The sequence below is a fragment of the Sipha flava genome, unplaced genomic scaffold (assembly GCF_003268045.1).
Source record: "Sipha flava isolate LNK unplaced genomic scaffold, YSA_version1 124_pilon_pilon, whole genome shotgun sequence".
Classification (NCBI taxonomy): Eukaryota; Metazoa; Arthropoda; class Insecta; order Hemiptera; family Aphididae; genus Sipha; species Sipha flava.
Genome location: NW_020271750.1, coordinates 218,813 through 290,901, shown reverse-complemented (window position 1 = coordinate 290,901; position 72,089 = coordinate 218,813). Strand labels below are relative to the sequence as shown.

At 34.6% G+C, this 72,089-nt stretch overlaps 2 protein-coding genes, 1 long non-coding RNA gene and 2 other non-coding genes across 5 annotated transcripts; 1 reads left to right on the top strand and 4 right to left on the bottom strand.

The window, feature by feature from the left end:
* Positions 1-45,220: 45,220 nt before the first annotated feature.
* Positions 45,221-47,379, bottom strand: LOC112694164. The gene is made up of 3 exons (XM_025569555.1): positions 47,299-47,379; positions 45,866-45,977; positions 45,221-45,534 (listed from the first exon to the last, which is right to left on the bottom strand). The coding sequence occupies exons 1-3, from the start codon at positions 47,377-47,379 to the stop codon at positions 45,221-45,223; spliced, it is 507 nt and encodes a 168-aa protein (XP_025425340.1).
* A 9,132-nt stretch (positions 47,380-56,511) lies between these two features.
* LOC112694185 lies at positions 56,512-57,510 on the bottom strand. Its single transcript, XR_003149543.1, has 4 exons — positions 57,415-57,510; positions 57,216-57,317; positions 57,018-57,142; positions 56,512-56,766 (listed from the first exon to the last, which is right to left on the bottom strand). It is a non-coding gene; the product is annotated as an uncharacterized LOC112694185 (long non-coding RNA).
* A 328-nt stretch (positions 57,511-57,838) lies between these two features.
* Positions 57,839-62,710, bottom strand: LOC112694184 (E3 ubiquitin-protein ligase MARCH8-like). The gene is made up of 7 exons (XM_025569578.1): positions 62,563-62,710; positions 62,267-62,308; positions 61,354-61,423; positions 59,668-59,730; positions 59,230-59,410; positions 58,942-59,021; positions 57,839-58,667 (listed from the first exon to the last, which is right to left on the bottom strand). The coding sequence occupies exons 4-7, from the start codon at positions 59,717-59,719 to the stop codon at positions 58,663-58,665; spliced, it is 318 nt and encodes a 105-aa protein (XP_025425363.1). The 5' UTR covers positions 59,720-59,730; positions 61,354-61,423; positions 62,267-62,308; positions 62,563-62,710; the 3' UTR covers positions 57,839-58,662.
* Trnaa-cgc lies at positions 61,832-61,903 on the bottom strand. Its single transcript has one exon. It is a non-coding gene; the product is annotated as a tRNA-Ala (tRNA).
* Positions 62,565-62,636, top strand: Trnaa-cgc. The gene has a single exon. It is a non-coding gene; the product is annotated as a tRNA-Ala (tRNA).
* Positions 62,711-72,089: the final 9,379 nt, after the last annotated feature.

Genomic DNA, 72,089 nt, shown 5'->3' with positions numbered 1-72,089 from the left:
ATTAATGTCACAATAATATTGTGTATATAACTTATTAAAAACAAAAATAAAATATATTCATAAGTCAATTTAAATAAATATATATTATATAGTCAGAATTCAAAGTTTCTTTAAAACAAAATACGTGTTTTTAGGACTACATACATAATGGATGAATAATTTAAAAAATAAGGAAACACGTTAACGCCATCGCGACCTGATGAAGATGTATCCAAACGTCCAAATGTTTTTAGTAACACTTTTTTAGGACAATACTATAAATGCAAATTTAACAACAGGATGATAGTTATAAACATAAGTATACATATACTCACATATGTATTATTAAGGTCGAATAAAATGAACTAGAACGTGTTACCACGTAATCATGCCGTAGTGTGAACATTATTTATTTATTTTTTTTTTTTTGTTAAAAACCCATTTTATACCTATGGTAAACGACCACATTTATTTCTCGGATCGTGTTTACCGGCTTGTCGTTCCCGGGGTTCGTTTTTTTCCATCTTAAAACAATATATAAAAATACGTTGCGATAATGAACTGCGGTGAGAATATAAATCGGCCGATTTAAAGTGCGTTTAACTATCTTCATTTATTACCCTTAATGTTTCTGGATCTGGATTAGATTAAATATATAAGGATACCTCGAGCAAAAAAAAAAAAAAATAATAATAAAAAAATATATATATATAAGTGTGTGTGTACTAAATCCTCCTGGTTACGATAGAAGAAAATGATCTCTTCTTTTCCTTTTTTTTGCTGCTCGATTTTCCTTTCGTTTCGCTTCCCTATGTGCATTCGGACACGGCGGCGAGGTGACAAAGAGTTAATTTCCGCTTTCGCCAGAACCATTTATTTAAATGGGACAAGATAATGCGTAACCTTTATAAAATGTATTGGCCGGAAGCGGCGGGCAACCGGAATCCGACGTTTTATTCATGACTGAACTTTTCTATTCGCCGCCCCATCTGTACATAGATACACACACACACATACGCGGTCCGTATACAGAAACCATCCGAACGTTTAACATATATAGGTTAAATGGCCGAAAGTTTGTTTCCGACTTTTTTGTGACCACCACGATCGTCGTCTCGCACGACCCCCCCTCCCACACTTGTACAAAAACGAAAAGTTTACTACTTCCCGTTCGGATTGTAATACCATTTTGAAAAACATTATTTTGACTCTCCGATGATCTATATAGATCAAGGGACGTTCCGCAGCCCCGCATTGGTTTGCGCGTAACAGTTGTATTACTGAACCAAACCTAATATATCACTTAAACTGCAGCTGTCCACCGCAATGTTAAATTAAGCAAATAAACGGTACGTGCACGTACGTTCGTCCGCTCGCACACGATACGGAGGAGGAAAAAAACGAATAAAAACGACTGCGAGCCGTAATAACAATGCAAACGAGGTGTACGCTATGTATATTATCGTATTAGATAAATGTATATTTTCATAACGCTATACATCGGTACAAACCACACGGACACCGCGGCGACGGCACATTGTAGTAATATAATGGCATTGTACGTAAAACCCCGCGGTAACGGTTGTCGACACAAACGTCGGAGTACTGTACCCAGTGTATAAGCAATAATGCATATCGTATAAATATATTTATACGGACGCGCGCGTGTGTGTGTGTGTGTTGACGACGATGTCCCGTCGGATGTGTGCGGCTGGAAAACAAGGGTGGAAAGTGTGCTTTTAATAATTCGATAAATACTAACCAGAAATATTAAAAGGCCGTACCGTGCACGCGATATTCATACCCGGTGGGGGGGCGAGTAGCGGACCGGACGCGTTTAATTAAATTTCAACCACTTTGCGCGATCGTTTTAGGAGGCCCCGACAGTCGGCGCGGATTGACGCAATCGATCTCTTCGTACATAATGTACGGACGGCCGCTATGTGCAACGCTCAGGGCCCGCACACGTCGTTCATTACACTAATACCGTACGCGACCCTCGACCTTCCACTACCCCCCAACGGTTCCACTTAAGACCCTCTACTCGCCGAACGGTTTAAAAAAAAACCCACCGGACGATTATAATAATAACGCGTAACAATGACACAACTGTGTACAACTAACGGCGGGATCGCGCCGGAATTTGTCTTCCGGGTGTTACGAAAAAAAAAAAAAAATGTTTACAGCAATTTACGGGTAGGAAAGGGGTGGACAAAAGGAAAAAATTTCGACTTCGCTACGTGATCCCGAATAATGTCGCTCTAAATATTATAATATACGCACGCACGCACACACTGCAGTCGGGCAGATGTTCCGTCGCGTAGGATTCGGTGTCACGCTTTTGTTGCCGTCGTCGTCAAACAAATTCGTTTTTTGTTATTCAAAGAGCCGTCCGAAACAATAACAGTACGACGTGCCTGGCCGAGGATTGTTTTGCGAAAGCGTACGTCGAACTGTATCGCAATACGGAATCGACGCAGTGACGACCGCGACGATGACGAATTAAGAAGATACAACGACGAACCATCGCAACATCATTATTAACAGTCAATTTCACTCCCCGGATTCGCGTTACGGACAAAGAAGCATACTCGTGTGTAAACGATCATAATAATATAATGTTGTTTCTCATCGAATTGTCGTCGTATATATATATTATATAAATAATTGAAACGAAACATTTTTATTAGACCCGACCAACGTTTATCAGCGAGAAGAACTTTTTCTAATATGTGAAAAAAAAATTCTTTAGATACATAAAACTTGTAATTGTTTCTGTTACACAAGTTTAATATAGGTACGATAAAATTACAAATAATAATATTTTGTTCCATTCAAGCTTTAAAATGATTTAAAAAAAATAATTAAATAGCTAAACCTTGTTTTCGTCGGAATTAATTTAACACTATATTTTACGGATCAGTACAGCAACAAAAATGTAATTAGTTCCAATTGTAAAGACATAAGGTATCAACAAAATCTTTAGTTGTACTTATCATGATTATTAATTTACTTTTCACTTGTGTCAAGTTTCATGTAATTTTTGAAGCACTGTGCTCGTTTTCGTTTAAATATTAATCTTATGAATTATTTCTTATTAATTGTTGTCATATCGGTGGTATCACTTTTGTAACATCCTTCGCAGGGGCGGATCCAGAGTTGGGGATCTGTGGGTCAAGCCATTTCAAGAGGCCATTTATTAGGAATGAAACCGAATTAGAAATTAATACCTTGTAAAAAAAAAGAACACAATATGCTCATAAAACTGTATAAGTATATTTAAATTACATTTTAGAATTAGTGATACCACCGATAATGAATTATTTACGATTAATAAATATAATCTAATTTTATCAGCGTAACAAACGTACGGAATAAAATATGATTTACTTAACTTTCTACTAAAACGATATAATTTAAAATATAAATTATGAATTGAAAAATTTTAAATTTTGAATATACATGCCATTCATTTTTCAAGTAACTCCGATGGGCTAACTGTCCAAGAGTCTAAATCAAGGTCTAAAATGAGAAAAAAAATTTCAAGAGGCCAATTTTGTCAACAAATATTAACTCCCCCCCCCCCCTAGATCCGCCCCTGGTCCTTTGTATGGTCTAGAACAGGGGCATCTAAACTACGGCCCGCGAACAAGTTTTAACCGGCCCGTGGCCCGCATAGGACGCATAGGTAAAAATAGATATATAAATATTAGTAAATATAAGACATATTAGTAGTAAAAGCATTTAGGCAAAAACTTATTTTATTTGAAACAAAAATTTCAAAAAATTGTTTTATTTATTTTTTTACTTGCGATAAATATAATAAAAAATGTAAATTACAATTTCCAATCAACTTCGCTTAAAAAATAATATCTGAACTTAAAATTCAATTTATACAACGTTTTTCTGATCTTGACGTAAAATCTGAAGACATAAATATTTTTCAAAATCCGTTTGGTTGTATTTTATATTAATATACAAACAGTGAAACCTCTCTTAACGGACACCTCTAAATAGCGGACGTTTTTATGGGAACGAGGACATTTTCACTACTTTCATGTAGGAAAACCTCTAAATACCGGACACTTAATTTTGATTTTGACAATTTTATCGTAAATATAGAATAATCGTTGAATGCCAATTTAATTTATTCTTACTACTATGTATTATAAATTATTATATAGTTATAGTTTATCTTATCTGTCCATTGATTCATCGCGTCGGTGAAACATTTTTCTAAATTATGTTCTGTGAAGTTGTAAGTATATATGGCTATACAAATTGCGATTACTTTACCTGCAACTTCATGTTCAGTAGAACGATCTTTCAGGTAATATTTTCTATATTATATTTCTAATTTTAATTTGGTATATTATTCTTATAAAATAAATTGTCATTATATTTTTAATACATTACGTCGCTTAAAGACATGGCTGAGAAACAGAATGGGAAATGAAAGGTTAAGTAGTTTAGGTTTGATTAATATTCATTGACAAAGATAAGAAATTAAGGAATTTTTTTAACAGCAATTAGAAGGTATTATTGAAAAGTTTAGATTGAGTTCTAGGCGATTGGCATTGCTTTTCAATGATTAATAATGTATTAATGCAAACAATAATATACATTTTTATTAGAAATAATAAATAAAATAAGTTATGTTTTAAATATATTTTTTTTACCCATCATTGATGATAAATAATAAATGTAATTTAATTAGTGTTAGGGGGTGTGAAGGGCAAAGTCCCCCACAGCTTATATTGACACTAAAAATATTTTGCATCTAGTAAGTTGAGGGTATATAAGTCCCTGTGGGCGTGTCTGCCCCTCTTCCCTCTGAATAGCGGACACCATTAAATAATGGACAAAATTATGGCGATCAAGAGTGTCCGGTATTTAGAGGTTTCACTGTATATTTTATAAAAAAATTTAAAGTAAACATATTTATTAACCTATATTTTCATAAGATTAAAAATTATGTGTTAATACATTTTTGGCCCATTAAGATCATTTGATTTATTTTGTGGCCCTTAAATAAAAAAGTTTGGAGACCCCTGGTCTAGAATAAAACAAAACACCAACATTTGCGAATGGACTATAACACTAATCAACTAAAATATATTATTGTCAAATCCTACATATGAGACACCGTGCTATCGACTTCTGGCAACAGTCTCCTTTTAACCACCAAGGTAGTATTAGACCTAAAGAAGCAACCAGTAATGTTATACACGTGCACAGGACTATAATATAATTTTAATTTTAATCATTTAGGTACATTTTGTCTGTCTTTCTTATCTCACGAATAACAATAAACAAAAACCATTATAATCTTCGTCGTGAAAACTATTGCTCAGTGCAATCGTTATAACGTTGTACGACAATAAAATTCTTACTTGAATTTTTATTTTACCATCAATATAACTTTAATAACGTAACGCAACCAGGCTGTACAAAATAGTTCAGTCTTTATATATTTATATACCTATATCATATATACATATACAGTCGCCAACGAAATCCTTACAAATGACCTTTCAAGATGCGATCCTTTGGATGAGTGATGAAAGACGCACTGAAGTATATCGAGTATCATAGCTAGTGCCTATGATATATATATATTATTTCGACTGTGATACTTAAGTGTACTTATAAACTGTAAACATTTTAAATGTATACAAACGTAATTAAAAATCAAAATGACTTAAAAACGCGTATGTTATAATACATACTGCTTACAATCGATTTATTTCTCGTCGACTTGATACGTGGCGATATATACAATGTATATGTATATTATACATATATCATTGTGAATTGTTCTCGTGAATTGATTATACCGTCAAAAACGATAATGTATTTCCCCAACCGTTAAACTGTCGCATATAGTACGTGCTCGTACGAAAAAAAAATCGAAAAACGAAACGTTCTACACACGTACCAGGATGACCAGTGGCTTAACTATTTGACAGGCAATCGCCTCAGATTTTTGTAGGTAAGTCATTGATATAGAAAAGCTAAACTCAAGGTTTTTTCTGATACGAAACAATTCGTATAGCGTGTAACCCCTCGAAGAATGTACTACTCCACATTATAATATAGTACAATAGTCTAAACTCTTCATTGTTCTAAAACTTTTCCAAAAAAACCGTAGACAAAGCGGCGGGTTTTGGTCGGTTGGTGAGTGGTTTAAACTGATCAGTAATTTTGACCTCACCACGCCACTGGTGATGACGTACACGTGCGATTCAAACGGTATACGAAACATCGAAACCGCATCTCGGCAGAACGGAAAAATAGCACGTGCGGTCGAACTTCGCTCTACGGACGTGCAGCGGTTTGTTTTAAACGCGCGCGAAGGGATCAGACGACGGCGAAGAGTCACCGCGGTGTGGCCGCAGAACGGCACGCGGAACGGCGGAATATGATCAGCGGTCGCGCGTGGACGGTTTTTGTTTAATTTTTCCGCGCGGGATCTGTCCTGTACGTGTTTGTACAATGATCGTGTAAAACGGCTTTGGAGCGCGTGCAGGAGAGTTTGATCGGTGGCGGCGGATTATTAGTATGTGCGCACCGCAGCGCTACGAAAACGCACGTTGGCGGGGGACGGAAGACGTACACCACGATAGCGGTGTAGGGCGCAGGGACGCAGGGAGAAGGGCAGGATGTAATGATGATTGATCATGTGACTTTCGAAGGGTTCGACGGCACTTTTATAACCTGAATCCGTGGGAATCGCCGCGACGGCCATTATGGTCTGGCGAAAATATTGTGATCACAAACGGACGCGCGTCTCACGCGACATTCGCGCCGGCGGACCCGTTTCGACACGCGACCCGATTATCTCCAGGTGCGCGTTTCGGTTTCCAGCAGCCACCACACACACGTCGTGTACACGACAATTTACAAACGTACACGGGCGCACGTACTATAACAATACCGGCACGACCGGGGGTGCGGTGTGTTCGTATTAAAGATTTCGTTGATAATCCTATCAAATATCGACCGTGCAAAGTAGGCGGTGTGTGTTAGTGTGTTACAAAAACCGTTTTTTTCTCCATCGAGGGACGAGACGCATGAGCTTGTTTCGCTTGTTTCGCTGTTGCGTTTGCGCGCTCACGCTCAGAGGGCTTATACGTAATAAATTATTGGTATTACTTCGACACGGGGATTTGAATTTTTTAGAATTTTTATCGCATTTTTTGAACTACACTCGTGTACGGTAATGTCTCTCGTATAACATGTGCTACCATTACCGCTACAACACGGTTATCGATTGATGGATCACTTGAATTACATCCATCAGCGTCTTTAAAGCCGAGTATCGTTGACAATTTTATAACGATTTTGAAAACCAACCAGGTACAGTACCACGAATTTTGCACGTAAAAGCGTCCATTGATGTATTGATCTGTATTGTCTATTGATGTGATATTATTTTTTATACGTTTAAGATGGATGGATTACATTTATTTCAACGCACCTAGCCGTCAGCTAATGAATATAATACCTAAATAATGTCAACTGCTGAGTACTGAAAGATAAATGAAGATGACAAATCATAAATGTATAATTAGTTGAATTAAAAATTAAGAAATGTGCTAAGGTTATAATATACAGCATTCCTTTTAAGACTTTGTTAGAATAAATTCTTCTAAACTATTGAAATCAAAATCATGTGATACAAAATACAAATAGCTTTATTGTTATTATATTGTTGAGACATGGTTACTACTTACTTAACATACTCGGATACAACGCGAATTCTACTCGAACCGAATGAACATATACATACCACTTAAGTGGAAAGTGCATGCCGTTTGTTGTCATTAGTTTTATTAGAGTCCTTTATAATTAGTTGTTCTTCAACGTTTATCATCTTAATGTTTAGTCCTATGTGTTATAATTAAGAGGTTTTGAACAGCCCGAAAATTCGACTGAAAACTGTGTTATTATTATTGTTATAGTCGTATAGTGATGTTGTTTCTAATATAAATTACAAAAAAGAAGAAATTAGTACTGCAGGGAGAACTTGATGAGGTTTCTACGAAAATAAAAATATGATTACAGCTCCGTCGATTTAAAAATGTCCTCTGTGCCACAAGATCAAATGTTTCTGATATATCGATTTTTGATATAAAAATGTTCAAAAGTATTAGGAAAAATTACCAAAAGCGATCGAAATCGAACGGGTATAACAGTTATCGATGAAGTGCTGATCTCACTGTGGTAACGTTCGTAAGTTAAAATCTTCAAAACTCTATCATCAGGCAACGAATGATGATATGTCGTTTATTGTTATTCTGAGCATACCGTAGCCGGTAAAGTATACGGAGTGTAGTACGGCGCGTCAGAGCCGTACTGAGCTATTTTTTATCCTGAGCCTAGGTTGTAGGATTATCACACTCACAGCTTTTAATATGTATATTACGATTCGGAAAAATTTGAAAAATTTGAATTAGGTTTCTAGCAAAAGAAAAAATAACATTTCTTAAAATAAGTTAATTATTTAATATTTTTGTGCTTCCCAGCTTCAGGTGTCCAATGCAAGTGCCTCGCTCACCTCACCCTAGTTACTGCTCTGCGGCGTGTACCATCATTGGTCGCGTACAACGACATTATCGTACACGGATCGTGTACATTTATCTGGTATTCAAGATTTTCACGTGAACACAGCGTGTTATCACGAACAATTGCATAACGAATTGCATTTGGAATCAGTCGGCACATCGCCAATTCCGTAAACTAAAGCGTTTGATATATCAAACGCGCATACATACATCCGAGCGTACCATCGCTCGGGTTAACAATGTTAACCGCGTTGCCAACGCCGAGATACTTGTTGAGCCTTCGATGATGATGTTGTTCAGCTACAGACAGGTCGTCATCACAATATAATACGGATCGGACGCCGCGATAAGGAAAAAAAAAATCAATATTCCTTTTTCCACCACTATTATTACCGCTATTCCGCGTGGCATCGGCGACTGACTTACGATGGGAAACAATGGTTTGGAAATTTCGAGTGCGAAAAAAAAATTGTATATATACTAAATTTAGCCGATAATCGGTCGTAAACGGGCGGCGGCGGAGGAATTGTTATACCAACGACAACAGTTTATGCGGAAGACAAATTTAATGCACATTAAAACGTTACGCCATGGCGCGAATATTAGATGCCTGGACGGGCAATAAAAATGATATATTTTTTCCTATATATGCACGAAAAGAAATAAAAACGGAATTGCTTCACGGTCGGCTGTGATAAAATGCCCGGCAAATGAAAAACGAACGGAGAATGAAAAAAAAAAGGAAAACCGGTGAGTTTTATGATGATTTTTACCGATACAAATCATACCTGTATATGTATCATTGTGTATTATTATTATTATTATTGCGCTGCATCACCACAGCGCGCGTATATATAAATAAATGACGTTGTATATACCGCCGCCGTCGCCGAAAGCCGTAATCGTAAATTTGCGCTGAGACGTGAGTTCACAAATTACCGGAACCCCGTTTATATTAGAACTTTCAAGCCGTCGCGTACCAACAGTAATAATATTATGTATTCGTATACAGTTGCTGTGTACTCGTGTAGAAGGTTATATCAATATTTCAAAACCATCCGAACAACCGCACGCACATTTCACGGATAATATATCTTCTTCGCACTATTCGCGACCGTCCGTCGATTATTTCTCTTCGGTTATACCGTTGGTCGTGGGGCTCACGAATACGCCATCGTCGTATTGTTGAGATTGGCATCTACGGGGATACAGCCACTAGACTTCGCCGTTGATTTGGAAAACTGAAGCAAAACTGTTAATATTTATTGTTTCTATTGTTGACCGCTAGTTTTCGTCAAGTTCAATGCGAACATTTATGGCGACGTATTGCTGCATTCGCGTGAAAATGGCTAATTTTAATGATCTAATGACGTGTCTGTTTATTACGAAAACCAATTGTGCGTTATTGTCGGGCACTCGAACGGTTCCCGTTTGTTTTGTTTCGATACCGCGACGTAGGACAAACAGTGACACTGCCGAGATCGAAACGCGATACGAGATGTAGTATAGTACTGTATATATGCTTGTAGGGATGTGTGAGGTTGAAATTCGTTTCGGTTTTATTGTCGTTCGAAGTACAACCATGCACGTTATTTCTTCTTTTTGATCTCGTTTGACCGCATTGGATAATCGACATCCTCACGCATTATTATGTAATGTTTTATTCGATTTTTTATATATACTCTTATATATACATTTTCCATCGGACGGAATGAAATCGATACTTAAATTTACTTCTTACACATACAAGTGATGTAAGTTGATTTTCTTTGAAAAAAAATCACTGTATGAGTCATTTTCCCGTGGTGTAGATCGTAAAAATCTATTTTTTTCTTTATACCAACAGATTTTATAGTTTATTTATGGCACACTTTTTGATCAAGTATTATTATTATTATTTTTTTTTCCATTAATAAAGTATATTTTTTATGAGTCAGTCGTCACATTTCATTTTATAAGACATTTGTGAAGTTAGTTTTGATTAATGTTCATTCAATCGTCTGGTGTCATGAAATATCCGTTTTGGTTTATCAATGAAATCGAGTTTAACTAAAAGATGTAAAATAAGTACACGTTAATATATCTTATATTTTGTGAATACAAAATATGTGTACGTGTTTAAAAACCGTTTACGATTGTCTGGAATATATTAACCGTCCCGATTTTTTTTTTTTTTTTGATTAAATTATCTTTAAAAATATTTTCGCGTGAAAAACTGCACTCACCCTATTTGATTTTAAAACGTGTTTTTAATTTTCTCAAAAAACCTTTAAAAGTTTTTTTAAGCAATTCGTATTGTCATTCTACCCCCTCTGTGGTGTGGCTATCGAACAAAAATGATTTTTACAGCTATTCTTCTCTGAAATATTTTTATACTTTTCTTGTGAACAAAAAAATAAAGTAATAAGTTACCTTTAAGCTTTCCATATTTTCCATACGGCCAAAGTTTAAAACTTTTACAAGTTGTTAAGTGAATTCATACTATGTGCGAAACTACTTCTACTATATTATATACCTATTTATATATCAATAGATTAATATATACATGCGTACATAGTTGTTGATAGGTATCTAAAACAAAACTTTGTGTTTATGTAATGCAATACTTATACCATTCGGAAAATAATATAGGTAAATGCATTTTTTTTCCAAAATGCACATGTATAGTTAACACACTCAATCGTTTATCATTCGATACATTTCAAATTCTCTGATAATTTGTATTTATTTATTTATTTTTAAAATAATATATTTGATTTCACAGACATTATTCGTTGTTAAAAAATTCGAAACCAAAATGCGTTAAGTGCTCGTCTTCACACATGCAATATAGTTGAAACTATCCATTTTTTTGTCCATCATTTCGATTGATGTAATTAAACAATAATAATATTCTGAAAACAGAATCAATATCGATATGAAGTCTACTATATGTCAATCAGGTAAACTTTGTTTATTTATATTTTATAAAGAAAGCATAGAAAAACCAAAAATTTTTGTAATATTCAAATTCGATTTATAGAAGTTGACGGGAAAAATTTAAAAATGTTGCCCAGTCGAAATTATATAATTATTATTATATGTACAGCAAAATCGAACAAATAGTGTGGTCGATAAAGTATCACTGCGAAATGTTTATAATAACTATAACGACGAGCCGCTGCACGTATCAACAGACATTTATACGCAAATATATGTATTATGATTAGGATTTAATTTGCGCGTGTTTCGATTTACGTCGGAAATTACAGAATTCCGTAAATCCACGATTTACCTTCACGCCCAAACGTATTCTCGACCGTTCGAACGCTTCGTAAGTGTTGTAGCGAAAACATCAATAATCTTACACGTAGTTTAGTGTATAAATTGTTTATTAAATAAATTATATGCAGGTCGGCTGTGCAACTTGGACGTACACATAAATTTACACCGTACGCATAAATGTACTAGTGCGCGTGTGACGAACGCGAGAGAATCGTCACCTTACGCTTACGGGCGGGGACTCGGATGGTTTTCGGTATGAGTTTATGGACTGTAGCCGAGGGGTGTGGTGTGGAAAGAGGTCGGACACGAACTTTGGACGTGAGGGTGCGCGTGCGGACGGAAGATTGCTGTTTAATTCAAAGCGTCTTACATCCGACAGAGGGGGCGCGAGACGAGCGCGCTGCTGCGGCACAACGGCGGAGCCCGCCGAGACTGGGGAAACACGAGAAATCACTTGTCCGAAATCGTCGACAACCGTTTTCTCTCTCTCTCCATCTCATCGTCCTCTTCCTTCACCCTCCACTTACACCGCCGGTTCACCCTTAAGCCTTTATATATTCTTCTTTGCTTTTGTCGCCGTCTCACCAAGACGGTTATCTCGGGTCGCCATGGCGACGGCAGCGGCGACAACGAAGGATCGGAAGGACGCCTTTCGCACCACACCGTCCCCGCCGCGTGATGTTATAATAATAATAATAATGATAATAATATAAAATACACGGCACGTTGCACGTTTTCGCACGGTAAGTTAGCGTTTACATTTCATAAATTATTATGCGCAACGTCCCCGGCACCACCATCATGGCCGCCGCCACCGCCGCCGCCACCGATTTAATATTTTAATCTCGAAGAGGTTCTCCGGGCCTGAGCGAGTGTATATATAAGCAGAGTATATATACAGCGCAGAGTGTATATGTATATGAGCTGTGCCGGGTCGGGGTCGTATCTTTGATCGACGTACCGTTAACGTGTGTAAACAAGAGTTTAGATGCAAATATACAAGGCTTGTTTGTCAGTCTGAAGGACTTATGAACATATACGTACACACGCACTTGCACACATGTACGCGCGCGCGCTCTCCACCAAAGGACTATAGAGACTTCAGAGAGAGAGAGAGAGAGAGAGAGCACGAGAGAGAATGGAGGGATATCCTTTGATTCCCGGGAGCTCACCGACTTCCTCGCCACCTAACCCGCCCACTCACTCTCATGCGAGTCCTTATATTATGTATATGCATGTAACTATGTACATACATGTGCATGCGTGCGTGTGTATGTGTAAAAGGTCCGTCGAGATGCATTTAATTAACTCCGATCAGCGGTGTATACGGTCCAAATATACGCGCGCGGCGCCGACAAACAGTAATCGAGGACGATATACATATATATTATATTTACGTTCGCGATTTAGCTTCGATTAATCGAATATATCTTTGCGTACGTGTGCGCGTGAAATGTATGTTTATTTCGCGCGTGCATTTGATAAAGACGTTTAATTACGCGAGACGAAGGCCGCCGCGTGCGTTTTCTCGGTAAATCATCCAGGATTAATAAGGATAAGTTAAATCGCTGTACAGATATACGGTTACATTGTCATGGAACGTCGACGACGATGTGTGTGTGTGTACTTGAATTATCCTTATGCTGCGGATGCGATAAAATACATTGGTAAACGTTTCGTTATTGCTTCAAATACTCGGGAACAATCCATACGAGACGTTTTCATTCAGTATATGATGTGCACGAGATCAAAAATAGTTACCCAACTAAAAAGTCGCATTGTTGTATACAAGATATCTGTTCGGCGAAAAGAGTAAACTAATCGTAGACTCTATTAATCCGTATTAATACGGATAAATCGTGTTCAATAATAACATTGAAAACAAGAAATTGACGTCCACACTCAAACGGAACCGAGGAAAAAAAAACAACTCCACTTGTTTTGGCTGGTTTTATTATACCTGGACGGTAAAGTATCATTGTTGTTATTGTTTCGACTTGTAACTTGTACAATAATTTAGGCTGTTAATTAAATATCTGGTAATATAAACCATGCCTACGCACTACATCTGCAAGAGTATAAAATAAATACATTAATAAATAATAAAAATAAAACCTCGATGTATATATAGTGAATAGAGATTTATCAAAGTTAGAGATTATTGTGGATGTAGTTTTATATCCTTTACGACACTTGTGGTGTATGTTGATAATAATATTAATAACATGATAATTCCATGGACTATCTTTAATGGTCATTGGTCATTATACAATAATAGCAATTCTCTTATGTATGCCCGTGTATAAATAAACAGTTAAATTCATCAATAGTACATCGATCGTATATAAAAAAATGTTAACGAAGTATTCAAGTTCTTAGGACAATAATATAGTATTATAAATGGACGCCTCTATAAAGGTGATATATATTTTACAATTGTTCAATTGTTTAAAATAACCAAGTTTGATTAAATTATAAATTATTGTATAATATGAATAGGTAGAATATATATATATATCTGAATGTTATTTCATCTTTTTCTCAGCATTCGTTTAAACCCACGAATTATACATAAGGGTATTATATTTCTACACTGTATTTCTAAATATATACTCGTATACAATGATGGTGTATTGATTTCATAAAAATAAAAATAATAACCCCATAAATGGGGTTCATTATAATTTTTCTCGCATTGAAATTAAAAACAATAAACGGATCGGGACTGGAAAATATACAATAATCCCTACCTTGATCTAGCTGCGTTCATATAATCATCGTTTATTGATATTAAACGCCATCGCTTTTAAAAAATTAGCATACGAATGAGTTTCACTTACATTATATCATCGACATTATTTATAGAATTTTACCCCAATTCGAAATGATTATCCGGTGGTTACATTTGGATGTTTTTCGGAACAACCATTAATATCGAATTCACTCAATAATAATAATAATATCAATTCAATTTTGTCCGCTTTCTCTGTTTGTATAATACAGCATTTGGTTAATGTACGTATTCCAATAACAGATGTGACTATAACATTATAATGTGAGTAATACCCATATTTATCGTAAAAATTATGATTACAATAATAATTTGTGTATGAAGCTTTCGTAAGTCTCATTCGTCCTTTTCTGGTTAACTAAATTAATAACATTAAATAAATTATGTTACACGTTTATGCATTTTAATATTATGAATACACTACGAGTGATTAAATCCATTAATTTTTCGTCGCGCCAAAATCAAAATGTATCAATGGCCTACGGAAAACCAGGTGTTGTAAATGTTTAATAAGTACTGAAAGTAACTAATTCCGAATACTAATAAAATTAAAATCAATAGCGCAGTAATGATATGAAAAAATAAAAAATACAGCTGGATCTGTTACGCAAGAAAAGCAGTACGATGTAGAAAAAAATTAACTTATAGATTAAAACCATAAAATATAAGTATGCATACTTCACGAGAAGAACTGCGCTGTTCATTGTACATATCACATGTTTAGACGTAATAATAATATGTAAAGCAAAACGCGTTCGATAAGGTACTATATAGATATATACGTGTATGTATACGATATATCCATACAAGTATGCATAAATAATTTTTTTTTCTCCGGCACACGGTTTAAGTGTGTTGACGAGTAAAACGATTTAGTAGTAGATTTAATCTCGAAAAACATATTAAAACCTGTTTACGAATGTATACTATTGAAAATTACTGATTCAACACAAGCACTTGAATGAAACGACAAAAACAGAATGGCTCGGCGTGTTGTATAATTATTGTGAACACGACAATATCATCGACCGACAACCGTCTCAGGTATTATTTTATTAGCCGCTGGATTTTTCTTCATTCAACAAAATGTTCCCAAAGCGAAGCTAAATGAAATGAAAGGAAATGTGTAGTGCATTGGAAAATATCAATGTATACTTTATAAGACCTGCGTTCACTCGAAACACGAACATAACATTGCGAGAAATTAAAAATAACGATTTGATTCGATAATAATATCGAAACAATATACTTCTGATCTGGTTACAATTCGTTGTACTCCGCTGATTCAGGTTTTAGCATTCATAAGTTTTATTCGACTTATGTCGAATTATTTTCAACAATAACGATATTGATAACATTAGACAATATTATCGTCCCAAAGAACATATTTTCAAGTAAGTGAATATGTCAGTTGATGTTTTTTTTTCAAATCGACATCGCAGCTAATCGATGCATGTGGGTTACGCAAAGAAGCCCTCCGAAACCCTTCGGCGAACACACACACATGCACAAACATACATACACGTTCTTGCTGAACGCCCTAACTCGGTCACGTTAACTACTGCCGGGATGACGATGTGCTATCGACGGGAAGCGAGCGGAGAGAAGTTTCCGCCGTCGTCGACTCGTTTGGGGAAGTTTCACCGCGCGCGAACGTCGTGTCGCAATACGAACCGGACCCGAGAACGCGCGCGCGTGCGTTACGTCACGGGTCTCAAGCGAAAAACGATACGTGCAACAACAATAACAACGGTAATGCCGTGCACCGCGTGGTAATAATTCATACCGCGTACGATGTATTTATGATATGTGTTTTGACCGTTTGTCGTTCGCACACAACAGTATTCGTATTAATAATAATAATATGACGTGCGCATTACGCGCGTCGCCGCCAACGGGCTACAGTGACACCGGCGTGCGAGTTAGCGGCCGTAGCGGATTATCGACGCGCATGTGTATTGTGCCGGAGGATTAGCCACGCGTGCCCCCGCCCGTTCACCCCTTAGGGGTCGATCTTGTGGGAAATGTAAACATGCCGCCCTCCCGCTCGAGAACGTTTCACCCACACGCCAGTATCGTACACTACTACTACTCTGCCAGTGACTCGGCTTTGCGTACGGACGACAAGCGCATCGTTTATTACGCCCAACGCAAACACACGCGCGTAATGTATACGCGTACTCGTAACGCGTACGCCGCAGTAATCGTTCGCGACGAATCGTCGCACGAGCCCGAAACGATATATTTTATGCGGTTCGCAAATGCACGCCAAAGTCCGTTTCGCTTTTACATTATCGTGTGTACGCGTGCGCTAGAGATGGGATTAATCGTTCTTCTAGGTGAACTATTCAGCGATTCGGTCGTTTCATCGTTCAGATCACGTAATATATCTTATTACGTAGTGTTCGTAGTGCGCTCTCCGCATATACGGGTGTATAATATATGAGAAGGCTTTGAAGAACTATGTTCATATTTCAGACGTCGTTATTATTTTTCATTTTAAGTGTATATGTCTTTAACTAATGTAGTATGTATTGGTCAGATAGTCGAGTAAGCAAATCAGTTGACATGACTTGAATATATTTCAATTAAAAATGAAAAAAAATGAAACGCAAAAAATAATGAACTAATCAATTCGAACTTGAAATCTTTCATCATTAACAGTGAACGATGGTGTATAGTGTATAGTATTTTATGATGTGAACGATATGAACGAAATTAATGATAAACGACAACTAAACGTAAAATAGTTCATATCGTTCACTAAAGTGAATAGTTCAATTGAACTACTATTCTTTTCAAAAGAGAACATACCGCTTTCGCGCATGTAGACTGACGGCTGTCAACTGTCCCGAGGTCAATTTCTCCCACTTTCATTGAAACAAGACATCGATCGCGCACAACGGTCGCCGATCAATGTTTTCCGACGAGTATACACCTAATTCCAATAACTTCTTTACAATTAATAAATATCTGACAGGTGCGGTGGTGTAGCATGTACAGTTATATAGGAATCAGCGCGTAATATTTATAAATTTATTTTTATTGATATTACTATTATTTTGTATCAACTGGTGGGAGATGCACGCCGCCGAACCAAAACCAGTCGCGCAAGCGGTATGTTCTTTTTTGAAAAGAAGTATAGGTCGTTCATGAACGACACATCTCTAATGTGTGCATGCGTTTTCATCGTGTCCATCGATACGGTACCGGTGCGCGTGTATGACGCAATCGGTAACACGCGATTCGTAAACATACCCTCCGGACACAATTTACATGGTCACACCTTACCTCCCTACATGCATCTCCATCGCGAAATGTTGTGACGGCATTTTTTCGGCCTTCGGCCGATGAAAACCATCACTATTTTTCATAAACGTAGGCGTACGTACTGCGACCGCTGCAGGGACACATATCAGGAAACATCATATTTAACAGCTACTACGTGTGTTCTAGATTGTCTAAAAGGTGTAACACATTCTGAAACGTATTTATTATTCGGATCCTGTATAAACGATTAATCGATATTGTTAAAAGAGAAGAAATAACACGGGAAAGATGGATGGATAAATTAAAGTTGGAAAATTATAAGGATTTAAATACCAATGTAATTTTATGTTTGATTGTCGAGCAGAGAAAATGTGTCAAATATTAAATTTTAGAAGAATTATATAAATGTTAAACTGAGTAACATCACGCACGTGTATATGTATTATAGTCGAATGAGTTTTTTACCCCGTTGCAGGAACGCGTTGTAATTTCAACACGCCCGCATCATTGTTATTTACATGTATACAGTTATACGTATTTTAATGAAAATAAAATAATATACTGTTTTGACCTTCGTTAATAATCATGTTATTATTCGTAGTTCGTATAAAATATGTCTTAACGTAGAAATACGACGAGGTATTTCACTTAAGTAGCCGGAATAATTAATATTAATTATTTTTATTACACTCTTTCTTTTCAAAGGTGCGTATTATACCGCTAGGGTATTTTTTTAATTATGGTCGTTTCGTGCGAACCAAAGTAAATATTTACTGAACTCCGCACACTTCGTGTAAACTCGGCTAACCAATTTAGATATAGAAAATACGTAGGCGCACGAACACTTAAGAATCTTTATATAATGAACAAAAAGGAAAAAAAAATGTTAAGTGCATTACAATTTTTACTACGAGAAAAGTTCTGTAGGAGCTGAACGACACCGGATAGAATCGACCCTAATATAGGTTTACAATTATTCGTTTCGAAAAAAAATAATAACTGGGTATATAGAGACTACATATAATCACTACAAAAATTTCATGTTAATCGAAAACGGATCACGGACTGCAGATCAAGTCTTGACCACTTTACCGATTTCTTGTGACCCACGTGAAAAGTGTATGGATTTAAAAAAAAATTACATTAAAAATATGGTCTTCTTAAAAGTGGACGTGCTGCAGGGCAAAAGAATTTAAAAATATTCGCGCGGTGAATCGTGTTCGATTTTGCTAGCCGTAAACCGCATTGGAAAACTGTTGTCCGCGGCGAACGATTTGTTCTGGTGCGCGTTCGAAAGCCGAGTACGAATAAATACAAATACGCATAGAGATTCGTGAAGAAAAGTCACACGTACACGTGCGCACCTTACGGCCACTGCTGTTATACACCGACCCGGTCCGAGCCGTTCGGAAACGTTGAACACTTTCTACGCGTGGACAATCCAAGTATTCGGAAACCCGAATTCTGTACGACTGTCGCAAGAGAAGAAAATCCCCCCCTCCCCCCGATTGGTACAAAGTCCGCAACGTAACATTCTGAAATAAAATAAACCATAACCGCTAGGCACTCGTTTTCCGGAGTGTTTTTATTTTCTCCTCCCCCTGTAGATGATTAGCGTACAAGACGTACGTTTATTATTTTACTCGCGGATACGGACACGTATTCGTGTTTACGTATGTAAGCGCGCGGGCACGTTGTCGCCGGCCACGACGACCTCTTGTCGTAGAACACATTGTTATCGGCGGACAAAAGAAGTGCACACGCGGCTTAATCAACTCGGCGCAAAGTAAAAAACAGGGTGTTTTGCATTCGGCGGACAAGAACGTGTATGATTTCCTGCGTTGAGCGGCCGCGGGGCTTAGCGGGGAACACGAGCGCGGGCCCCGTCGGCTATGCACACGCGAAATAATGACGTAATGGTTTTCGCCGTCGTGCGCGCGCGCGCGCGTACCTTTGACATGCGACATATAATAATGTTCGTATATGAATTTTATTTTTATTTTTTTTTATTTTCATTCTTCTTTTAATGATGTCGTCCCGGTGCGCTCGAGACGTCCGGTCCGCCGAGATGGGATGTACGATATACAAAGCAGCAGCCTCCAGCGGAAGAACTCGGATCGGCAGAAAAAAATAAAATAAAAAAATGCGACCGCGCCGGTAACAATGTAAAGAATATCTGTGCTATCGGTGCGGGAGTGTGCCGGGCCTCGGGTGCGACGGCGGTGAAGGGTGTGTACGATTCAAGGGAGAGGGATAAAAAATCGAAAGAAAGCTCTCCTCTGCGATACAGATGTACGCGAATAAACGGAGAAGAAACGGCGCGAGACGGGCCCGATCGGATTTGATTGAGTTCTCGTACAGTTTCGTTGTTTTTCACATCCGACATACGTCCGCGCGCGTATAATACGCGTTTCGCATGCGAGCGCATAATATGATATTAGACGTTCTACTCTCCCCCTCCCCCCCCAGACGGTCGTTATGAAAACGTCGTCGTACACGTAAACCTATTACATTACATGCTCCGTCGGACGTCCAATGCATTATGCATTCGTGTTCGTAAATATTTACTGTCCATAAAAGTAAAAACAAGATGTAAGCACCGTTGTACTTATTATACGTCGATGTATTCCTGTCGTGCGATGGGCCTCTCGTATTTCGTCGGACTTTGTGACTTTGTGTGCGCACACTTTGTTTTATGTGCAAAACATAGTATAATGCATGTGCATCAGTTAACGTATATAGGTAATTATATTTATATAAAGCTTTCTTAAGCTTTTGGAAAATAATAAATTTTATTCAAAAAGTTCCGTCGGAAATACATAAACGGATTTTTATTCGTTTTTTTTTCTTTTTTTTTTCTTACAAGTCTTACGTTTTTATGACGTTTAATAGTCATAACTTCCGCTTTTTATTGATATTATTCCGTTATTACTGCAGTGAAAAACGCATTTATCGATAACAACCATACTATATAACGTCGCATGAAATGTACACATAAATATCTCTGTTGTGCGCGTCGCATAGACGCGATACGTTAATAATAGACCCCCGATACGTTTTCACTGTACATTTTACAATCCATCTGCATGCGTCTTCTATGTTAAATACGTCTTCTTTTTTGATCTGTAAGACAACTGCAATTGTTTCTATACGTCTATCCTACACATTTATGCATTAGCAGAAGAGCATACTCATAAACCGAAATTATTGTGTTTCGAAGTACTGTCGCACTAAATACCGACACCGAACAAAGCTGTTCAGACATTTCACTGCGTCGATCCATCTTTAACATTATATACGTACATTATTGTATATTGCGTATGGTACACTGGTTGTTCGTTTATTTTCTAACGGATGAAAATAAAAATTATTATCCTGCAAATCGTTTCATATGCGTAATATTAAACTAAACGATTTATTTCGATATAAAATATGTAGTTTATAGCAAATTCTAAAACTGTGTTGCAGTAAAAACTTACTCCCAACTAAACATAAAATCGAATTATATTACTCAAGTATAGCTTGTGTACTCTTGTTTTAAAATGTCACATAAACTACAGTCGTTAGACATTATACTTTAGATGTGAACACGTTTGATTCATTAAAAATGCAATAACAATTTTTTTTCCGTCTTTCATAAATCATTGGTAATTCATCATTACAAATATTAACTTTCACTGTACATAGCCCTAACAAATATTTACTCGATTTATCATACAGTAAACTTAGTTAACTTCTTTAAAGTCTATAAAAGATCAAATGGTATTACTAATAACAGTGATGATTAATGGATACAAAGGTAAAGAAATCGTCAATAGGAGAAAATATTTCGGTGGTCCAAGAAGAGCTTCTTGTTATTAGTACGACAATATATCTATACAATTATTATTTATTCATCACTCCATAGTTGCTAATTTAATTATGTATATCACTCATAATTATTTTTCTCGTATCGACTATACCACTTTTTCGTATTTGTGGTCTACAACAGCGATTCTCAAACTGGGGTTCGCGGTCATCTTAAGGGTCGCCAATATATAAAATAACTAGGGAATTGTTTTTGTAAATATCATCATGATAATGATTGATATAGATTGATATAGGTTTAGAATTGTCAATAAAAAGGTTATATAAATCATATTAATTTATCACTACTTTTTAATGTTATCATTGTATAAGGTTCACTCAAATTCTTGGTGACATTATAAGAGGCAGGCGCGTACTGGCCCACCGAGATACTGGGAAAATCCTGGTGGGCCCTCTCAAAAATTAAAAAACCTGGGCTCCTTACCAAATAGATACCCGTAGTTTCAGTTAAATTCAGTAATTTTATTATTTTTAACAATTACAATACAATACTGATGGACAATCGACTTCTTAATTTAGAACCCAATGGGAAATGAGTAAGACACGCAATTTTTCGAATAATTTTATTGATTTGCTTTTGGTAAATAGGTCTGTTACTATTATTTCGATTATTAAAATCATTCAATTATTTTGATAATCGAAAAATAATAATTGAATGATTCGATTATTCCATTTGATTATTCCCATCACTAGTTGTAACATCACCAGCAGAATCGGTAAGTATATAGCTGAAGTTCGGTGGAAAAAATGATTTGTATCAGCTCGGGAATACAGTAAATTTAAATATATGGCAATTTCTTTAGGCATATTTCCAATTTCCAATAACCTGCTTGATGCATTAACCGCTTTTATAACTAAAAAAAAATCTATCTGACGTTACATTTGTGGGTCATAAATACATGCATTTCTTAAAAATATCATATAACTCCCCTTTAATAGCAAATTATCGTGAACAATTTGTTTTTGAGTAGAGAAGTTTAATGTGTTATATATATTTCACTAATGAATATTACATATATCGTAATAAATGAACGGAGAATGAATATTCAATACATACAAAACAATTTTGTCTCACTTACCTTTTTACTAAATACTGAATATCAGGAGCTTCATCAATAATTTTTTTATATCGATTGAAGTCAAAACTTTGGAATTTTTACGTTAAATCCAGTCGATTGTCTCTTTAAAAAAACTTGTAGTTTTAAATAAGTACCAACGTTAATATTATGTTTCATATTTTTCATACTTTTTTAAGCATTAAATAAATAGACCATAGAGTTGACGGTTTAATTTCTATAGATAATTTATTAAAATTTGTAAGAAACACATTTTCCGACAACGATTTAGTTTTATTTATTTTTCTCAATTTTAAAAGTTTTTTATTATATATCTTTCTTTTGAATTTTCAGGCAATAGATTTAGTGAAACAGCATTTGCCGTTTTAACCATGTATGGTGAAATTAATGGTTCACTACAACTACTGTACAAACTACTGATTGCAGTGGTGTATACAAAAAATATTTTTGGGAGGGGCAACTATGGACAAAGTTAAATTACCACTGCTATCTAAGAATTACTAACAAGATACAGTAGGTACTTATCTATATTCATTTACAGAATGTCCCAAAATGATTTGACGTTGAACGCAAATTCTAAATAAGCATAAAGCACCATTAAAATAAAACATATGTTTAAAATAATTTTCAAGTTTTTTATAACACTTCGGGGAGAGGGGTCTGTAGCTATATACACTACTGACTGATTGTCATCTTTCATATTTATGCTTGTTTGCGTGTTTCGCAGTAAAACCATCACTGGTTCGATTGTGTGATGTACTAGTGTCATTTGCAATAAAAAATAACACTTAATAAGGATAATTAATGGAATTATAACAAACGCCAGGATAAACAGGCCAAAAGCGCCACAGTAATATAAACAAAAAAATAATTATAAATATGATAAATCTAAAAATAACAATAAAATCACATATGCTTCAAACGCGTTGTAATAATATAACAAGACAAATCGTAAAAAAATAAATATAATATTTTTAACAAATATAACGGTACATACCTTGGACGGTCTGGCGTTCAAGTGGTTATGTCCACGCGACTGTGTTCACACGTGCGATGAACGCTACAACCGGCAGAAGAATCGGTTGATCAGCGGCGTCGGTCTGGATTTACAATAACTGCTCCGCGCACGATGATATCCAAAAGAAAATTTCGCGAACACGGGTCAGCCACGTATCGAACAGTCGTCACACACACGAAGTTGTCGCCGGAGATGGCGACTCCACCGTGCTATGACACAACCACAAAAACACACGACCGGTGACAAGAAAAACGACGAGTCGGACGTTCGCAGAGAGTGTCAGCGGAAAAAAGTCCCGGGGTAATGGCGTCCACGGACCGTTGATAACCATATCGCAATAACGCGCTAATGGAAAATTCTCGAACATCACACGTCGACACCGTTATCGGGTGCTCCGGTTAACACGAAATGGAATAATTTAAACGGCAACGTAATACTTTTATTCTGTGGTAACACGCGAACAATCTCATTTTCTAATTCGAATTATTATATTAATCGCGCAAAACAACTTGTGTTTTCTTGTGGGGGAACAGTGAAAACGAAATATGCATAAATGTTTATGCCTCGTCCAAGGAGGTTGTGAAATGTGTATAAGATTTAACCGAAACTTTATGTTTTATACGGACCGTAGTATATATTTAAGTTTCTGGTTGAGCTGGGCCAGCGCTCTTGGAAATTTCCACTTTACTACACGGTGTTATAGGGATTTCTATTTTCCCTCCCCCTCGCACTTTTTGGGATTTCCACTTTATCGCCCGCCACTATGGGATTTCCATCTTACCGCCCATTGGACGAATAAATGTGACATTCCAACGCTTCGACCCTGGTCGAAAACCAAACTTCCGGTACAGGTGTGACAAAAATGTTATACCTTGAGAGTCATGTTTTAATTTCGATTACCGTTTTACCTTTGTGTTTATCATTTCGATTTTTTTTTTTTTTTTTTTATAGCATTTACGAATGTTATGAGAACTTTGAATGGCTGATGAAATTATCTTTAGGGAAGAAAGTCACTCAACAGCGGACGATCCTATAAGTAAGGAGTAAGGGTTTTAGAATTTTTCAAGGATTTCGTGGAAGATTGAATGCTTTGCAAACGTTTTCAACGCCTATAGTTATACACAAAAACAGTAAGATTGTTCGAGCCGGACATGCTTCGCACCGCTGGCACTCGTGCTACATGATTCGCGTGTCCAAGGAGGCTTGATATCGGTCCATTCCGATCCCTCCGCCGCCGCCTATCACAGTCCGGCCTCGAGTCTCACCGATTATCGTGCGCGATAACATTGATACAGCGGTGACTCGCCACTTTCATTTATCAATTCATTCTTCTTTTTTTTTTTGTTTTTTACTTTCTTCGCGTCGTGGTGCTGTTTTGACTTGTGTACGTTTTTAACTTGCGGTCGCGTTTTGTTTTTCTGCTAATTACCGTGTGTACGCCTTTTCGCCGTCGTCGTTTCATTCGACATAAGTGCGTCCTCGCCGCCACCGTAATTAATTAACGTGTGTGCGTCTTCGCCGTCGCTGTTCAAAACAGCGGGTACGTTCGTGTTGTGGCCCGGTTCGTATGTGCTGTTTCATCATTGCTTGTTTGCAACTCCCGTCTCATGGTGTCAAGAATGATGTCCATAATTTCCATCATCGGGTGATAGTCAAATGGCTTATTATTATTATTATTATCATTATAATCATTGTAAAAAGTCTATGGTCAACGAATGAGCTTCTGATCATTTATATTATAAATATTTGTTAATTTATTATTATTTTGAGGCGCCTCATAAATTCAATATTTGTTTATTATTATTATTATTATTATTATTATTATTATGGGCAACGCCCAACCATTATTTGCCTTGTTGTTTTTCAATCATTAATGTCGAATCGTACGATCGGTCTTCAATATAGCTATCTCGCAATCAAACGCGAGTCTTGACGGTTAACTGCCACAGTTGTAAGAGCCACCACGGCGTTGACGAAGATAATGATATATATTGAAATAATAGTCTTGAAAGATTCTTCCGATCTCGTCAAACATTTCCGTTCTCTCTTAAAATAACAATTATGTACTGTCACCATAATAACACACCTCCATGAAAACAAATTGATCTTGTGTCATCATTATTGATATACCTAAGTTATTTTGAGTATTATAATTTTTATTAAAAGTAAGACTTTTAAATTTATTATTAGTGCTTTTTCATATGCAGAAATTTGCAATTTGCATTTGCATTTTTAAGTCTAGATTAAATGTCGGGAATACCCGTAGTGTTATTTTGACATAACCGATAAAAATAATTTATCACAACTACTATTTAGAAATACTTCTATTTTTATGTGTGCGACTTTTCGATCATACTGTATAATAAATACGACGTTTTAAATTTTTTTTTAATATTTAACTTACAATTTATTCAAGATCGCTTAAATCAAAATGTAGATTTGGTTTATTATTTAGGTTTATCGTTAATTTATAGTTTTGTGTAATAAATGGGTAGACGATCTAGCTATTGTTAAAGATAGACATTGGCGCACGCAGGGGGTGTAGTTAAGGGGTTGTAACCCTCCCCCTCAGGAAATTTTCTCCAAGGTCAAGGTTAAAATTTATAAATTTTACAAGTTTGAAATATGAAAAGCTAGTATTGAATACCTAGTATCATTGATTATAAAATAGTCTATTCTATTACCAATGCTATTATTTAAGTCAAAATATATAAAGGATTTGCATAATTTTTTTTAACTGTAAAATGTGTTATATTTTTACCTTGACCCCCCTTGAAAAAAAATCCTGTGTGCGCCACTGTAGATAGGTATACATGAGACTCATTTCTATTGGTATTTATATTAAGTGGGCCCTAATTATATCCAGTTTCCCGGTAGGGAAAATGGACCGAGTACGCGCCTGATACGAGATCGCGGCCTCAAAAAGATAGAGAACCGCTGATTCTGTTACACATAATACTGATACATGCGTGAACTCTGACTCGGCAGTACATCGGAAGTCAAAACAGTGAGTTGTTGAGTTGAAATTGCAAGTTTGGGTAAGTAATCCTTAATTATCGTTTCACCGGTATAAGATAACACATGCAGAGAAAGATTGAATTATCGAAATGTTAATGTTGTCCTCTCGCATTTCGTGAGTTAAATTTATATTATAAATTTTGAATTCTATTCGTTTGAGTTCCGCGTTATTCTAATTTAATAGTTATTAAGTATATTTTTGGATAGGTTTCAACTTAAAAATTATGAACACCCCGTAATTGTAGTAATATTGAGCCCTAGATTCTTATTTTAATCTTTATTTTAATACACGATCGATTTTAAATCTCAATAATACGGCTTTCGTGCAATATTTGTACAGACTAACCATATGATCATACTGAGCATGGTCATATTTTCATCCATATTAGTTTATATTTTATAACAATAATACTGCGATTATATACGTATTAATTGTTATCTTGTTATATCGAAATTTTTGTATAACATCGCTTTTGACTTCGGAGTAGTTGGGTATACATTATGTATACCACCCAGGAACGATTACGCTACGCGCAGACTCGACATTGATGAATCGCCGCAAACGGTGTTTGCAGCAGTTATACATACTATAGCTCCTTTGATCGCGGGAACACTTATGCATACGTGCGGTAAAAATCCGAACACGACAAATATCTCTCGACCCTTTGCGCATCAGAAACAAGTTCTCATAGCAAGGGCATGCCATATATTCATCCCTAAAGTTAATTTATTTATTTTATATGGATCAGTGTACCAAGACTAGAGAAACGTATTCACGTGTCGAGTTGTAAAAAGTGGTAATATTGAATATCGAATGATGTTGTTGAAATTCATTTTGGAGTACCCGATATAGTTTATGTTTTTATCTCAACACTCGAATTCGAATAAATCGAAAGAAAATGTTTGATTTGTATTTGATTTGACACGAAAAGTATATTTATCATAAGTAAATGAATACGTTTAAGATTTGACTGATTATTTTTAGCCAATAATTATTTGTGACGTGTATGAGCCGCTAGTGCAGTACAGTTATTAGGTATACTGCTAGTATAATTTAAACACTTTACTTTTTATAGTATATACGTAACAATATAACGATGTACACGTATTATTCGATCCTTGTCGTGAACGCGAGCGTCTTTCGCTACATGGACGTTCCTCGAACACTATATACACGTTTATGATTCACAATACGCTCATCGTTTGGGGAGAGGTTTATTCGTCATATCTAGCACGCGTACGAATTTAAAATAACCGTCTCCCTTGGAAATCATAATAATATACAGTTCACGGGAAATCTCTAGTTGCTTCTCAAATGCAAACAACAATACGCATCTCCGTGCCATTGCGCTTTTTAATTCAACGTTGTTAGAGCTTACCGTTTACAATATTTTATATTTTGAACATAATGCGTTCAATAAAATTTATTGAGTTCAGTTTTCACACAAAACGTATGCATAATTTCAATCAATTCTTGTGCGATTGGAATTTATTTCCGTGAATGAAATTAACAATACGAAAACACTATACGCCGCATTCACGATTTTCCTTCGTTTTCGATCGTACCCGTTTATGTGCTCGTGTGTTTCTAATGAAACGCAATTACACGCGCTCGATTAATCCCGAAGACGATATTTGCGTTACATATACTCAACGTTCGTTCGCAATAAGAATAAATCTCGTTGCCGGCCACGAGGGCAGCCGCCGCGGTAACGGAGCTGCCGAGATTTTCAACATTCGTTTCGCCTCCGCAGTAATCCGTTTTAATCCTAACAAATATCGGTGCGCGAACCAAACGGATGTGCAATGCTCGTCCGATTTACTCGCGTACGCGTGCACGTAAAATTATGTCGTCCGTTTTACGGTGTAACGTGCGTTTACTGCATGTAAACACGCAGGGCCGTCCCAAGGTTTTCCGGGGCCAGGGACAAAATAATTTGGGGGCCCTTCGACCTTAATAATAAGATATGATAAACAAAATTCTTGCAAACGTATTTTTCCAAACCTTAACCAATGTAGCTCATTTAAATTCATGTATTGCATGTATTACATACGTGCATAATAAAATTGAATATTATTCGTATTATCATTGATTATTATTATTATTATTATTTATTTATAATCAATGGTATTATTTATTGCTCAATATAATCGGACAAGTCGCTACACGTTCAGGCGCGCGTGACTTTAATCGCCAACACGCAGCGTGTAATACTGTGTAATCGAAGCTTTTTTATTGATGATTTAACATCAAGACTTTATGGGGGCCCCTAAAAAATATTCCAACAACAGGGCCTGGGACAAAATGGTCCCGTTGCCCCCCCCCTCTGAACAGCCCTGTGTTCACGTACACGTGAATACATCAACGCACGTTTATGTGTCGAGATTATGAAGGTGCGTACAGTACTACCGTTGCTTGGGACAACCTAATTCCACCATCGGTAAATCGAATGAACCCTTTTGGTTCTTATCATTTTATACGTTTTCACTGCACGTCTTTGAATATGTGCGAACACGTACGACGCACCCTAATGTGCTGTGGCGGGCGTGACCCCAAAACGTCGTCGAATCGCCAGTGCGAGACCGGTACACGCCACGCATTCCTACGGTCCGCGTAACTGGCCGTCGACGCATCGACATCACCTTACTCGATTGTATACGTTTTTGAATAATTTTTATTTTCCAAGGGAGAACAACAATTTAACATTTTATTCGGTACAGCAAACTCGGATTGTTATACGATTGTCTCATAGTTGATGCTGTAATTTTAACTAAGTAGTATTCAACAAAAAAAAAACCGTGTATTATTATAATACTATGTTAAATAGAATACGCGTTTTCCCCCCCTCCGACTTTCGTTCGTTTATCGTTGTGATCTTTCAGATCGAAATTGAAATAATCTAATTACCGACCGACGCATCGTTTCATTTCATAGCTAACGTACGGCTGTACTAATCGTCAGTACCACGGAACGACGATTTAATCGTTTACCACAAATCCGTAAATCACGAGTATATAGTGCTTATTTAGTAAAATATTTTGGTTGTTCGGCAATAGGTACTCCTGCTTGTATTCCGTGATTTCAATGATTCGCATTTGATTCGACGCTACGGAAAATATGATAGACCAAAGGTGGAACGCCGTGTGAAAAATATCCTAGTGCTGTCGGTTCCGCGTCTCATCGCGCGTACAACGTTTTTGTATGTAGCTCAAGAGTTTACTCAAGAGTTTATTACTAAAATATCTTGGAAAATTTGCAATAAAAACTATGACACAACCATGAACTGAATCTGATGCACCGCATTTTATTTTATCAATCGTATTAAAAATTGTTTAAAAATGTATTGAGACAAGATATGGCGACGGTTAGGTTAGGTTAGGTGCTTTTTGCGATCCACCACTTTCCGACCGTTAGGTATGCACACAACATGTACGTATAAGTGTGGATAAACAATTTATTAACAGTAAATATATACCGTACACAGAGTCTGTGTGTGTATGTTAACAGCGTTTCGAAATCCTAGCACCCCGCACCCTTATTCTTCCGTGTTTGATGCTCGGGAAGCTAAACAGTCTCGTATAAAACTTTAAAAACAACCCTTTTTCACGGGGCAACAACTGTCGGAGTCCAGCAGTAGCAGCAGCGACTACAACGCGTTACCGCATGGGGGTAGGTACGATGACGTCGCGTTCCGGTGACTTATGACGGCTGCAGTTACAGTGCGTACGGCTTGCGCGAACACATTTAATATATTATTATTATTATTATTTTTATTATTATTATTATTATTATTACACTGTCCGCAACTAGGGAACGCCGGACGAGGAGAGGCACGGAGTTTACACTTTTCAACCCCTTTCTCGTTCGTCCGTCGTGCGTTGAATTTTCAAGTTTAATTTTTTTTTTCAACGCACGGCAACAGCTGCGACAGACGCGAATCTTGTAAAAAGGGTGCGCGCTACGCGACAAACGTCGTCTCGTGGCAGTCGTCTGCTATAAACACCGTACAACTGTATATATTGCGTACAAACGTACGCGACGCACGCGTGTATGTATATCTGACAATAACAATAACACGTACTATACGTATTAATGTATGTGTGTGCGCGTGCAAACGGAAAACAAGTGGCCCGACGAGACAAAAAGGCAATCGGAAAATATTATCATATTATAAATGCGTATATTGCGTATAGTGTACACACGTCGTTATTAAAAACGACGACGTCTTGCACGTGACCTCCTCGTCCGCCCCGAACACATCTATTGTATAATATGTGCAGTAATAACAATAACAATAATAAATATGCCCAAGCCTTACCCTTTTCGGTGGCTGTCGTCGTCGTCGTCGTCGCCTGCCATTTCTAAACGCTCATATCACCACCGACGTGACTCATGGGCGCCCCCGCGATTCTCGTCGCGTTTCCGGGCGAGTTCGTCATCGTATACGTCGTGCGTTGAACGTGCGGAATCGGCGGTTTTTCGCTGATTTCTCGTGACCCGTGTCTAGAGGTTTCAAACCGAGCCGACCGGTGCGGGAAAAACGCTTTTTCCGATCCGATTATTGAATGCATAGCGAACGCCACGTGTATCCGTCGCCAAATCCACTAATGAACGGGCATCAATTCTCGAATGAAACGTCGTCGAGCATCACACGTACAACACCGCAACGCGATACCGGTGCTTTGTTGCGCTCGATTTTTTTTTTGATTTTTTTTTTTACTGTTATGGCCGAAACACTGAACGTACAGTACGCATGTCGACTAGCTGTTGCGCCATTCGATCGTAAACAAGTTTCGCGAATTCTCGTCTCGAACTTACAACACGCCTTTAACGGTACGCTCGCTGATCGTTAAAATCCGTGCAGCCCCGGCGGGACCATCGGAAACCATCGATTTCGTATTACATCGACGTTTTCGACTCTCCGCGAGTGCATACGCGTTTACAAGGCTAATAATAACTCAACGGAACAATCTTTATGTATTGTATTTAATAAGTACGCGCCGTGCTCGTTAAAATAACGATATTTTACGAGTGTACAGGTTTTTCGACGGGGTTCGATTCCGTTTTAATGCGTCCGTATCCGCACGTGGGGCTTATAATTTTGTAACTCGTAATTTTTTTTTTCCTTAGAACCGTCATTATTTGTACATCAGTGTTTATTTTTTACGGTTTATCCCCGGTCGGGTTTAACGCGTGCGCGCGCGAATACGCGCCAGTTGTTATTTTTCAATTAAGTCCCGGCCCGAGTGACGACGACGACGCTTAACGATACAAACATTTAGTACAACTGCCACAACGTACACCTAAACGGGCTAAATATTATGTCACAAGCCCGAATCGTATTTCCGCTGTATTACGACGTCTTAAAAATCGATCTCTGTTCGTTGAATACCGTTTAAGCCATCGGGTGCAGAAATTCGAACCCAATTCGTTCGTATATTTATCGACCCACGACACGTATAATATATAATATAAATAATGTTCCGATCCGGCATATTCGAAATACGTCCGAAAATTATATATTTTCCGATGAGTTATCCACTAAGTGTTCCTTTTCCGTGCGCGGTTTATTTTATGGAAGGTCAAACTTGCATTCTCAAAAAATCATTGAGTATTACATATTTTCCGTCGTATTTAGACACCCATCGAGGACCGTCCTTCATGTCAAATATGGTGTGTTTAAAAATATGTATATATTTCAAATTATTTACTATAGGCTAATAATTTATTAAAATTAATATTATTTAAGTACTAAAGATTAATAATTAATAGCGATGTCAATGGTATTTTTTTAAAAAAATATCTTATCTATTACACGACTCCATCTGATCATAATCATTTAAAATGGTTCGACAAAAAAATATTTATCCATTAATAATGTGAAACTGTTCATCAACATTTTAACAATTTCAAGTTTTTCCCAGTGGCGTAGCCAGGATTTTTAAATGGGGGGGGGGTAACCACTTTTTTTGGATAAGTAAGGTAAGAGAGGATATGAGAATTCACCCTTAACCCTCCCCACCATCTACCACCAAGTTTCTAAACGTAATTCAAGCATTTTAGTACAGTTTTAAAAATATTTATTAATATATAATTTATAATAATAATAATAATAATAATAATAATTTTGGTTTCAGTGTTCAGTCAATTGCTCCACTCTGACAGCTGCATTTTCTTAGGCGAATTTCTGGCAAATTCAGTTATTATTTTACTTTCATAGAATTGCTCTTTTTTATTTATATTAGCCATAGCTAACCCATTCAGTCTGTTTTCCGACATGGTGCTTCTTAAAAAATTTTTTAAGTGATAATTGCTGAAAACGTTCTTTCCGGAGTGAAAGAGGTAACTGGTAACGTGGCGAATAATTGTAAAAGTATTTTAATGTTAGGTCGAAGATTGGTGCGATGAGAGAGTGAATCAAGAGCAGAATTCGGTTTTGGAATAGTATTTTGACTCCATTGTTGCCTCCATATGAACAGGTCAGCTCTGATTGTAGATGAGGTATCATCATGGAGATCTTGGACATATATTTTAGCAGCTTTTATAATATTTTTATCGTCATACATATTTAAATTGGCCGGAATAAGTCCTTCAAGTGGCATAACATCAATATGCCTTTGATTAAAACGAGCATTGATTCTATTAAATAGTTAAGATACATTATACATATAAACACGGCCCATGGGGGAGGCTATAGCCCCCTTAGCCCCCCCCCCTTGGCTACGTTACTGGTTTTTCCATTATTCACCATTGCAGTATCTATGTGAGTGATGTAAACAAGTGCTATATCACATGATACTTACAGATAAAATATTGATAGACTATAAGACTATGCTGAGACCCAACTACCTACATCAGTACTTGTGAGTATATTGTTTATTTGTGTCGTCGAAAAAATTAAAATAGAATAATAGTTATCATTACGGACGCAACTCGGTACTACTAATCTGAAAACCGTATACATAATTCGGACGTGTTGTGAAAAATTTGTGCACGCAAGTTCAAGGGACCTAGTTCGCATACAGCTATCCCAATACGTCATAGTAGTGATTGCGGAAATCCCAAAACAATATTCTGTTATTTCTCAAACTCAACTGTACGTTGTATGTTTTGTGTAAATATAAGTACATGTTATTTTATAGTTATTTTTAATCTTTCATGCTAATTAGTTTGTATACAAAAAAAAAAAAAAGAAAATAAATCTACCAAGTAAATTTAAGTAGACATTTTCCAAAGTGATTGTTTTGAACCTGTTTATGTTAACGAAAACAATTTGAAAACTATAATCCAGTTTATACTAACCATGTGTACCTAACACTAATTTAACCGTAAAAAGAAATGTAGCTCATGGGAATTTTATTTTATTTTTCTCTTTAGGTAAATATTGTTTGATAATTTTAAATAGATTGTTTAAACTTGTTCTATTTTTTTCTCTCATCGACAGTTGTATTGTATACATTTTACGTATCATAGATAATATGGAATAAAATGATTCTAAGTAGCATTCAAGCACATAAATAAACACTAATCGATATAGAGCCGCTTATCCGTAACAATGATTTTTATCGTTTCGTATTTTTATTTATAAAATCTATCATCTATACTCAACGCCATTCTACACAGTTATTGTAGAAGAACCCCGAGGAAACTCATACACAAGTGTGTAACCGCATCGTACGTTCGACATTTATACTCGTATAGGTACTCGTATATTCCTGCCAATAATTGACTTTCACTAAACGTCGATTTTTATTATTATTATTATTATTATTAGTGTGTATGATTACCGTATTCGTCAAGATTCGCACTACAATATGCAAAATAACACGATAATCTTGACATACTCGATGGTGAGCTGTTATCAGTGGCACAACCAGGGTTAGTTTTCGGGAGGGGGTTGTGAATTTGAAAAAAAAGAAGCATTTTCTGCAGGTATTTGGTGGGGATAAGGAAGTAAGATTAAGTTAAGTTTATGAGTAAAATATTTAAATTACAAATTAAGCTGTTTAACTTCTATTTTATATTGTGATACCACAAAAAAAAGTATTATACAATCGACTACCGAGAAATGGTAGTAGCAAGGCTATTGATGTTTTAAAGTTGAACGGAACGTTACAAAACGTTTCATATCGTCATGTTATTATTGTTACCAATTATAATACAAATGATATTCATATTTCATATCAATCAGCCGTTTCGCGTGGTCAAGATAAATCATTTTTTTTCCTACATAGAATTTGTGAAAATTTCAGAAAAATTTCGAGGATGAGTTACAGCCCCCAAACCTCACAACTAGTTGCTTCACTGGCTGTTATAGTATAGTTTGCGGCTGAAGTTTTACGATCGATGCAAATGTGTTCTGATCTAATAAATATACGAATACGTTCGTTTTCGGAGCGAATACATAACGCACAGCGCATCCATGCAAGGGCGTATTTAGACCTTTGTATACTAGTTAAGTTAGGGGTTATAAACACTAGGTTTGGGCGGTCACCCAACAAAAAGGTTACATACTAATTGCGGTCACTCAAAATATATATCTAGTATATAATATATATATATATATATATATATATATATGGTATATACAATACTATTTTATTTAAAAAAAAGTTTAAACATTTTCCTTTCCATTTTATAAACAGACTTAGGACTATCTACACTATTTTTATTGTGTAGGTTCGAAATCACTGAAGACTCTATTTGGGATATAGTCAGACAAACAACCTTTGAGGTTGTCTAATACAGTCTTATACGCATTACAAGGCAATTTACTAGGCAATAACGAAAAAACAAAGGTACGTATGAGATGCTTTTGTTTTTATATCCATGTATCACAAAAAATTGTTTAAAAGGAAAATGGCAATTTGAAAAATTACCGTCCATAAAAATTGAATCACATTGTTTTAAAAAATTAAGGTTTATCTGATTCGTAAGACATATTATATTGTTCTGAACATTGTTATAAAAATCCAATTTTCATATTTTTGGTTCGTATTTTATTAATTACGTTAGGAATCGTCAAATGTAATTGTGAAAAGTCACGCGGCAACTTCGGGTGAACATTCATTCTTGCAGTGTGTATATTTTTTCTGATCAATGTAACGCCATTTGACCCCAGTACACTGAATACTGTACTTGACATCTCAGTTGAATAATTTTGGAGGGACACTCGCTCAACTGCTCCACTGTCTTACGTTTAACACTGTTACTAACCTTTTACTGTACCATTGATTGGTGATTATCTGGTTCGTGGTTATACTACTATTGCAAAGGAGTATACAAAAGGAGGATATGGGGGTCAGATCTCCCCCATAGGTCTTTTAAAAATTGTATAAAATAGTGTTCTTAATGTAAGGAAATTATAAGGAAACAAAAAAATATTGCAAGGATTTATTGTAAATTATTATTTTGACACATTCAATATATATATATATTTTATTATCTATTATTTAAATGTGCAAGTACTTGGGTTTAGGAATTTTACTTCCATAATAATTTGTTTGCAACTGATCCCCCCTTATATAAGTTATATGTACGCCACTGTACTATTGGACTATACAATTTTATTTATTTTATATATAAACTTTACATGTAGGTAATAGGTATATGACTGCAACTAGGATATTTCCTACAATTCGCGTGACCGCAACCGTTATATGTCCTTATCTGAAAAATCGTCTCTGATCGCAACTCAGATGTAGCCATTTATACTTTCTTCTAGGGAGGGGGGTGGCGACTCAAATTTTTTCTTTAATTCAGGCTCAAAATTTACAAGTAAAATTTTTGGTAGTATTTAAATCAGGTGAATCCTTAATACTTGTGGTTTTTTTTTTAACTAATGCCGGATCCACTTAGAATCGACTTTTGTGTAGTTTTTTTTTAATACTTGTCAATGTTTTGAAAGTTACGCTGTGTTTTATTTGATTTTTCACTAAGTATGGACACTAAGTATGCTAAGTAAGCTTCCGCAATGGAAAACGACTATTTTCTTCCATAATGCGCTTTACCTGCACGTCATTATCGTCATGACTGGCCGCGGTGGGCTCGCATAATATATCGTCGTAGAAACAATACCGTGCGGAGGTTACGTGATAAACCGAATGATTAACAAACGAAATCGCTACAGCCGAGCGCTTTGACATTTATTTCCTACTTCCGTTCCGTCCGGACCCGCACCCCTACCCTTCCATCCATCCACGAAAAACAGTGCAGCGCCGGTGACTTGAACGCGAACGCGCACGACAATAATACGGGCACGATGCCCGTGATAACATCGGAAAACACTATCGTGCGCACGATGTACAAATCGTGTATGACTTATCGGTCCGATACTTTAAAACATAATGTATATTATAAATTCACGCACTCTTTTACGCTTTCTAAATGGTAATTTTTCCAATCGAATCGTAAACGGAAGACATTTTATGACACGTCCGATGTGTGATATTCTGTTTGTACCCGTCTATGTTTTTTTATTCCCCTTGATTATTAGACCGCGTTCGGGTCTGTGGTCGCATCTACGATTACTTTCCTCGTGTTTCTACCATGTGCAGCCGTATTTCATCCGTTCGATACTCCTACTTGAGTTCTCAGGTTCTCTTTATCATTGTTCAGGCCGTCCTATTGATTTTACTTTGTTTAGATTCCTCTTCACGTGACTGCCTGTATGGTTTTGATTCATAAACTGGATCGTCAATTATTGAAGCTCCGAATCCCGAAAACTTCCAACTGATCATTCTTAAAAATAAAACGTCGCTACCGCGATTTCCTATTTTTTTAAGTAAATAGAAAACGTTTTATTATCCCACTAGACGTCTGATACTTATTCGAAATATTTTTTTCATACACATTTACTCAAAATAAAATAAACTATATATAATTTATGTCTATGGTATTTTTTATACAACACTCTCGTCGTATCAATACTGAACCAACCCCAACGTAATATTTTACGTTTTATTACCCTAAACCGCGCAACGTTTAACAGCACCAAATGCGACGTACCTTTACAATTACCTTATGTACCTATTCAATTACTTTATATCCAACCACGTTTCGGTAAACACTTTATCACACCTGTTCATAAACCAACCAACCGGCTTCTTTAAATAGGTATGTTAGTGACCAGCTGAACACCAATCTTCAGCCATCTGCCATTTAGGATAAAATTAAAAGGCAAACTTGTATAGGTAATACAATTATTATAATAGGTGGAATGAAATAATGCATTAACATCGAATGAAAAAGGTTTTTGTTAAATTTTAAACTATTGATAATATTGTATAAAATATTAAACTGATCTGGTAAATACAATATTGCAATGTATTCAATTTTACATCTAAATATACACGTTCAAATATAAAATATAAATTTTTTTAACAAATCGTGTTGTACTACTTTTACTTTAAATAATCAAATATTTATCAATTAGATACCTAACATTAATATTTTAAGGAAAAAATACTATTGCCCATTTTCCAGCTATCAAAAAGACTAGTTTCAATTATATTATTGAGTTATAAAATATTTATGCAGGTATTAGGAATAGAAGCAAGACAGATTTGTGAAAAGCAATATTACCATTATTATGTATTCTTAAAACTACGCCGATGTTACCTAACTTAAACAAGAACGTATAAAAAATGTACGATTTTAAATACATATTTTGATTTTTATAACTAACTTAGTGTATAATTTAAATCGCTAAACAGATTTGAAAAAATCATAACGACTCGTGTTTCTGTTTTGATAAATAATGTAGTGATAAATATACTTTCAATCCTTAAATTATAAAAAAAATAGCACAACGGGGGACGTCATTTATTTTGAGAACCGATATCAATAGTGAATAGTTACATATTTTCATTCAAACTATGCTTATTACCGCACATTCATCCTAAGTTATTTTTAATACATTATTCACAAATTCCGTTCAACGAAAACTTTTATCCAAGTTTGTATTAAAAGGTCGTTAAGATTATAAAACACCGATACCGAATTAAAAGTTGACAGTTTTTTTGCGCCATCGAACACATTTTGAACGTTTGTGTAACTAAGAAAAGGGGATGGGGGACGAAAATTTAAAGTCTTTTGAATGTTTTATGCTCGAATGAACGGAGGCATACTTCCTTTTTTTTTACAATTAAAAAAAAGCAAAGAAGAAAAAAAGTCGATAATTTTACGCTGACGCTTGTTTAATCGGATACGTTTTAAATTCAATGGACAAAATCCATTACTGAACTCGAACTTAATAAAACATTTCAACGTTGATAGTATTTTTTTTTTTTTTTTTTTGTAAGTATATTCTGCCAGCACTTAATTCCCAAAACACTTTTTTTCTTTACCTCGTAATGGCCAGACGATAAATTCAGAATGTTTTTAATACCTCAATTATACAACTTTTAAGATTTTGATATTCATTTTATCATCAAATTAGTTATTATACTGTATACATAATACTCAAACAAGCGATATTTTCAAAACACGTTTCCAAAATTATTATAATTTACTTTGACACTAATTCTAAATATTTTATTAATCTAATACGTATGTTCTCTAAAAAAAAATACAGTAGAAGTGTATATTTACCGTTTTTATTTAAATTTTTGTTTTTTATGTATAATTTATGCAAGGACTAATTTACTTTATTGATACCAATCGCATCAGTAGTTATACTGTGTTTTTTTTATGTATTGCTTTTTAAGTTCCAAACAATTATTTTGTGGTGTGAAATCGAATATTTATTGTTATTTAAAAATATGCTTTTGTTTCATTTGAATCTCAAACATTTTCATTATCGTACATTAGTGAATTAAACCCGAGTAGATAGTTGACAGTAATATTTTAAACGATTTGATACGTCTATAGACGTATATATATAATTATATACATATATATATAATTAAAATGTATAATTTTTTACAACTTCGTCATATTTTGTAACCGACTCTTTGGCGGGGGTAAAATGTGTTTTTACCCATCTAAAAATCAACAATAATTTATAGACACATTAAAATAAATTATAATTCCATACGCTATCCAAACTATGTAAGTAATGATGTATTCGAAAACAAAAATCGTATTCAACGTTATAATTCTATACTATAGCAACACGTGAACATCCGATGCACAAAGTGAAAATCACACCAGTGTCAAAATCTAGATCAGCATTTCTCAACCTGTAGTGCACGAAAAACATGTCGTAGGCGAAATAAAACTCGCTCCACGCCGCACGAGTAACGAACGCATTCTTTGATTGGAAGAGATGGGGGGGGGAACACAAAAAGTTTATAGGCGTCAAGTGATGCGCGAAAATTTTCAAAACTCGTAGCGCATATATAATTGTGTTACTCGGATGGGAAAACGTCGAGAACCTCTATAGAGCATTCGCAGACGTTGCGCGTTCGTTCGCGCTATAATACAATGCAAATTCACCGGCGATAATTTGCCGAACGCGTTATTTTAATCACCGCCGTCACGGCGGACTGTTGGAATTTTAATACGTCGTACGCCGACCACCGCCGACACCTTATTGCACATACACGCGCTTTTGTCACTCCATACGTGTATACGTTATATCGCGCAGAACCGCTGCCGTGTGTCTACGTGCCTCGTACGGGCATCCGTATGGAAAAAAAAAGCGAACAAATGTTTCGGTCGAATTCTCTCGGCGAGTCAGGATGAAAATATTAAATAAATATAGTGCGAGAGACAGAAGTCCTCGTTGTATACGTGCACGCGACAACGATTCAAGTACGCGAGTGCACGAACAAGGAAGGAACCTGCCGCCGCACCGCTGTGTGACCTGTAAAGCGTTGCGCGCGGCTTTTGAGGATTTTTGACACAATGGAATAATAAATTCACGGAAACGTGTGTTCGGATCTAATCTGCGCGCGCGACAACGAGGTGTCCCGGTTTTATATTTTTCAATTTTTTTTTCTCTTTTTACTTATTTTTTCTCGCATCATATTATATAGGTACGTTTTTTTTTTCTCCCCATTCCGGTCGCGCGCGCGCGCATAGGTTAAACATATATATATATACAATATTTATGTATGATAACAATAACGTCGTGAAAAGTCGTGAATTATATATTTACGTCAGATCGCTTCCCCCGCGCCTACCCCCGTTCGAGCACCCCTCCCCTCCGACGTAGTCATTTCAACACCGCGAACATGCCCTCGTCGTACACATACAAGCAACTATGCCACATAATATATGCACATAGCTGCTCTGGAAGCTTAACGTATCACTGTTGGACTTGGCGCAGCTATTGTCCCGAGTCGGCAATTATTATTGCTCTTTTTTTCCTTTTCCGCACACACCCCGTCCGTTATCTGCACTACACCTGTAAGGCTAAATAGAAATATTTATGCGGACATATTTCGGTAGCTGAAAACGATAAATCTTAACCCGGTAGCGCGTACGCGTTTTCGTGTCACAATAATAATAATAATAATAATAACTATGAAAATATTCAAACGGGTTCTCGAATATGTATACGCGCATATTTCCAGACGTTGCAGATGCGTTTAACAAAGACATTGTATTATACTTTTTGAAAAACTTTTTTTTTCCCCAGATCGTATACATAATAATACTGATCTTAACAACAGAAGTCTTGTTTCAACACTTTACAGTTTGCATAAAATATTTTCAAACATAATAGATACTGTAATCGCTTAGGCAATGTTAAGTGCAGAAAGTTTCAAACAGACCTCTAAACTTTGTTGTTTTTTTTCAGTATTCCATTCGCTTGTCTATTATGGTTTGAAAACGTAGTACGCGTTGTTGAAAATAATTAAAAAAATATTACAATGTTTATCAAAAAACTACGTTCAGTTGGATTATATATAACGCATAATTAACGGTTAATTTTCTATTTAAAACAAAGTCAAGAGAATATGTTAATCATATCTCAGTAGGAATCATATCTTGATTTGATTAAAAGAGATCATATATTAATTTTAAGTTTCCGGTAAACATCTAATTTATTTTTATATTTTTATGACAGCCTAAAAACTAGTGTATATTTTAGACGTTTATATTTTCTTGGTTAGTCAATGTGATTTGATGCAAGGAGTAAAAGAAGATTATAATAACTCAATTGCTACTATATACATAAATATATAATAAATTGTGCTCGGAAACTAGATTCGTTGTGATAAAGATCATTTGGCCCCATAAAAAAGTGTTAACAATTTTATGAGACGGAAATAATTTTCTTAAATTATTCCGGGCGTGGTTTTATTATTTCCTATGAAAGTATCAAAATGTGCATTAATGTATACGCACACGTTCACATACATATACATCGGTATGTTTATTGTCCGTATCAACTGTTCCAATTGTGTTAACCGTGGCTGTAGCGTGCGCTAATGTGTGTGTGTGTGTGTGTGGTCGTCATCATCAACGTCGTCGTGTTAACATTGAGATATTTTCGATTGCGTAATAATGTCGTCCAAGTGCAAAATAATGTTTTCAATATAAATCCAAAAGTAAAACATTTGTATGATTTACGATTGGCCCGTCCCATGAAAATGTTGAAATATATCACTGCACCGATAGAAAAAAGAAAGAACACATGGTAAAATGGCTATATACAATTTAAAAGGGAGCGTGTGTATGTATACGTGTGAATAGTGATTTAAACAGTTTCGATATTAAAAAGAAAACGATCATTTTTTTTTTTTTTTTTTTTTTAAATCGCTCTGTGTAGTATATTATGGCTTGAAAAAAATATAATAATAATAATAAGACGAGAGAGTCGGAAACGATATTCCGATATAATACGAGTAAATATAAATAAATAAGGTCGTAATAAAAAGCAGCTTTTTGTAGACGATAAAAATAAATTCGGGGACGCCTTATTGTGTGTAAAAATGGTCAAGCATTTCGCCTTTTTACGGGTTCGAATAAACACGGGCCGGGGGAACGACGAGGCGAGGATTGTGGACAATTTTTGCCCTCGTAAAAACCCACTCTAAAAACGACCTTAATCGCCGGACAGTATGTTATTGTTGAACCTTGTGTGTGTCCACTAACCATTTTTTTTTCAACTCCGAATCTCTTTCGAGGGTAAAAATAACACATTTTATGACGGACTTTCGCATTCAAATGTTAGCGCAAACATCGGCGAACCGTAATCTCTCCGGAATGTATTATATTATATAGTGCTCTATCCGTGGCAAATAAAATAATAATAATAATACATATAACTTTTTTTTTATTGCACACACGCGTTTGTAAAACGGATACAAGACGACATATTTTTGTCTGAAAAGTCCCCCTCGCGTAAATCCTCGTACGAGTTCGCGCGTACATATACACGTATATGTGTACATGCATTGTATAAACGCCGTTCGATGTGTGCACGCGCGCAATGACCTCGAGACGACGTACAATTCGGTGAGCTATGTAATATGTTTATACATAAGGTTTTTAATCGAAACTGCACTGCACAGAGCAACGGTAAAGTGTATATAATATGTTAGCTCCGTGTACAAAGCCGAAATCCAATCGAAAACGATGCCAAAAAAAAGGAAAAAGAAAAAAAAAATACCCTGGTAATTTGGTGCCAATCCGTGTGGTTTTGTATTTTTGACAGTGTTCCAATTGCTTGACTCCGGGGTGCGGTTTCCGTTCCTGCGATCACAAGAGCATAGGTTCCGTAAGCAATCACAGTTTAAAACAGACACAAAGGGTCACCGGAGACATTCGTGTAGAGTTTAATTTGAAAAAAGCCAATTTTCACCCAATGCGATCCGCACTGAGTCCGAAACGGTTAACACGAGTTTACCGTGCGCGCCGTACGTACCTCGTGTGGGTAATTCTGTCGTGTGTTTACCAGAGCTGATACCCAGTGGTATGCATACATATGAGAGTGGTGCGATTACCTGTACCATTCCAACTCGTTTGCCCTCGTGTACATAGGTCTTCGGATAAAACGCGTTGGGTATAGTGTAGTAAAAACTCGAACAAAGTCTGAAATTGAAAAAGATATGCGTTGATGGTGGTTTTTTTTGCCATTGATAGTATCGTGCGCAACTTTTAAACTCCGAACGAAAGTTACAATGTAAATAAATAAAACGATATATACGAAGAAGATAAAATATTATACTGAGTTAATATACAATGTAGAAACGCTTTTATGTAATATGTAGCTGAGTCGCGATATCTGCCAGTCGAAGGGGGATAGACATTTGCTATAAAGTATGTATTATTCGAGGTACTTAACTCGAATTTATCAAAATGAAGTCGAAATGTCGAGTTATGTAATGAAGTATAATTTCAAAATTTTACGATTTATAATGTTTTGATAAATATACGTACATATATGTCATAAAAAACCAAAAAAGATACAATATTATTAGGAGTATGAGACTCATACTATGAGTGCACACTGTATGAATTATTTACTACATGCAGTAGAGAAATAATTTTTTATTAACTTTTGGTTTTTTGGCTGTATATTGGTATATAGATAAAACCTTATATGTTAATGAAAATACTCAGATATACTCCGATTAATCTATTTATTAACATTTCATAATCGAGTTAACAAGACTTACTCGTATAGTAAATTGAGTGTTATGAAAATATCTAGAGAATTTCAGCTGTCAAATTTTTCAAGATATCTCGAATCGGCTGTATAATGTTCACATAATTTCCTCAGACATTTTATTCGCTTGTTGAAATTTTAATTATTATGATGGCTAGTGCAAGACATAATGTTTTGTCTATCCATCAAATCTAATCGTATATTAATTCTATAATTCTATAGATATCACCAAATAATGTTTAAAATTTTTCGGAATTTTACTACAACATCCTAAATATTAGCAAAAATTACGTTAGTAAAAACTGAATAAAAATCAAAAACTATAATAACCAGGGCTAAGATTTGTATCCAATAAAAAATTGTAAAATATGCATTTTATTTACCAAAATATGCAAAAATATGCATTTAAATTTTTATAATATAAACACAAAAATATAGTTAAAAAAAAATATTTGTTTATTGAAATACATCAGTGGTTGGATTTTTTTCTTAACCCTACAATGCATGATTTTTTTATTTTTGTTTTTAATTTTTTTTGGGGTTGTTATATTAGTCCTAAAGAAGGAGAAATTACATATTATTCAATGCAATTTAATACTAATATGTTTTTAATTAAATGTTTATCAACTACAATACTTACTTTAATTGGTAGCTATCTTTAATGTTTTCTTAGGTTGTGATAGACACAATATAGTTTTTTTATTAGATTTGTAGAAAATAAATGTGGTTCTAGAGAAGAAGTTAGTTTATGAAGAGTAGGTATTTTGTTTTATTGAATATGAAAAACATGTAAAAATAACAACATATTATTTTTTATACAATAGAATCTCTGTATTAACTTTAAAATTACTTGATTTTGATAATACCTGCTCCTTTAAATCGTCATAGCATTGCCATTGATCATTTGATCTCAAAGCATATGCTTTATAATGTCCACATGACTCTCTCAATTGTCTTGCTGATCCATTAAAAGCAATTACCCCTCTTAAATTGTATACATCACCATGCATTTTTATTGTCTTGCTAATATCTCCAAGTTTCAACAAAACCTTCCCTGCATAATTTTGTGAAATTTTAGTAGAATTATCAAAATGTGAATATTTACCAGAAGCTATTAAATCTATGAATAATGAAAACATGAATATAACAATTAAAATGTAATAAATTACATAAATATACTACAACTACTACTAGTACTACTACACATTTTTTTTTTTTTTTCATTAATTATTTTAATATTTTTCGTGGTTGTGGCTTTTTATTTTGTGATGCTATCCCTCGGTAATATAATGACATAATTTTTGATTTGTTTGAGAGTAAAAATTTGATGCAAAATAGTTAAAGCAAATTTTAAATGGACTAAAGACACTAAAAAATACAAATAACGATATAATAGAATCTTATACCACTTTCCCATATAATTTTGAAATAATTCAAATGCTTTTATTTACCTTTGGGTATTGACAAGAGTTCCACAATAATGTGGTTGGTTGGTTTTATAACCACTTCTTTTGAGCAATTGCAATTGATGGAAATACATACCTCTACTTTCATCCTCCATTTCTAATAGAACCTGTTATTTTAAGTTAACAAAATACGTATATTAACTGTATACACGTAAGATTATAAAATTAAAAGAAACATAAGAACTTATGATATACATAAATTTTACTTACCTTATATAATCCAATAAAAATAAAACAAAACTATGATATTAATTATTTGAGTAGGTAGCAAAGTAAGTAAGTGTATGTTATAAACAGTATCCACAGTTTGGATCACACTATTCGACTGTCAAACACAATATTCATTTTCTATTTTCGGAAATAGCCGTGTATAAAATCAACATAACATAACATCTAGTTAAATAATTCAAACTACATGCATAAACCAGAAATTGGGGTTTTTCTATTTTTAATTATTTTCATTTATATTTAGTCCACTATATACTATAGAAAGGTATAGTGCGGTGGAAAGTAAAACTCGTGTTATTGATACCTATTATTAAGATATTATTAACTTCTTATCATATTATTATAGTAATACGGTATTACTGTACAGAATTTTGGCTATTATAGGTAATAGGCACAGTATAAAATGTGATGACCATAGAAAAATCGGATTTTCTCGGTTTAGGGTGGATGTACAAAATTTTATTTTGGTTGTACAAAATTGTACAAAAAAAGTACAAAATACTGTCAAGGTTTGATACTATTATTCAAAAGTGGCCGTTCTGGTGATACGGACCTCGTCACACGTTATTCTGCACACGAGCACCGTTTGCGTGGTTCGATTTTCCGCGAAAAATTTACCCTGGCCAATTGCTCCAGCAAGTTCACATCAACTGACGACCGAGCGAGGCTTTTGATTAAAAAAAACAACAAAAATACCACCACCGTTAGTTTACAGATAATAAGAGGTTAGGATAACCTATTACTATAGGATAATAGGAGCACGGCTAAACGACCTTTCGTCGAAACTTTTAAGCTATGGTTTCCTAGAAAAACGGTGCTGTTATCTAGCGGCCGTAATGTAGTGTTAAGTGACGTCACTAAAACGTTCTCTATGTAAACCATCGTTGTAGGTTTCCTAGAGAATGTCGATGGTCACCGTAACGTCAAATAGTGGTGCTGTCAATTGCATGACGGCCGTCATAGCGGTGATAAACAGTCGTACAACGTTTTTTCACGTGTAGCGGTATACATTTATTTAATAAAATGTGTGGAACGCGACTTGGACGAGCGAAAATGATGAACTATTAAACGATTTTGTATAAGATAATGAAGCTTTATTATATTATAAAATGTAAAGAGTATAAACAAGCCCAGATGACGCACTAAAATTTTAAATGCACCCTCAGTATCACGATATTTGAACATCACACTCTCTTCCGAACGATTTTTTTGTCTTCTGATAACTCTTCATCCTCCAAACATACCAATAATGCTATGTCCAGATCATCCATTTTCCAACAGTGCACGACCTACCGCTCGAGTGAGTACTGATTAACTACGATTGAATGCGGTCGCATCACTTTCTAGGAAACCACAGTTTGGTCACCGTAAAGACGGCCGCAAAATGACGGCTGTAACAACCGTAAAATGGCGGCCGCTAGATAACGGCACCGCTTTTCTAGGAAACCATAGCTTTAGCCCGCGGCTCTGCTACAAGCACGAAACACGAACGAGGCGGCGAAGAAGGGAAAAGTGTCGATTGAAGTCGATTTCCGTACCGCTCGAATCACGTCTCAAGCACGTGCATACCGAAGGGCCGTGGCCGGGATGAAAAACGCGTATCGACCGTTCGTCATCGGTGTAATGCGTAATCCGCGCAGTCGAGACGTCCGTCTGCCGATCCCTCTCTGGCCCGTGAGTACTTCAGCTACACGTTGTACAACCTGTGGAACTGGAAAAATGGGAAGTATCCGCGGATTGGCTCCCATTTATCCGCTTTGGCTCCCTCGTTCATTTAAAGGTAGGCCGTATCGGCTCACATCCGATACCAGTAGTATGGACGTATCAGCTCCCAATCAACTATATTTTCCTTCTCATTTTTACAGGCTGAGGACTGGATACGGTGAGAAGAATTTCTCTGTAGACATGTTTAAAAATGTTGTTGGTGTTTAAAATAAAAAACAATTTTGACTTAAAAAAAAATTAAAAAACTTGCGGTTTAAACTTGAAGGAAATTTCTTTTACGTATTCTACTCTGGTAATTTTTCCTTGTTTAAATTGATCGATACATTTCTGAATAACACTACAAATCTTTTACTGGTTTCTTTTAATATAATTTTAATATTTTATAACAGTAGATAATATTTTATAATTTTATATATGCGATTAACTAGGTCCTATTAATTCGTTGTGATTGGATGCAATACGGCAAGGAATAATAACGACCCGGAGCCGAGATGATATCCGAAAAATGTGCTCGAAACGTCTGCATAATTTACCGTTGTACCTTGTATTCATGCGTCAGTGGCGGATCCAGGATTTTTTTTTTTTTGGGAAGGGGGGTTGAAAAATATTTTCCCTTGATAATGAAAATTAATGATTTTGAATACATAATTCTCCTGATTTGGGAGGGAGTAACACCCTCCCCCGTGGATCCGCCACTGTCATGCGTGCAGTGATTCGCCCGGTGAGATCAATTGTTCTTGTGTTCGTCGCGGAAAGCATGCGTTGTACACGCTATTGTTTTCAGTGCACTCAGCAAAACTCGAAGACGACATGCGTATATACATTATATTCAAACCTAACGTGCGTATACCACGACCGCTGCTCAAGCTAAATACTGTTATAATTACCGCCGCGCAGCCGGAGATGAAATATTCCAACTTACTTGGGACTTAACAGATGTTTAATGTTTTGTTCGTTTGTTTTATTTTATTTATTCATTTTTTTTCGCTTTTATTACATCGTGAAGTGTATAATGTACATATGATATTATTACGGATGGCGAGTGGGTAAACAAAGAAAACAGCATTCTCGAGTGCCATCGGTGTGCTGAGGAATTGCCGCGGCGCACGTGTTTATCAATGGTCGATGTTTCTGCTGCTGCTGCTGCTGCAACGTCCTTAGAACATTGCGTATTATACATATTATTTCGTATAATACTAAATTATACACACGCACACGCATACTTGCATACCCGATGATGACGCTATTTCACACGGGGGGTTCGTATTACACACGCGAAGAACGATTACCTCTATTTAAACTAGAAAATTTATTGCCCTACCGTCTTGTAGTCGTAACAAACGGGTTATTGACAATGTAAAATTCCATTTGCCATTAGCACTTATTCTTTCTCTCTCTCTCTCTCTATTTTCCATCTCGATCTCTTTTTTTGTGCACATTTTACCTCCCATTTTTCACGCCAAATATGTCATCAATAAACGATAATTATACGATTCCTCTGCTCCTTTGTGTACCGTTACTGACCATTACTTTATATTCTCCTTTCCGCCTCCTCATCAGCATCTGTTTGTTTCGACGCTCGAAAATGATCTATATCACCATTGATTATTATAGTATTACCTGTTAAAATTATAAACTGAAATTATTGACTTAAACAATACGCATCCGGCAGACCATTGTCTTTATATTTTTAATTTGTAATTTGTAATATCGTCATTTTTAAATACACAAATCTGATTACTTAATGGCAGATAACCTTTTCTGAAACCTCCTCGTGCCAAAAAAATACAAATGATGTAGTGTGTAAAATAACCTATAGTTAGTCACGTCTTAAATTTTAATAACCCTGAATAAAATGCTATGAGATAAAACAATACGCTTATTCTTGTATTTATAAAATGTATGAAATAAACTTGTAAAATCACTGGGTACGACGAAGATAATTAAATTGAATGCATTGTATTCAAAATATAAGTAGTTTATTGGTCATATCATATATTTCAAAATACATTTCTAGATTAGGTCAGTATACAGTATCAATACAAAACTATCATAATAAAAAAATTAAAAATATACACAGAAACATTCAGAAACTTTTTATTCTTTTTAAACCCTTCAAAATTGCCTATACAAAACCCCTTTATAGTCAGAATTTCTTGTGAATTTCTATGTCTTTCTCCGATATAAATAAGCAAAATACTGAATAATTCATAACAAGGGCATTTTATAAATTGATATATTTTAATATTTCTATTTTCTGTATTTTTATATTTATTTTGTCACGCAAAATGTTTGTGTTTAGAAATAGTGGATTTAACAATATGATCGTTGGCCGATTATATATCATATGTATCAAATTATAAAATAAAGTTGAATAATGTTTCTCAAAAATAATTTAGTTTCTTATCCTGCGTAAATGTGGGCTAAAAGTTTCTTGGATAACAGCAGCTGTTCCGTATACCTCCAATCGAAGCCATAGCCAGCAATAGATTTAAAGAGGGGGGGGGGGGGGTTAAGAGTATAGTATAAATATGGGTTTTTACTGGCATACTTTAAACATTCAAATTAAATAGGTATTTAAAATCGTTCAAATTTATTGTTGGAAAACATTTTGTGAACTCTAAAGCCCTTGGCTACGGCTTCAACTATAATATTTGCGAAAACGCACGTAAAGACTGCAGTGTTGTTTCGTAAAAATGCAACTGCATCGACGACAATACCGATCGACTGAAAATCAGCGAGGGTACGTTATACAGCTGATCCGGCGCGGAGTACAAATTTTACCAGGTATTTATTTTTTTTTAAGCCGAATCGGACTGAAAATAATGCGTTTGATCTGAGGACTGGACCGAACTACTCCTAAAAAATATCGAACCGGACCAAACCGACGATTCAATAATTTTTGTATGTTAAGATCGGACCATGCACTACTATGCACGTACGAGTGCGTTCGCCGCGTTATCGATATGTTCGCGTCGCTAGAGACCAGGCGCGCACGTCGAACGGGGTTTTCAATTATTCTTTCACGGCACGAATGCGTCGCCGTATCCGCTGTACCTATACGTATACCACTAGCGGTTTCTGAGCGGAAAAAAATCACTCGTGTGTAATAATAACAACGATATGCCATATGCGAACACGCGTCACCGCTAAAAGCGCCGCCGCCGGGCTGAGTCGAACTCGATCAGATAAGAAAAATAATCTATTGTAACGATTTTTATAATCGCTTCAGTTTTTTTATCTTCTCCTTCCGCCTTCGACTCTCTCCGCCGTCACCGGTTGTTGTTATTGCCTGGGCCACGTACGATTTTCGTCGAGTGAGACCGTTTAGTTGTAAGACACGGTACGAAAATGTAATGGAAAAACGTGCGCTCGTCCGTGGTACGAAACGCGTCGTTATCGCCGGTCGACGATCGACAATTAACGATCCGTCGAAAGCGGCGAACGTAATAATAATAATATATTAATTCTGTTATTGTTATTATTTTTTTGTTTTTTTGTTTTAATTTTATTTTTTTGTCGATCGCCGACGAAGAAGAGAAAACAATATTGCGGGACCGTCCTGAGCACAGGTATTCCTTTTCGGCGAGCCGACTTCAAGTGAAATTCTACACGAGCGCACGGACTAACCGTGCCGTAACGAACGTAACCGAACGTACGAACAACAAATGCAAAAATAATAATGATTAGAGCGGATTATTTATCGCCAAAGTGTATGTATATCACGATTAATAGTTATACGCCCAACAAACGGCAAATAAGACTCGATCATTGTGTACCGAACATTTTTTTCAATGCCGTACTATTATATTTTCGGGCGACGCGATGTGTACACTTTAACGATCGGATTGATACTATATATTTACGCTTTTCAATGACCAGCATACATCTTAATTCACTTGAAACCCCTATATATTCTCTTATTAAAATCTCTATTAAAAAACACTATATAATGAACTCTGTATCATTATATAGAGAATATAATTTATTACATTTAATCCAATTACATGCGCAAAATGTATTATCATATATGTTTTTTCATGATATTCAAAAATGTTAATATAAATATAACCATTGTACAAGAGTGAAACAAACTACTATATATTCAATTCCTATGTATAAAACAGAATTTGGAAAAAGAAACCCAATTAATGTAGTAATTAAGAAGGCAATATAATTAAATATAAGTGTGAGTCTGAATACAATCTTAAAAATATTAAATTACTATTTCAGTTGAATTTATTATAGATGTATTCCAGTCGAATTGTTACATTTACTCTGTTAATTCTTAATGATTTAAGATTTATAATCACTGAATTAACTAGTTATGATCTACTTAATTTTTAATACTATAATTATTTACATATTTTTATTTAATAAAAACATATGGTTATTATAAGAACCATACCATTATCTCCATAACAAGCTTAGCTTACGAAGACAATAATTTATATATTAATGTTGTATTTGAATAAGTATAAATATTTGTATTAATTTGTATATATATATATATATATATACCATTCAAATTTTAAAATGAAAATAAATAAATAATAACAATACTGTGTAGAAAGATTCTATTTTTTTTTTTTTTTTTTTACTAACCGTAAAAGAGGTGAGGAATACTTTCAAACCTTAAATAAAATAAATGTAATAAATATAACTTCAGTATTTTTGTGAATCACTGTTGTATTGTGTGTCGTGTTCTTTGTTTGTTCTCGAAGATACGAATCGACTTATATTGGTGAAAAACTTTAAAAGTCGATACGACTTTTACGTGTATATATTATTACATACGACGTACACGCGCGTGTGGTGAGGGTAAGGGAGACGTGTAACAATCTCGGCAATATTCATCCTCCAGACCCGCCCTTCCATCAAAGCTGCACACAAATGTTCCCTTCGCCTCGTTCTTTATTCGGCAAAAAAAAAAAAACGAATTTACCATGAAGGTAACACTTTCGCATCGCGCTGTGAATTCCGCTGACGGATGTGTTGCGCGCGCGCACGCGTGTGTGCGTGCGTGTATGTCTATGTGCGTGTGTGTATAAAGGAGCAAAAAGCTCGTGTTTGTACTTTGCTGATAACGACGTTTGTGTCCCCTCTGCGGGTTACCGTGTACGACTTTATAACTGTGTATACAGATATACCATAGTACTGTTGCTTGCATACTGTACCACTACTACTTGTGTCGAATCGATTTCGCATTGTAGACAAGAGAAGGGGAGAAAAAGAAACTGTAGTCCTTCGGCTTAACCCTGCGGTATATATATATATATATATATAGGTACACAAATAAAACACTAAAATACTATACTCGTATATCACTCGTATGGTTGTATACTTTTTGCCAAAAACAATGCGGTGAATACCGAAAATACACAAATAATTGATATAGAATTATTATGAATAGTACATACTGTAAAAAAAAAAAACCATACGGGTAAATACGAAAAGAAGCTATTACTAAATCGTTTTTATTTAGTTAAAATGTTTGATATTGCATAAACTAAATGCGTCGAGATAGTACAGTATGTCAACAAAACTTTCCAATAACATCTTATTCGCACTTGTTGGACAATTTTGGACATTCTTCGTAAAAATTAAAAACTCTGTATAAAGAAAACCAAAATTTAATGTTGGAATAGATAATTTTGACTTTTCGGTATCAAACACATTTAAAACACATAAGAACTTTTGAAAGTGTCCAACAACCTTGTCAGCAAAAATATTGCTTCCCAATACCCAGGGTTTATAGTGGCAAAAATGGGCAGAGGGGAATCCATATATCATTCTCAGCGTTCCATATAGTTCCATACAATAACTAGGTAATTAATTATAAATAGGTAAATATGTTTTAAGGTGTTGATAGTAAACAATGTTTTTCACAAATTATTCATGTGTTGTAAAAATGTATAAACTTGTAAATTGCTTACTTATTGTTTCGAACAACATATTGTAAATATACATTAATAAAATAAAAATTAAATTAAAAAAATAGTTATATATAAATAAATATTACTATATAATTTACTATTTATGTTTAATATATGTTAGTTTTGTTTGCCGAAGACTGTTAACCCCATAGTGACATCAACTAAGTTGTAAAGCCAATTTTTAAATTGTTTTATTGCATATGATTATTTTTAATAAAATATATATACAACAATCATATAAGTACTGTGAGAGATAAGGGGACTGAGTCTCCTCGCTCCTCCCACTTCAAGCCCTGCTAATAGCTTTTTTCATTATCGAGGAGCTTTTTCTAAACTTCCAGTAGTTTTATATAATACAGTATATATATATATATATATACAGTAGTATATTTTTATGATTATCGCATTTTTTTTATATAAAAGGGTTACTCAATCAAGTTCGTCTGACAAGTATCTGAAATTAGTTGTTTTTCTAAATTCGAAAATTGATAATTCTCTCACGATCTAAATTCCATAAAGTTAAAACTTACTGAATGAGTCAAACGGCATTTTAATGTAGCCTGATGGCGTACGAGGTGGCGGATATCGTGGTCGAAATCGCTAAAGCATGTCGCCACTGTCGACAACATAAGTCCTGGGGTCACACGCACTGGTCGTGAAATCCGCGAAGAATCACTGCACCACCGTCTCCGCACACCTAACACGCATATTATGATATCATAATACACGTACGCGTATGCATATATATGCATATGCGTACGTGTATTATAATGGTCGCCATTCAATCTTGCCGAGAATAGGTGTCTGCAGTCAACTCAACGGGAGTCGTGACCGGTCCAGCCTTCTAGCACCGTACTCGCAGATATTACTTATCTTCCGTTTCCAACATCACGTCTCTGCGCAGCATCCCCAGGCCTGCAAGTGTACATCTATAACTCCGTATTTGTATACGTGTTCCGACGAGGCGTCCAACGCCACTGCGACTGCAATAGTTGCACCGAAAAAGCGTGAACGAATACGCATAGGATACATTATGCCGTACCCACTCGTAATTATACACAGTGGAATGGTGAAGGGGGTAATCGAGCCTCTCGGTTTTTTTTTAATGGGTGTTGAGCAGGTGTATAATGATTGAGAGTCACAATTATGAATATAGTAGAAAACATACAAAAATAAATATTTCAATAATGATATAAGCGGAAGCTGTACTGTCCAGTAACCCACTAGCTGCAGTAACAACAGGTCAACAAATACGTGCTAAGAACGAGTTTTGGCACGATACTTATCGTTGTGGTCTAATGGGTTGTTAGTTGTTGGGTACTAGGTGCATCGCTTCGATTTTCGGTCTCCCGTAGGTGATAGATTAGGTATCGAAAAGTGTACTTTTATTTTTTTTTTAAAGCCTCTGAAAGCATTCGAGTTCGCCACCGTGCGTGTACCACGCGTACACAAACGCAGTGGCGGCGTTAGCGATCCTCGTACCCGATGGACACGAAGGTCCTGGGTAAAAATAAGTATAGTACGCCAGAGGAATTTCTTGCTTTCGAGATCTCGAGCGGCTCACGGACTGCGTGGCCCACGCGGACGCAAACTCTTTCCGGACACGTCGGAAGACCGCCCCCGTGAAGGGGATGAGTGGTCCGCTGTGCCCAATTACCATAGGAATGCGCTTCAAAACAGAAGCGAACACTCGCATTAAGGGTATACGCATGCGTTGCGTTCACGCGTGCAGATGGATCGCACTCATTAGCGTGTGCCGCGCGACAAAACTCACGGCGGCTGTGCGATAAATCAGTATTGTAATTAAGCGGTGGCCGGGACGAATTCAACCGCGGTATCAGGATAGATATTATCCGGTCGTACAGCTCCGGTGCGTCATGTAACCGAATCCCGCGAGATTGCGTGTTTGCGAACGATTCGGCTAGTTAGGCTCTCCTAACTAGTTTAGAGTTTCAAGTTCAACAATCGTCTCCTTACGCGTGAGAAGAGGTCGAGTGATACTTTTCGTGCAATTTTTTTACACGTGTGCCTTGGTACCCAATATATTATTTTATTTTATTTTGCTAGCGCCATGGGCACTGTATGACCAGTTGGTCACACTGCGCCACTGGCCCATGTACTTGTTGTTGAGTGTGATCTCTCACGGATGAACACACACTCCGGTTCGTGATTCGCGCCATGCATCATGTTTATAATTATTTTAAAACCGTTAGTGCATCGCTGTCTCGTAGAGTTTTTATGAACAAATCTATTCCATATGATGTCCACGTTTTCTTTAATAAATGCTTTATATTATATTTATAAGCGTTTTTTTTTATAACTTTCTTAATATATAAAATAATCAAGCTATTCGCTTGATTCAGGAGTGAATGTTAAATTACTCAAGCTAACGGTGGTAAAATTTATTTTTTCTAAAAGTCGGTATATAAACTGCGGCAAGAAAAAATTTAACATTGTACAATCTGCGACAAAACTGATAAGATCAAGCAGGTCGATCGACCTGCAAGCCAGGCTTAAAAAAAAGTAGGCACCACATAGTGGTCGGAAATGCAATTTTAGACGTACAAAATTATTTTATTTACAATATGTTTTCCTTATGTTATTTAATTTATATTTAAATAATTATTAAGCTAAATATGTGTTCAAAATTTACTAAAATGAAAGGAATTTAACTTTTAACTATTACAACTATAATAAATAATGTATTTTTTCTTATTATAATAATACATTAATTTATTCGGAATCACTGTCTTCGTCACTGTTATTGTGGGATTAATTATTTTAGTTAACGTCGATTATTAGTAGAGTTCTCATATCTTCACCTAGCGGTTTCACATTGATTTTCGAATTTTTTTTTGAGCTAGAAATGTAAGGATCCGAAGACAAGTATCATATGGGCTAAATCCTCATTTTGTGAGACTGTTTTGCGTGTATTATTTTTTCTAATATTTCTGAAATCTTTATTTCGGGCCTCTTGCGCCTTATCCGACAACTGGCCTATAAAATAAACATGTTTGTTGTTTCTTTGTTTTGTTATGTTATGTAATCATCCTTCAAATTCCGAATATTGTGAAAACTGACTTATAGGTAATAACTTATTACTAATAAGACAGAACGTCTATACCATGGATTAAAATTTTATAAACCGAGGCAGGCATATAATACCACGGGTACAATGATACAAAAAGTTACGCAGTTTGCAAAGTATAGGCATCAAACTTCTCTAAATTAATGTCATAACCACTTACCATTGTCTTAAAAATCATCCTAAATCATTGTATGAGATGTAAATCTAAATTTGTTATATCAGCACATATTTCCGCGTTTTTTAAAAATCTACGAGAAGTATTACCGTCATTAGTTATTCCTTTGCCTATATTATGAAAAACAAAATTTAATATTAAAAATTATAATCTAAAATTGAATGTACTTATAATAAATAATACCTTGTAAAACTACATCTACAAGGAGACCAGTTTCTGTTCTGAATCGATCTTGTATATATTTTTTCTTTTTGCATAAATAATTTTATATTCAGCAGACCGAACCTGTTCACAAATAACACATTTGGAAGTCATAAAACGCATGTTTTTCATTAATACTAAATAGTCATTGCTCATTATAGTCATTAGTCATTATACAAACCTGCCATTTTTTAAAAAGTTCTGTATGAAATGTGTAATAGACATTCGAAAAATCGTATATTAGATTATATTGCACGAAGTGTTGACAGTCCAAAGTTGTAATACTTTCATATCTTTTGGAGAACACTTACAGATATTTTTAAGCATTTTGACTTGATGAACCAGCGACTGAATTTCAAACCTAAAATATGTTTAAAAATCGTTTGTTAATTTTCGTGGGTTGTAATACTGTGTCTATAATTCTAGACTTAACTAAAATAAATAATAATAATAATTGTTTTGTTTATAGTTTTTTTTTTTTTTTTTGATTGTTATAAAACACACGTCAGTTAGTATAAGTTACTATAAAATAAAAAACTAATTTAATTTAAAATTAATGTAAAATATAAATATAAAAATAAATTTAAATAGTTACTGGTAAAAATTTAAAAGATACAGATTTTAAAAACTCAAACCTGCAAATTTGTTTACTACTGTATTTTTTATAATACGGACTCAATTCAAAGACATTAAGATAATACCCGGGACTTAATTCAAACACACTATGAAAATATCCGGGACTCAATTCAAACACATAAAAGTAGCATGGACTCAATTCCTAATCCGGGACCCAACTAGTACACTACCTACGATTAGCCCCTAGTACTCGGGACCCAACTCAGATGCTTCGGTTCGGCGAACGTGTGTTTGGGTCGCGATACGAACGGAGAGAGCGGGTGACCGCCGTCCTGACGTGGCGGTCGTTCGCGCCGTCGACAAACATGGTGACCAACCGCCTAACAATGTTACCACCTCCGAGCGGGAATTATATGGTGATGTTTCACCACATTATTATAGATTACAGCATTTATAGTACCTAGTAAGTACTACCTATTTATATTATCAATAATAATAATAATGTAGGTAAAATTAATTAGTAGATGTTGGAGAAGTGGATAATTAAAATAAAACCTAATAAACAGGGCACGGGGCACAGTATATTCTATTTAAAATATGTTTATTTTTTAGTAAATATCGACGTGAACTACTTATTTACATTATATGTATGAATACTTACGTGCATGATTTTATGGTTAGTTAAAAAAAAAAAAAAAATAAAAATATCGAACGCTGATAGAACAGTCATTGAATCACTAAGTCCTCGATAATTAGTTCCCAATCATTTTCATAAAATATAATGAAATCATTTATAGAAATACACATTCTTCGCAACTGTTCATGTATAAATATTGGATAATCAACGAAAACCTCAAACTATAAATTTCAGTTAGTTAAAATTGTATTTATACAACAAAAAATTAAAAATACTAATTAAAAATATAATATAATATAATTAAAAATATTAAAATATTTTATTCTTGGTGATCAATTTAAACTCTGTGAACATATTAAATTATGATCGAAGCCCAATTTAATAGTTTCAATAATCATAATACGTTTTTATTTGAAGGTATCCTTTTACTTAAATATTTTGATATACAAGCTGCAATTATAGGCCAATTGTATTTTAAAATTGTATACAACAAACCCCATTTATTAGTCCATATTCTTTCGATAGAGTCGTCATTACCAAAATACCAAGTTCTAATTGATTTCCATAGTGAATTTCTGTGAACATTTTTATAAATGCAGGTATAAAATAATAAATTAGTACATAATAGTGAATAAATTATTTTATATGAAAAAAAAAATTATAAATAATACATCAAGAGCACTTGAATTAAAATCTTGTACGAGTGAATTTTGATTGTTTATTCATCCAAAATTAATGACATTTAACCACGTCAGTAAATCTCTAGATAAAAATTGTCATTACCTTTTTTTTGTGAATTTGTAAGGATAACCACAAGTTGGACACTTCACTTTCTTTGTCACTTGAATATACTTTTTCACACATTTTTTATGTATTTTGTACATTGATCCTCGACAATAACAAGGTGAAACAAATCCATTTGAATCGTCCGTATAAGGTTCAAGGCATATTACACAAGAGTATTCTATTAAAAAAAAAAATGTACTCAATGTAATGGCAACATAATATTTTATTTGTTTTGTCTTATACAACATCTTTCATTTAAATGGATAAAAAAACACTACTTTTAAAATAAATTCTTTTATTTTAATAACATGACTTTTTAAAAACTCATCTATACAAGTATGTGAATGTGTTATCAACACATTCTCACTAATACAGTGTTACACTTTGTGATGACATTAATATATAACATTATTCAATGCGAAAATTGTAATTTACCTGACATATTAGTTTCTTCGAATACAGTATTGATAGTATTGTTATGGTCCATTTTGTATTTTTCTGTGAAAAATATTTAAACTCGTTAATCTACGTATTGTTTGTGTTGTTGTAAATAAAATATATAAAAACTTATATTTTTTCCCTAGATAATTGAGGTTGTTAAAAAAAAATTTTAAATGCTTAAAAAAATGTTGTGAAATAATTGAATATCAATTATTGTTTATACTCTCGTAATTTGTTTGGTTATAGCTAGGCAACCACGGTATACTTCTTATACTTATTATTTTGGTTTAGATTATTTTTAATCTAATGTGTGAAAAGTTACTGTTATGTATGGCCAGCTGTGGTTACGATTTTTTCAACTGATAAGTATAAATTCGGGTCGAAATGGAAAAGATAATCAATAATGAATCAAATAATTTATCAATGATTTTTTTAAATACTGACAAAGTACAAAATGAAGAAGATAGTTAAAAAAAAAAAAATGTAAATTTAGAATAATATAAAACACTTTTCACACACTATTATGCCCTGATGTTTGTTTCTCCTATTTGCTAATATCATGTTATTCCCATTTTGATAATAAAAAACATATTCTATGGAATCGGGTAGTTAAGGACCAAAGTTTATAAATTTATATAATCTATAAACCTTGGGTAATGGTGTCGTGAGGAGAGTACATAGATATACTTAGTAATAATGAGTTAAAAGTAAAATGTTTTGAGAAGTTTTATTGTATTTTTTTTTTTTTTTTTTTTGATGTGTTAACGATAGATGCACAAATATTTTATAAAATAATAAATATAGAAAAAGCAAAGTAATAAAAATAATTCTGATTTTTAATTGTTAATCATAATTTAAAAAAAATAATAATAATAAATTGGCATTAAAAATGTTTCTTGAATAAAAAAAAAATTCTCTGGAATAATGTTCAATAAGCATTGTGTTATTTTCCTAGAAAAGTATTTATAGAAAATCATCGTATTATCAATAAGAGCTGTTCCTATTTGATAGTTGTATAATATTTTTTTTTTTAGATAAAGCTAGCTGTAGTTATAATTTATAAATATATATATTAATTAACCGATAGGGGAAAACATTGTTTTTTATGTCAAATGGAAGTTTGAAAAATACGATACAAAAATATCAAGAAAGTTCTCTCAATATGAATGTATTTTATTTTTATATTTTTTGAATTTTCATACTGAATCTTCAAAAATTATAAAATATGCTCTAAAAAATTGTAAAATCAAGAAATATGCTCTAAAATCTAAAAATCACTAAATATGCAAAAATATACACTATAAACTTTTGTTATATTTTTCGTAGTGTCTTGGAATGAATTTCTAGCTCACTTAGCAATAAATCCAATGATGCAAGAAAAACATGCAAATGCAATAACTTCCTAGCCCTAATTATAACCAAGTCAATGTGCAAAAAATATAGTTGATACTTCAGATATATTTTTATTTTTTGTGCACTAAACTGGTCAAGCCAACAATACAAAATGTAATACACATTATGTTCAAAAGAACTCGCTTGTTCGCTATAACGACATAACACAAAAAACGTGATTTTATACAAAACGAATTTGAAAATTTAATTTACATTAAATCACGTGGCTAATTAATGATAACGCAAAATCCGTACAATATTTAAATAAATGTTGGACGGTTTATTAACTTTTGTAAACGTTTTTCACAGGACATTACTTCTATCTTAATCCGTTTCCTCGTGGACTCCATTTTTTACCCTAAATAATATCAATAATTATATAAATAATATAATAATATATATATAATATATAATAATATAATATAATAATATAATAAATATAATAATATAATTACAATTACATTAACAATTAATTGTTAATTTGTGTTCTAAAATCTTTACAGCATTTTACTGTTCTCAAAGTTCTGCTCTAATAAAATTCAAATTCTAAAAATCATATTTATTTCTTTATAATAATACTTTTTGAACAATATTCCAAATATATGTTTTATTCATTCGAGTGCTTGATTTTAAAAGATATATATTGGAAATGTTCATGGAATTACGATTGACCAATAATTATTTTCTTACGTGACACAATTATATAAAATAATGAAAACATATGAAATCAAAAAATATCGATGATAAAAATTAGCAAAAATTTTTTTGGAGGTGCTGGGATTTGAACCCAGGACTTTCAGCATGCGAAGCAGACACTCTACCACTGAGTTACACCCCCAGATGATAAATTTGATACATTTCAACTTATTTAAGTTAAATATTTATTATTGGTTTACAATTTTATTAATTTTAAACTATTTAATTATAATTATTATAATAAACTAATAAATATTTTACATATTATTTATAATTGTATACAAACGAATAATTAACTTATAAGTGGGAAAATCAAATAATATTATAATATATTTTATATTAAGTTGCAAAAGTGGTAGTACCTAACACAAAATTGCAGTTCAAAACGATCAAGTTTGACTTTTATTAGTAGTAAGTAACATTTATTTGGTTTAGTTAGTTATATTAAGTGTGAAAATTATTTTGGTGAAATTTATTATTATATTGGTTTTAGTACTTCGTGTACCTTTTTGAATATGGCTTCTCCATAAGTGAAGTTCCAAGTGATCTGTTAATGTCAATAAAATTTATTAAATTACCTACATAAGTTATATGTCAACACTAAAAACTTATTAAATTACATAAGTTATGTGTCAACACTACAATTCTATAAATCTTAACATGGTTTTATTTTAAAAAGAAAACTAATTATTAAAATTAACTATTCAAAGAAATATTTTTCTGATCACAATAATATCGTTCCCTATATGGTTGTCGATAGGCTAGAGAATATGTACAGTAAAAAATTACAATATTAATTACCTGGGGGTGTAACTCAGTGGTAGAGTGTCTGCTTCGCATGCTGAAAGTCCAGGGTTCAAATCCCTGCACCTCCAGATTTTTTGCAACTTTTTATAAAGTTTATAATATATACATAAATGTGAAAGTTATATCAATAACTAAAGATACATTTCTATCAAAGTGCATTGCAAAAGTATATCTATCCAAAGAAACATGCTGAGTAATAAATATCATGCGAGTATTTTATTCTATTCACAACGCTAAATACGTTTAGGAAATAGGAAAAGTGATGACGTGTATTCCGAAGTCAATGCTTATCACCAGCTGCCTTCTTTTCTTTCAGTCGATTTATGTCAGTCACTCGGTCTGTTTAATACACCACGTCACCAAACACCAGTTATCAATATAACCGTATATTGTAGCATCAATATCTAGGTCGAAATATACAAATTCAACAACGTTCTTTTTCTCAAACTAAATGTGTTAAAACTGGTGTTGAATGTCACCGAAGACTCCAAAATATCGTTCTATTTTTTTTTTATCTTAAACTTAATTCTATAACGAATGTTTCCTACCAATAATTAATTCATTTTACCTACTTCAATTCACTTATTTTTTAAATTTAAAAAATATTTGCCTAAGTTTTAACTATTTATATAAAATATATAATATAACTATAATGTTATATTTGTATATAAACTGAAATAGTAAATATATATGGTATTATTTAATGAAATCGTATACTTAAACATTTACATTTACACGTAAATGAATGTTAGTGAATCAAATTGTACAATAGTATCACATACACACACACACACACACACACACACACACACACACACACACACGTATAAATAACAACTTTGTTTATTAATTAGGTTTAAAACAGGGTTTTTTTTAAAAAAAAAATCTTCTAAGTTGAAAAACAAGAGCGAGACCTACGTCTCTTTATCACAATAAACAAATTTATTCGTTCCTACAATCCTATCCATGAAAAAATGCGTTCGTACTTTGTATGAAAAGCAAAACAATATCATAGTAATCTTAAGCTGCTTTTGTTCAGTAAATGTTTAGTTAAAAAAAATGCCGTTTGTTACGACTACACCGACAAATACATATTGAACAATCCAAATCGACCGAAAATCTTAAAAATATTATCGTTGTAGAATACCACTTTTGGGTGAACACATAAATATTTTTATATAAACGGTAAAAAAAAAAGTAAAAAAACTTATAAAGATTTATCCTAAGGGGTAGAAACTCCGGCGACGACTGGTTTTTGACGATATCTATATATTAGTAATGGGTCGAACCCTGATTTTTTAAATCGAACCGAACTGAACCGAACCTATTATGATTTTGAGTCGAACTCAACTCGAACTCAATACTTTTTATCATGTACATTGTATCTACCTACAAATTAAATTTAACCATAATTATTAACACAGAAAAAAACAGAATGGATACTGATAACAAATTACATGGGCGGCATAGGACAATAATGAAGTCAGTCAGCCATTTTATTTGAGGTACAATAGGAAGTTAGTAACATTTTATTCCATCATGAAACGGTAGTAATATTCTTTATAAGCTACTGCGCATTTTCAAATGTTACTAATAGTAGTATTATTTTTCAAGGTATTAGGTGCAATAAGAGTTTGAGATTTGGGGGACTTATAAGTCTTATACTATGGTATGACCATGGGTCAATCCCCAACCTCCCATCATTACTAAAAAAATATAAATTGTGTTTTTGTAAATGTATTACAATTGTATTTGTAAATTTACTACAACAATGATTTGCATTTTATAGTATTATATCGATATAAACGTTTTTAATATACTTAATAAATTTATATAAATACCTGTATAATACTATTGAATCATCGATGAATCTATTTTATACATTTTTTTTTAAACACTTCCCATTCTGAAATCCTGCACATAGGCCTGTATTATGGTAGACATACTATCTAAAAAATGATCCACAAGTAAAAACGTCTTGGTACCCAGTGAGTCACCATGTTTCACACTGTTTGGTAGATCACATATTGAACAATTACCATAATTGAAATTACAATAATAAGGAATATCAGTTATCACTGATTATAATTTGATAACAAAAGTACCTCAATTAAAATGGCCGCTGATTTCGTTGCCGCCGTGTTGTGTCCACCCTCTGCTTAATTACTATTGTATTTTAAGTTTTCGTATTACCTATTCTACATTTTAACTTTTAAGTCTAAGTAATTGTATTATTTACAATACATTTAAATTTTAGATAATTTCTTCTTATTATTATTTTTCAAAACCAGTTATTGTGCTCTCTCATGTTGTCTTGTAACTTATAAAATATTCATTGAGTATTGAGTATTGAGTATGACAATATAATCAGTACATTTTAATAATATATATAAAAATAATAATAATAACTATAATTCACAAATATAGAATAATTAGTAGAATGTAAGACGTAAGTTTAAACATGTTTCTATTAACAGCAGTCGCGGTATCGGAATATTACCATGGATTTCCCAAAATAGATTTTAATCTCTACAATAAATATGATAAAAACAAAAATAGCTAAATTATAAATGTAGATACACTGCCTCTATTGGCGATAAATAACTTATTAATGTTTTGGTCGGCGGAAAGTGAATGTGTAACATGCCACTGGAAAAATAACATTATTATTATAATAATAGCATTATTATTATAAATAATGCATAACGTGATTATCACTTTCTATCGCCAACAGTCTAATTATTTCTAAATAATCATCAATATTTATTTTTCAAAAAAAACTTTTGAAGAATTGTACAAATATTTGATTTTCGAACTATCGTGACCAGAAAGTCTGGTTCGACAAATATTTTCAAGTTCGATTTTCGAACAGTAAAAGATGCTTGATAGTTCGGTTCGATTTTTTTTCATGCCGAGTTCGAATTTCGAACAATTCGACCCATCACTACTATATATATATATATAAATTATGTGTTTATTTTTAAGATTATAAGGATTATATTTATTCTTGTGGGAACGAAATTAATTCGAATGGCCACGCGCAAATCTCGGGTTATCTGCATGAACGCTGGAGGGTAGGAGAAACGTAAAAAAATGCCATCGTCCGAAGTCGTCGAACCGTTTCACGATGATACTTAATTGACTTGTATAATACACCTACCCTCTGCAACGATTAATGTGTTAGCGGTGCATCAGTTTCCCCGCTTGCCATACATATATTTTAACTCGTACTACACAATATATTTATACTTTATATATAAGACCGTATGCGGTCACCCTTTCACCGTGCCAGCAACTGTTTGGATTTCACACGGTCCCGTGATTCTCGTAAAACCACGTCAAAATTGATTTTTTTTTTCAATTATGATATTATTCACGTAATAAAAACATATTCTGATGTCACGTGACCCTGCTTAGACGTATTTGTAAATATATTATTACTATGATCAGTACGTACAAGTTACACACAAGTTTACATTATCGATGTATCAAACACGGTAACGGAACTTCAAAATCGAGGCTCGCGAAAAGTGTTCGATTTGCAGCTGGCCAATTGCATAGCGATCTGAAACGACGTACGAGTCCTGTAAATCAAACGTCCAGTTATCGTCGTAATTGCAAATAATCTCACGGAGCAAGGAAGGCGGATGATAGTGCAAGTTTTTATAGATCACGTAATATAAAGCAAGTCCTGTAAAAAATAAATCAAATCTCTGTACAGCGCGCGAACAGGATGAGACATACTCGGGAAAAAAGTTTTTTAATAACATTTCTGTAAATTCTGAACAGAAATTTTATTAATGATTTTTTTTTTTTTTTTAATTTTCATTAAACTTCTAATTCTATTTTATACTATAGAGAGTTTTAATAAACCTCAAAAATATAATTTAATATCCATTATGATTGTTGATATAATTATAATATCTTGTAGTACCAAACATAACAATTACTAATTTAAATTTATCAATTTAATATTCGAAATGTTCATGAGTTGAGTGTCTTCATAGTTAAGCTATTTATTTTTTTCCAATACAACCAACCTATCTAATATTATGGTTAAAACAAGATTTTTTTTTTGCTAACAATTCGTTAAAAAAAAAAACAAGGCTTTATGTGACTACAATTTATCGATTAATTTTATTCATAAAAATTGTCGTATAATCGAGATTATATATACGAGAAATATATTCACTTTACGAAATAGCTAAAAACTTTAAATAGTTTAAGACTTTAGTAAATTAAAGATCAATGGGGAATCACAAATTCTAAATAGTGCACCGTCCCCACGATCAAATATTTACTGTACACCCTTATTGAATACGTTTCCGAAAACAATTTGAAAACGTTTTGACGCGTTATCATTTATAATATATAACTGCGATGAATGAACCGGGGATGGTTAGCTTGTTCCAGTATGACGTAACTATCATGGGACAAGTAAAGCAATGCCCGGGGGTCTCGGTATCCTTGGACAATTCTAAGATTACACTTCTTTAATTCTAATTATGATCAGTATTAGAGTAAAACAATAATTCACGTAATATGCAATATATTTTTTTTTTAATAATTATTTGAATTTATTTCATACTTCGTATGTTTATTAATTATTTTCGTTAATCATTTTATAGGATGCATTCATATTCGAAAGACCAATACGCGACGCGTGTATTCAAAATGTTCATACAAAGATAATATTTGGCGGCCTAATTTATTTACCGGATCCCTTTTCTATCCGTGACTACTCCACTGGTCCATACTTTTCGTGCCTACATTTCGTGACGGCCGAGCGGACGTGAAGGAACATTGCATGCACACGACCGGACGAGGATCAAATAATAAACGATAAGCGCAGGTATACACCGAATCTTTTTCCGACCGGCCGGTTAATTCGGCCACGGTCCCGTATTTATTGTCTTTTCGGGTGGTTTTTATTTACCGCGCGCGTACATAGCCGAGCGGTAGGGTTTTTTTATTTCTTTCGGGATATCTGGCCCGTCGAACGATGCGCTTACGCAACGTACAACACGGCGGGCTTTTTCGGCCGTTTTCAGAGATTTATGTGAACGCGCGCCCGAAGTCGTCTTAGCCGCGGGGTGGATGTTGACCGCACCGCGAGGGCACGAAATCGAATTATCCGGGCGTGTGTCTTGACCCTTTTTCCTGTTTCCGGTGTTCTCGGTCCATTTGTTTTCCGTACGGCACACGCGCGCACCAGAAACGGACGAACGTTTTTAGAAAAACCGCAGCGCCGCCGCACAATGCGTACAGAAATAAGTGTACGCGCACGCATCGTGGTCCCCGGGCGCTTTTAAAATTTTCATTACGACGCATCCGGCGGCGGATGGGAGAACACGAGGCGGTCGCGCGACGCGTACGTGCGATCCGACTTGTTTGTCCTGTACCCGCGCCCACCGTCCGCGTATGATTTACGCCTTACGGATGTGTCTTTCTCTGTTTCTATTTCCCGTACGGACGACACACGCCCACGCACGGAGACGAAAAATAACAATAATACGCGCGCGCCAACACACATACATACACGATGTACGCGCACAAGCGCGCCCTCAGGATAAAATCCCGCCCGGCGCAAGATTAAAATTCTAAGGGCCGAAACAACGTGTACCTGTAAATGGATGAGTACGAAATCAAATACCATAGTAATCGGTACTCGGGAGAATTTACAGGTTTAAGCGATATGCAGTCATGTGTAAACATTGTAAGCCAATAAAAACGTTCAAAATTATACGTTTTTAGACTATCTAAAAATATAATAAATTTTACTAAACTTCATAAACGGATCTCGATAAAATTACGTTATAATTGATATGCGTGGTATTAAATTAACAATAGTTTCGAAACATAAATCCCCAGTAAGGGCAATGGTCCCTTTGGCCCCTCCCCTCACGTCTTACCCGAGAACAATCGATATTTTGCGTTGTGTTTCGTCTCCCCGTGTGTTCTCGAGACGCGTTCGGATGCGTTTGTAATAAGTTGTTTGTAATAAGCGCTCGTGGTTCGTCGTCGACGCTAGTCCGGTTCACTGTTGTTATTATCGTGTCGCGCGCGTTCTCGCGGTGCAGCGGGGTTGCGCCTGTCGCACAGTGGTCCACAAATTATAATTAAAAGTTTCTCTTTAATATAGATGTATTGAATATAATGTAAATAATGCATTGAAAAAAATAAAAATATTTCGTATTATTATTTCGGTTTGTAGAACACGAATAACACTATTTGAAAAATAAATTTTATTTTTATTTTAGTTTTAATGTGGCAAAAAAAAAATAAACAATTTAAGCCCTAAATTTAAATAAAATATCAGATATATTGAAAAATGTCTCATTAAAATAGCTATAACTTGAGTTATAAAAATATTTATAAATTTTCAGTTAAATATCTGAATTCGATAGGATATAGACATAAAATTAAAAAAAAAAAATTCAATTTTTCTCATTTTGAAATCGGGCAATAAAGACCGCCTAATTTTAATTTGTGATCCACTGTGTGCCGTAGGGCGAACCGGGCCTGTTTTATAATATATTTTAAATATATACATATATATATATATATATGTTATAATTTATTTATTTGCATATGATATATTTGACATGAGAAAAGTATAGATAAAATTAGTAAAATAATAAAAAAACTAATATAAAAAATTTCAAAACATCGATGTTTTCTTCGATATATCGAACATATATGTTTATAAACCTCGATGTTTTAAAAACATCTGTTTTTTGCCCACCTCTAATATTTAAGTTTAGTTTAATTTGAGTTGGTCCTGTTTCCAAGCTCCCTAAAAGCTCTTTCAAGCGGTGACACTAAGTGTCATTAACACCATGACACTAAGTTGTGTGACACTGTTCAAAGTTTGATGCCACAGTGTCAAGTGTCGTATTCTGTTCACACCAGTGCCGCAGCATTGCAGCACTCACGCACAATACAGTTATTACACTACTACTATCTAGTTTAATCTAACTCGTTTTTATTTAACTCCAACGTGGTCACAGTCATAAAATTATAATATTAATATAAATACAATAAAAATGGCCAATAATTATGTATTAAACGCAGCTGCAGATGTTTTTGAACAAATACTTATTCTGCTAATTGAAAAAAAAAACAAAAAACGTGAATATTGGGTTAGAAAATGGATAAGTAGAAGGAATACTTTAGGTGCATCAGGAACGTTATTAAAGGAGTTGCATTTTGAAGATCCCAGGTCATTTTGTAACTTTCTTCGGGTTGATTATGTTATGTTCTATGAACTCTTGTAAAAGGTAAGACAATAATTTATTATTAAGTACAAAAAAGTACTTATTTTGTAATTTTGTTTTAGGTTGATTCTATTACACAAAGGCAAAATACAACTATGAGAACAGCTATTATTCCTGCAGAAATAAAATTGCAGTAGTTCTTCGGTACTTAGCATCTGGTGATTCAATATCATCTCTTCAATATTTATATTGAATTACGATAATAATGATAACAATATCGACACTACCTGTGTCACGGTGTCGCATATCAAACATTTTTGATATGTGGCACTAGTGCCGCGATGTCGTGGCACTGAGACACTACATTGTTCACACCAGGCTCTATTGTAAGGTGCAGTAGAACACTAATTATGCATTAGGAACAATAAAATATGCTGTAGAATTAACGAACGTGTGCACTTTATTATTATAAAAGACGATTTGACCGTTCATGAAATATCAATAAAAATAAATAAATTATAAACATGACGAATTGTTTGAATATTAGGTTAGTGAAACCGATGTTGGCTACTTCCACGTCTTTGGATTCACTATCTGCTTCATCAGAATTAATAAAATGAGCGTGGAGAGTGTGGGGCGAAGCCTCCTTGTAACATATATTTTATTTGTGCAGTTGAAAAAAATTCTTATTATAAAGCTTGGTTCACACGGCGACACTGATGCGACACTAAATGTCGGGACACTAAATGTCACGCTGTAGTGTCACTGTGTGAACGAGGGTTAAATCTAACAGAAATGAGTCATTTAATACAATTTCAAAATGCTCGGTATTGACGAATTATTAATTTTAATTTTACTGTTTATTGGACATGGATCATCCACTGCAAAGTCTTCGTTGTCCCTAGTTGGTGGTAATGTTTTCTTGTCAGGCTTTTTCTTTATATTAAATAAACTGAACATTTTTTTTTTTTAAAAAAATAAGAAGAACAAGAAAAGAAAAGCAAAGATATTAAAATTAATTAAAAATGTATGAAATAATATGCTTTATAGTAAAATATAAGACAGACGCGTGTCTGATTAGCAGTAAACGAGCAAACAACAAAGACCGACCAGTCACCAATTTCGTGAAAAATACCCATAAATAAATAATCATTACGTATGTGTTATTTACAAATTATTATCCGTTATCGTTATATTATCATCGGATAACGCGACAATGCATGATCAACGATCCCACAGGGTAAATCCAAAAAATGAATACGTTGATCTATAAATAACAAGTTTGTGATAAAAACAATTAGTTTTATGTAGGTTAGTGCAATTGTCAATACACAATAGACTGCCAATATTTAAAGCTTGATGAATTTTAGGAAAAATTATAAAAACATTTAAAACTAGAATTTATTAATTTTAGATAAAATGAGGGGGCTACAGAAATTTCTATAGGAGCTACTGCCCCCACAGCCCCATGCATACTACGTTCATGATAATAAACAAGAAAAAATTTGTGGTTTTTTATTTTTTTTTCCTATGCCAGCCAATCCGTTGAACTTAGCTAAACGTTCGGGCCGCTACTGCAGGATACTGTAGCCATGGATATAAAACCTAATGGCATATAGCTTTCCGAGCGCGAAACGTTCGTCTGCGGTACGGACCAGAAAACGGGATCCCTCCAGGGTGCAACTAGAGAGGCTTATCCCCCCATAAATATTCCATGTTATACATAGCATACCGCCAACAGCATACTTAACTCACAATAGTGTCACATACGAAAAGACACATTGCAGTAAATCTAACTTGGCTCAGAATCTATAATATATGTATTAACATAGTATATAAGAGTAGAGGTAATCTATAGGTTATTTTAAGTTTTGATAGAAGGCTGTAGCCCCTCCAGATTTTTTGTCCTAGTTGTGCCTATGAATCCCTCACATCCGTATCCCTCCAGCGCGCCGTTCAGGTGTTCAGACACGATCGTCGCTAACGTGGTAACCACCGCGGACACAAGGAGCGAAACGCGCGAACCGTCATCATAGGCGCAACTAGGGGGGCGCAATAGGGTTTTTAGCATCCCTGTTTTTTGTTCAGACTGTTAGCACCCAATATACTAGGTATTTGATTTTGTTAGGGCTATGGGCTATGGGCACTGTATAACCGGTTGGTCACACTGCGCGACTGGCCTATGTTGGTACTTGTTGTTGAGTGTGGTCTCTCCATAGAGTAACATTACTCTATGGGTCTCTCATGGAAGAACACACACTTCGGTTCGTGATTCGCACCATGCACCCAGTGCCGGTTAGGTTA

What these genes read in the sequence shown, in the direction of transcription:
- LOC112694164 (XM_025569555.1), bottom strand. Translation starts at nt 47,379, where the DNA reads ATGGATGATCTGGACATAGCATTATTGGTATGTTTGGAGGATGAAGAG. An exon ending in AAAAAATCGTTCGGAAGAGA is followed by an intron (nt 45,978 to 47,298) that starts GTGTGATGTTCA and finishes AGGTTCTATTAG; the next exon opens with AAATGGAGGATGAAAGTAGA. An exon ending in ACTCTTGTCAATACCCAAAG is followed by an intron (nt 45,535 to 45,865) that starts GTAAATAAAAGC and finishes CATTATTCATAG; the next exon opens with ATTTAATAGCTTCTGGTAAA.
- LOC112694184 (XM_025569578.1), bottom strand. Translation starts at nt 59,719, where the DNA reads ATGGACCATAACAATACTATCAATACTGTATTCGAAGAAACTAATATG. An exon ending in CGAAGAAACTAATATGTCAG is followed by an intron (nt 59,411 to 59,667) that starts GTAAATTACAAT and finishes TTTTTTTAATAG; the next exon opens with AATACTCTTGTGTAATATGC. An exon ending in TACAAATTCACAAAAAAAAG is followed by an intron (nt 59,022 to 59,229) that starts GTAATGACAATT and finishes AAATGTTCACAG; the next exon opens with AAATTCACTATGGAAATCAA.